The 72,089-nt window shown below is 34.7% G+C and overlaps 3 protein-coding genes across 4 annotated transcripts; 1 reads left to right on the top strand and 2 right to left on the bottom strand.

Annotated features, from left to right (window-relative positions):
* Positions 1-10,267: 10,267 nt before the first annotated feature.
* LOC126719418 (uncharacterized) lies at positions 10,268-10,773 on the bottom strand. The gene is made up of 2 exons (XM_050421970.1): positions 10,536-10,773; positions 10,268-10,455 (listed from the first exon to the last, which is right to left on the bottom strand). Exons 1-2 carry the CDS (start codon positions 10,660-10,662, stop codon positions 10,268-10,270), a joined length of 315 nt encoding a protein of 104 aa, XP_050277927.1. The 5' UTR covers positions 10,663-10,773.
* Positions 10,774-20,854: 10,081 nt separating this feature from the next.
* On the top strand, positions 20,855-50,899 carry LOC126717525 (probable inactive ATP-dependent zinc metalloprotease FTSHI 5, chloroplastic). Of its 2 annotated transcripts, XM_050419290.1 has the most exons (19): positions 20,858-22,100; positions 22,999-23,470; positions 24,203-24,403; positions 24,482-24,775; positions 24,886-25,155; positions 29,029-29,118; positions 29,203-29,334; positions 30,332-30,505; positions 32,159-32,280; positions 32,831-33,032; positions 33,601-33,729; positions 39,715-39,897; positions 42,430-42,549; positions 45,228-45,413; positions 45,551-45,625; positions 47,083-47,142; positions 47,556-47,663; positions 48,723-48,803; positions 50,461-50,899. In XM_050419290.1, the coding sequence occupies exons 1-19, from the start codon at positions 21,025-21,027 to the stop codon at positions 50,533-50,535; spliced, it is 4,050 nt and encodes a 1,349-aa protein (XP_050275247.1). In that variant the 5' UTR covers positions 20,858-21,024; the 3' UTR covers positions 50,536-50,899. The 2 variants fall into 2 exon arrangements, with proteins under 2 accessions (XP_050275248.1, XP_050275247.1); XM_050419291.1 differs by lacking the exons at positions 45,228-45,413; positions 45,551-45,625; positions 47,083-47,142; ... (1 more) ...; positions 48,723-48,803; positions 50,461-50,899 and adding an exon at positions 44,441-44,596 and having other exon boundaries at positions 20,855-22,100.
* A 621-nt stretch (positions 50,900-51,520) lies between these two features.
* Positions 51,521-55,359, bottom strand: LOC126717524 (leucine-rich repeat receptor-like protein kinase PXL1). The gene is made up of 2 exons (XM_050419289.1): positions 52,442-55,359; positions 51,521-52,143 (listed from the first exon to the last, which is right to left on the bottom strand). Exons 1-2 carry the CDS (start codon positions 55,086-55,088, stop codon positions 51,734-51,736), a joined length of 3,057 nt encoding a protein of 1,018 aa, XP_050275246.1. The 5' UTR covers positions 55,089-55,359; the 3' UTR covers positions 51,521-51,733.
* Positions 55,360-72,089: the final 16,730 nt, after the last annotated feature.

Raw genomic sequence — 72,089 nt, 5'->3', positions numbered from 1 at the left:
CAAGTGAACACCACAAGGTAGTGATCACAGTGTTCATTCACACTTGGAATGAACACAAGGACATACAAGTTAACAAGCACAAGGCAAGACACTTGTATGTACAACACTCAACCAATGCATAGCACATAAGGCATATGCATCTAGGAACAATCCTACAAGGGCACAAGAGTGACAGTACATAAACCACAATGCAGAACATTTAGATTTAAAATACTGATTTCACATAGCATAAAGGCTGCACTTAAGCATGGTACATACCACAAGGCCTACAAACTATGCATAAAACATAAACCCTCAAAGCTTACAAAAGCATATGGGTACAAACCAAACAAAAACCTGAATAACATCATCAAACATATATAAAAGTTTATCCAAGAGTATATGAGGAAAGATAGAAACAGTTATACACCAAAACACAGTGTATCAAAACAAAAATAAGTTTTGAAGATAAGACGAAAGACAAAAATATGTGTGTGTGTGTACTCCCCCTATCACTATGCACACTTCCCTTTGAACTTTTTCTCCCCCTTACTGAATGCTCTCCCCCTTTTTGTCACGAATAGCTAAAGACTCTCATCCAACTTCCGTTGAATCTCATCTAGCTGAGTCTCCATAGTCTCGAGGCGCATTTGAACATGGTTGTTTGTGGAGTAGAGAAGTGCCACAAGCTCATCAACCCGTTTCTGAATATGCTCAAGAACACTGCCAACTCTGTCAGTAGGAGAAGCAGTTTGTGCTTGCGGAATACCAGCCGGTGAAGCTTCAGGAACATCACGAGATGCAGATGTGGTATGTGCAGGTGTCTCTGAGTCAGGAGCAAATGAAGGACCCGGAGAGATGTGAGCATGTCTTAGTGATTTGGAGGAGTGACTTCTGCTCGCTTGAAGAGTTAACAAAGAAATGGGACGTTGACGAGTCAACATTTTACCATCTGCAGGAGGAGTAATGCCAGCACTAAGGATGAGTTTCATGACTAGACTGCAAAATGGAATGATTCCTCGAGCTGTAGAACGACAAGCGGTCTTCCTCAAGTTGTAGTAGATGTGAGCACATATATCAATGGGGGCTCCGGTAATGAGATCACACAGAAATATAGCTCTCCCAAGATTGATGAATGTAGTGTTGGATAGAGGGTAGAGATTGGTGAACATGATCAACTTCAGTGTGGTCAACTTAGGTGCAAACTTTGCGGTGCTGATGGAAGTTCCTGCACTAGACACCTCATGATCGTGTCCTAGGATTTGTAGAATTTCCCCAACCTCTGGATTTCGTTCATCATAGGGAGTTAAGTTCACATTCTGAGGTCTGGTGATGCCGAGAAGATCTGCGATGGAGTCTGGGGTAACACTAAACTCTGTTCCTCTGACCCAGAAAATGAGGATAGGTCCAAGATCAGATGCATTGGAGAAGCATTCCTTGACCAGCTCATCCATTGGATCATCAAAGTTTCCGAACAAGTTTGCCCAGTCTCGTTTCTCAAAGATTCGAGGGATGAAAGTAGTCCCTAAGGTGTTGAACTCTACCACCCGCTCCACTATAGTTGTTGACTTGTCAAACACATTTGAGTAGGCGTGTGAGTTCAGGGGATCTCTGAATCTATCCTCATTGGGATCTTGAGATGCTTGAGATGAAAGACGAGTCCTTTTAGCAACTGGGGTTGCTGGTTCGTCAGAAACAATGTCTTTACCCCTGGAAGATCGACGAGACATCTGCAAGAAAACAGGCCAACAGAAAAGAACCAAGCAACAATACCCCACAAAAGATTGTCAACAATCAGTATAAACAATATGAAAAAAAAAACTGAATATAGTGCAGACCCAAACAATCCTTCCAACCAAAGACGCACAAACTAATACGTGTATCAAACTTGGTGAAAGTGCACCAAGACAAAGAAAGGCATCACAACTGACAATGAGACACGTTAACATGACCAGGATATGCAATAAGAAACAGCATATGAACATTTAGAACAGATAACATGAATCACTCCATCAAAGACATGGACAAGGGGAAAATATTGCAATCATGAAGAAACTAATCATTCACACATCAATATTCATGTAAGAGTAATGAGTAAGTCACATGGACACCAAACCCATTTCAGAAAAGATTCTCAGATTCAATAATCAGCAAAAAATCAGAACAATGAAAAAACACAATGACTGCTCAGCATGAAAACGGGTGAGAACAATATCAAAACCAGGATACTCCATACCCATTACACATAGAGAAAAGAATAAAGAAAACAATACCAGTCCAAACAGTAACAGAAATATGCAGGAAAGAAGAAACTGAGATTGAGAAAGCAAAAACCCATACCTTTTCTTGATGATTTGGAGAAGAGATGAAGCACCAAAAGGTTTTGAAAAATGGATTCACGAAGAGTTTTGGGAGAAAACAGCAGTTTTAAGAAAGGATGAACAGTTACAAAAGTTCGAGGGAAAACTGAAAGAGGTTTAAAAACTGTTCCTGTTTCTGCAAAACACGCGATTTTCGCGACTGGTTCAAGTCGCCACACAGTCGCCAGCTCAAGCCGCCAGAGCACTCAAGAGGAAAATTTTGAAAAATTTTTCTAAGTGTTTTTCGCGACTGGAAGGTCTACCCGCGAGTGAGTCGCGAGCTGAGCCGCGAAAATCTCTGAGTGAATCTCGCGACTGGACCTTCCACTCGCGAACAAGTCGCCAAAACTGACCAGCGAAGATGCGACTGAGGCTCGCGACTTGACAAACCCGCGACTGAGCCGCCAAAACAGGGTAAAACTGTATTTTTGAAATTTTCAGATTTTTCAGCAAAAACACTTTCCAAAAACACCTAAAACACTCAAAAATCTTTTTGTGCTTGAATTAACAAAGATTGAGTATGTGAAAACACATTTTATCAAGTACAATCACACAAATGAATATGGCATTTATCAAACATAAACTTGTGTGTTGTGTGTGGATATCAACAATGAAATAGTCCTTTGTCTAATGTGAAGCTTCAATGATCAATTCAACCAAGGCATACACAATTAGCACTAGATCATGTGACCAATCTCAATTATAGAAATATGAATATATGACTTCCCACACAACTTGATAACATAACTAGGAGTCTTTCATTTGACTCCACTTTCAGCCATAACATTTGATCTTTTGAGGCAATCATCTCTCATTGTGAGAGGGATAAATAACATTTTTCTTTGAAGAATAGGCCTTTGGCCTTTTTGAAAGAAGTTTCACTTTTAATATAAAGTCGCTTACCCTTTTTCCTAGTCAAATACTAGAATGTGCGACAGGCTTTTGCAGCTCAATATCTCTTTTCATTTGGAGATTTACATTTAGTGAGCTCTTTTTAGCAAAAAAAATAAAAAGTGGGAAGAGATATAGACACAAGTCTATGCATGTTTTAAGATCAACATAACCATTCACTAATCATTCATGACAAGTTTGAAGATCTATTTACAACAATCACATAGATTTCAAGATTTTTCCCAAAGTGATATGAGTGCATGAAAACAAGCAATGCTCGACAATGCACAAAGCCATTAGCACAAAGGTACAAGGCAAAACGAGTTTTTAAGACAAAAACTCAACAAAGTCAATCAAATGTTTAGATTTTCAAATTCTTTATGTGATTTCTGGATTTTTGACTCAAGAAACAAAAAGAATGATAAAACACAATTAAGAGATATTCACAAACAAACAACCAAAATCAAAAACAACAAGCATACCAAACAAACATAGTCACAAAGCATAGGAAGTATTAATGCATGGACATGTTGTAATGCTTATGCATGAGTACCCCTTTTCACCCACACGACACTTGCGTTTGGGGTGATTTCCTTAGAGGATTGGGTACGGGAGTTAGGGCTTTCAAACCTTCGTGAGAAGCTTTCCAAGCAGTTGGTGAACGCACCAATCATCTTCATCACGTTCATCATTCCGGGATCTCCGTTTTGCTCTCTAGGTTGATCCCCTGCCCACGTTCTCCTATCAACTCTTGGTCCTCCTGACCTTTGAGGAGTAGCACTGTTCTTTGCTCTCAGCTTTTGGCAATTTGGTCGAGTGTGCCCTTGAAGTCCACAGTAATGGCACACATACATTCCTCTAGGACCTCTTTGCGGTCGAGGACGTGACTTGGCACGAGACTCAGACCTGCCCACATACTGATTATGATGATTCAGCATCCGTTGGTCCACCACATTCTTCTTCTCCTCCACCTCGAGGTTCACACTAGTAGAGTCAGCTACAACTGGATCTTTGGACTTCACAAACTTCACTTCTTTAGTGACATTTCCAGTTGAGCTACTTCCTCCGGTATATCCCAGTCCGGATTTGTCTGAGAAGCTCTTTTGAGATGATATAACATCATCAAGCTTCTTGGTGGTGACCCTCTCTATTTTTGCATTTGCTTGAACAACCTCATTCTCAAGGAATCTCACTTTAGTGTAGGCTTCGGACAGCTCACCATTAAGGATTTCAATCTCGCATTTGGCCTCCCTATACCGGATTAGGAGACTTTTGTAGTCCTCCTCAGCCTTCTTCATCTTTCTCACTGCAGCCTTGGCCACCCTTGTGTATTCGCCAGATTTTTCAAACAGTGAATTGTAATTTTCTTGAAGAGTAGCTGTGCTTTCTTCTTCTTCAGCTTCTGATTCTTCAACAATTCCTAGTGAGTCATCCTCACTATGTTCTCCAAGGTCTTGAACAAGCAAATTCAATTCATCCGAAGACTCAACATGAGCAATAGTCATGAAAGCTGAGTAGTTCCCTTCTCCATCACAGCTCTCCTCAGATTCTGAGTCGGACGAATCTGAATCACTCAAAGTCGTGGCGTACACCTTGCCTTTTGATTTCAAATAGTTAGGACATTCCCTCTTGAAGTGTCCATGCCCATTACATTCAAAACAAGTAACACCTTGTGTGGATTGGGATTCTTTTCCATCTTTCCTCTTGAAATCCCTCTTCTCCCTTCCAGAATTTTGGAAATTTCTCTTATCATCAAATTTTCCATTGTTTTTGAATTTCAAAAACTTCTTGAAATTTTTAACAAGATAGGCTACATCCTTGTCAACCATATCTTCTCCTGACGAGCCTTGATCTTCCACCTTCTCATTAACGGTCTTTAGAGCAATGGATTTACCCTTCCGTTGATTTGGCAGCGACATTTCATAGGTCTGTAAAGAACCAACCAGCTCCTGCACCTTGATGTCGTCAAGATCCTTGCTCTCTTCAATGGCTGTCACTTTGGCACGGAAGCTTTCCGGCAATGATCGAAGGATCTTCCTTACAATCTTAGAATCCTCCATCTTCTCCCCCAAGTTAAACTTGCTGACAACCACTTCATTTAACTTCCCATAGAATGAGTCGAAAGACTCATCCTCACTCATCTTGAGCTCCTCAAACCGAGTGGTCAGCATTTGTAACTTGGTATCTTTCACCTTCTTCGTGCCTTCATAAGTTGTTTCCAGAATCTCCCATGCATCTTTTGCAATAGTAATGTGAGAAATCCTGTGAAATTCATCTGGAGACACACCACAGAAAATAGCATTTAGTGCTTTACTGTTAGCATTAGATGCAGTAAGTGCTGCCTTATCCCATGTGGATTTGGCTGCTTCAGGTTTGGTCCAACCTATCTCAACAGCATCCCACACGGATTCATCAATAGAGCATAAAAAGGCTCTCATACGAACCTTCCAAAATGCATAGTTACTTCCATCAAAATATGGAGGTGCATTAAGGGATTGAGACCTATCCATCTCAAAAGAAAGGGAGTCAAGGATCACACAATGGTAATAAAACCAAACAGATGTGTACCCGCTCTGATACCAATTGAAAGTTCAAAAACGTGTACAACAACACTTTTGAACGTTTAGACCCCCAAAAACTAATTTAATCAACACATGCAATATGTTAAACAACTAGTGTGCGGAAACTTAACATATGCTATATCATGATATTGATTAAACAACTATCTAAGCCACAACAAAATAAACCACAGCAGATAATGTAAAGGCAGAGATAGAGAGGAAGGAAGATGCAAACACAGCGATAACACCAGATATGTTATCGAAGAGGAAACCGAAGACCTCGGCGAAAAACCTCTCCGCCGCCCTCCAAGCGGTAATCAATCCACTAGAAAATACATTTGGGATACAAGGACAGCAATAGACCCTCCAAGCCTAATCTACCCAATGCACCTAAGCCCTCCAAGCTTCTTGCTCCAACGAGGTTGCGCCGAACCTTTTTCTTTTCTAGCTTTCCGGATTCCGCTACTACACCGTAGCATCAACCAATGAATATTGGCTCCTTCCTAACTGCTTCCCAGAACTCCAAACGTCTGTCTCACAGAGATGATAATGGTGAGAACCAGGTTTGGTATAAAGGCCTCTCAAGGATTTGACAATGGAGAGGAAGAGAGTGAGGGAATTTGATGAGACTCTAAGGTAGAGATTGTGGGTAAAACAATCTGGTTTTTCTTTAGGGTTTCTCTCTCAAAATTCTCTCTGGAAGCTCTCTTTCAATCGTGGGTTAAAAGGGTATTTATACTGAAGAGGAGTGGAATGCGAAACGTCAGGTTTTTCCAAAACAGGGGTGGCTCGCGGCTTGACCTCGCGGCTTGACTAAGTCGCGAGTTCCAGTCGCGAGTTAACCGTATGGCCAGTTGTCCTGTTTTGTCCTGTAGTGCTCCAGCTAGCATGACTGTTCATCTTCCAGCATGCTTGGCACGTGTGCAGATTCTGGCGGGTTGAAGCCGCGAGACCAGTCGCGAGTCCCAGCCGCGACACTCTGTTTTCTTGCACACTCTTGAGCAATCTTCACACTATCTCACTCACTACCCTTACAACAATCCCACCTAAATACAGGGTTACTAAATGCTGAATTACAAGCAAATTTGGCACGGAATAAAGCCAATTAGATGGTTGAATAAATTCAACCTTACACCTCTCATGCTTGGCTCATTTATGCATATATCCTGTGTCTTTTCTTTTTCGTCTCTTTTATTTCTATCTGATATGACATAAAACTTTTTGCATCATGACGATAGATCTTGGACCCATTAATCATAACGTTTTGACGAAACAAGTGAATCATTGATCTGAGTTACTTTGGAACCCTAGAGGGCAGGTAAAAAATTTTGCATAATGTTATTTGGTGATTTATTAACTTTTTTGTGAAGTGATAGAAGAAACCTGACATGGATGACCCATAGGAGATTTAATTTTATTTTCTTTACGACTTTGAAATTATATTTTACATTGTTTTGCTATTTTGTTTGGCACCCAGGATTGTAACATTTTGCTCCATTGTGAATCTATTTGGTTTAAACCTGTATCCATATCCATGGAAACTAATAAAGAGTAGGATATCATTTTGCGTCTAAAGTAGCACTGTTTATAAGAATATGCCTATCAGTCACATGTTTATAATATGTTTCCTTTTCCTCACACAGGCTACATTCTAAAACTGTTGGGCTGTATATTTACTCCCACCAGCTTCCCTTAATTGGTGATGTATCTTAAATTCTTTTTAGACTTGATATCTTAAATTCCTTTTAGACTTAAATTCCTAACTTTTTTTGTTTAATTTATCACCACAGCATAGATTTTGTGTGAGAAGCTGCCTAGCTTCAAAGTTCAAGACAAAGAATTCCATCATGAGTTTTGTGCTTTGTAGCCTTTGAAGGAGTAATCTGTTTGGTTAGATTGTATTGAGTAATCTGTTTGTAGTTAGTGTTGCTCTTTGTTATATTGTTTCAGTTGCTGCTACACGTGTCCATCTAATATTTTTAATTTTACCCGTGCATATGCACGGGGATACACACTAATTTTATAAATTTAAAGTAGTAATAAATAAATTCATCACAACTAAAATTGATTCGAAAATAAACTTATAGATTATAGGCGGAAATCACATTTTTGTCCCTACATTTTCAGGCGATTCCCGCTTTGGTCCCCAGATTTTATTTTTACCGCTTTTAGTCCCTATCTTGAAAAACTCTTCCCGTTTTGGTCCCTGCCGTTACATCAGAGACGGAAAATGCACATGTGGCAAACGGCAGAATTAAAAAAATATTAAAAATAAAATAAAATTTTAGTTATCAACATTTTTAAAATAAAAATATTAAAAATTTTAGTTAAAAATAATTGTTCTTCATGTTCTTCCCCCAAGAACATGGTTGCCCAGAAAATAAGAAATTCAAGATTTTATTCTCTTTTATTTCATTTTCTTAGCATCCAAACAAGCAAAAATATATACAAAACCATGATCAAACTTAGATACTCCAACACAATCAACTAACAAAACCCAAAAAAAAAAAAAATTTTTAGCAACTATGGACTGAAGATACTCCAACAAAATCAACACAATCACTCTCTCTTCTTTGAATCATACAGTCACTCCTCTCTTTCATTTCTCATCTTCCTTTCTCTCTCCCTTCTCTCTGATTTGGTGTCTTTCTTAGATCGGCGTGGACTGGAGATCGACATTGGCAATATGGACTGAAGATTGGCGGTTACAACGTGGTGGTTTGGAGATCGATGGCGACGGCGTGGTGGTTTGGAGCGGTGGCGACGGTGGATTCTCTTTCTCTCATTCCGATTCTCTCTTTCTCTCACTCTGATTCTCTCTCTCAAATTGGATGTGGGTTTTAGTTTTGCTTTGAATTTTTGTTGTGGGTATTAATGCCAGATTTATGGTGGCGACTGTGGGGGGTTGCTGTGTTGTTGGTGGGGATGGGTTCACTGTGGGTTTACGCAGGTTGCTATAGATTTGGGTGGTGATTTGGTGGCAGTGGGTTTGTGGGTGTTCCAATTCTCTCTCTTAGATTGGGTTTAAGTTTTGGTTTTGCTTTGAATTTTTGTTGTGGGTATCTGAGTCTGATCATGGTTTTGTATATGTTTTTGCTTGTTTGGATGCTAAGAAAATGAAATAAAAGAGAAGAAAATCTTGAATTTCTATTTTTTGGGCAACCATGTTGTTGGGGGAAGAACATGAAGAACAATTATTTGTAACTAAAATTTTTAATATTTTTATTTTAAAATTATTGATAACTAAAATTTTATTTTATTTTAAAATAAAATAAAATATTTTTAATATTTTTTTAATTCTGCCATTTGTCATGTGTGCATTTTCCGTTTCTGATATAACGACAGGGACCAAAACATGAAGCGTTTTTCAGGATAGAGACTAAAAGCGGTAAAAATAAAATCTAGGAACCAAAGTGGGAATTGCGTGAAAATGTAGGGACGAAAATGTGATTTCCGCCTAGATTATACTATTTCTTTTGGATGTTGAGTTGTTCTTTAATGGCATATTACGTACTTGATCAAAGTATAAGATATTTATCTATTGTTATAACATTTGCAGGATCCTCCTGGCACACTAAGTTGTCGATGTCGCCATGAAGAGTTGACACGTCAAGATCCTATGGTAGATGAGCGTGTGATTGCCATAGTGAGGTTGCTTGGTTTAGAGTGTCTGCACATGGTCTCATCTATAAAGCTTGATCACGCATTGATCACTACATTTGTAGAACGATGGCGCCTAGAGACCCATACTTTCCACCTTCTACATGGTGAAATGACGATCACACTACAAGATATGGAAGTTATAATGGGGATGCCTATTGTGGGTGAGGCAATGGTTGGGTCTACTAAAAGAACTTGGAAAATTATGTGTGCTGAAATGCTTGAAATTCAATTTCCAGATGAAAATAAAATTGTGCTAGATGGTCAAAGGATTCAATAGAAGCGCTCGTTGATCGAATTGCATAGCCACTGCCTCCGGGTGCCAATAAGATGCAAGTTCATTAGTATGCTTGCTGCTATGTACTAGCCCTACTAGGGGATATGGTATTTGTTGACAAGTCCTGAGATAGGGTCCATCACATGTGGTTGGAGTTCATGTAGACATAGTTGTCAAATTGTGATTCGTATCGTGAATCGTTTTTTCATTTTTATGTATCGTGTATCGTATCGTATCATATATCGTAAGATACACAAATACTATATAAAATTTATAGAAAATTATACATATACATACATATATTTATATATTTTTATTTATTTATTATAAAATTAAAATATATGCAAATAATGACTACTTTAATTATCACTTATGTTATAGTATTTGACTAAGCTAACCAAATAAACCAAAAGGAAATATATTTTTAACATCCATATCCAAAAGATAAAAACATCCATATCCAAATTCATTAGAGTTCAAAGTCATTACATATTATATTAGTCAAAAATATTTTTTTTCCTAATCATATTCATCATTGGCTAATCAAAATCATCTCCATAGTCCAAGTCAATGAAGTTATCGTCTTCATCATCTTGCAAAATCTTTTCATCGTTGACATCTTCTTGTACATCTTCTTCATTATCTCCAACATTCAGTATCTCTTTTGGTTCTTCAACTTCAATAACTTTTTCTTTACTTTTCTTTTTGGCATTCAAATTTCTTGGACCTATAAAAATATATATTGTCAAAATTAACATTTTATTCATAATATAGAAAAGAAAATTTCAATTTAATATAAATCTATACCTCTCTTTCTTTTTCTACTACGTCCTTCCTCATTAACTTCAAAACATTCATGAATGTCCATCCATGAAGTATCTTCTGGCAAGCAAGGTTTTTCCTTTTCGGTAATCCATTCATCATCAGATTCCATATCCGATAGACAAATTGGATCATATGAGTCACCATTCTCTTCTCTCTTTATTTTTCTCAACTCCAAATTAATATTATAGTTTACAAACACCAAAGCATTCACTCTTTGTTGCTCAAGACGATTTCTTTTTTTGGTGTGTACATGATCAAAATACTCCAAATTCTTTCACATCTTGTTGCACTACAAGTTAGGCTTAAGACACGTATAACTAGGTTTTGAAGTATACTCCATAACTTTCCCACCACAATGCTATATTGGCAACAAAAGAAATTGTAAAGGGCTACAATATAATTATGATAACAACAAATAAAAAGCCACATTAAGATGATGATAATAATCGATAATAATAATAATAATAATAATAATAATAACAATAGCAATTACTTGGTTGCTTCTTTGTTCTTGTAAGTATAGCCATTTATTTTTCAAACAAACTCTCAGCTTTATCGAATTTCTCCAATTGTAGATCAATCCTACACCTCTCCAAAGTTGTAGGACACATTCTTTCAATCACTTCATAAAGTCCAAGTCTCACTTCTTTACTTGCAACAAAGTTGGAATCGGAAGGAAATCTATCACAATTTTATATCTTATAAATAAATATGCGTACAAAATATAAAGATTAAGATTAAAATATATAACAATTCAAATAATAAACTTACTTAGGATTGAGAAAACAAGCTGCTACATGTAGAGGCCTATCAAGTTAAAGCTCCTATCTAGTTTCAATAATTCTCAATATAGATCCATATCTCTTTTGCACATCATTAAAATTTTCTTGGATTTGCTCTTTTGCTCTATCCATATCTTCATATATGTAGCTCATTGCTAGTTTTGCATCACCATCTACAAGCCTTAAAACTTTTATTAAAGGGATCACACATTTCAAGCAAAATTTAATAATAGGCCAAAACTTTGGATCACTCAAGATAATTAATTGGACATTAATGCCATCACTTTTCTTTGCATAGGGACCCTTAGCCTATTCCTCAGATGCAAACATAGACCTTAGTCCAATTTTTTTGTTGATATATACTCTTCAAAGTTAAGTAAGCAATGGCAAATCTTGTGACACCTTGTCTTGCCAATTCCCTCCCTTTTGTATATTTTCTTATCAAATCAAACACCCAAATATGACAGTAAATAAAAACAGTGATCTTTTTTGCTTTTTTTTATTATTTTTTTTATAGTATTTGCATGCACAGACAAATCACCAATGTCATGAAGCATCAAATCAATACAATGGGTAGCACAAGGATTCCAAAAGATCTTACGTCTTTTTTCCATTAATTTTTCACCAGCTGAAACATAAGCAGAAGCACTATCTGTCACTACTTATACCACATTCTCCTCTCCAATTTCTTGCACCAAAGAATCAAGCAATTGAAATAAGTTTTCAGCATTCTTGGAAATATCAAATGTGTCAATAGATTTAAGAAAAACTGTTCCCTTTGGACTATTGACAAGGAAGTTTGTGAGAGACCTCTCTCTGTTATTCGTCCATCCATCCGACATCAAAGTGCAACCTATTTTTTTCAATTCATTTTTATACTTATCTAATGTGAAATGCATATTTTCTACCTCTTTTTTCAAGAAAGTCACCCTTGTTTCATGATAAGTAGGGAGTTTCGATCCCTTGCCATAATTAGCAACTGAATCCATCATTTTTTTAAACAAAAGGCTCTTAACTAAATGAAAAGGTATAGCATGAGCATAATAAAATCTACAAATAGCCAAACAAGTTGCAATACAATCTTTCACCAAGGAAGGTAAAGTCACTTGTTTAGGATTTGATTTTCCTTTTAAATACGTATCCATGGTTCCCTTTTTTGTATTATCACTACCAATCTTTTGTAATTCATCTTCCTGAAGACATTCAACATCAAAACTCATCATCAAGTTGCTCCTTTTTTTTTTTTTTTAATGTTTTTCAAAATAATTTTTAACTTCTTTGAGCACCTTCAAACATGGTTTAACGTCCTTATGAGTATGTGCCAGATGGTTTTTCATTCTTATAACTCCACTCAATATTCATTTGAGCAATAATTACATTTAAGCTTAAGCGTACATGTCTTATCATCATTAATACATACACAGTGATCCAAAGTGTGATATTTTTCCTTATTTCTTTTCCTCCTATCACCCATTTTTTTAAATACCTAAAAACAAATAAGAACACATGAATTTATAATCAATCAACAACTTTTATATACACAAATTAAGCATCATGGTCACACTATCACAGATTCAGAGTATCAATATTAATAATACAAAATACATATATAAATATAAAACATTTATATATAAACACTCATATACATACATTGATACATATTCAGTTATACTAAACTAATTTTTTATAAACCACTTGCTATGTTAAACTAAATTAACTAATATAATAGGTTAATAACAATGAATAATTACAATAATTTTTTCGTATAAACTATAAATAATTAATCAAAAAATTTTATTAAGAAAAAAGAAAAAACTAACCTTACAAGTTACAATGGACCGAAGGTAAGGCTGCACTGGTCGTCATTGTTGTCTTGCTCTAGTAGCATGTGGGAGTGTGGGACTTTTGGGTTAGGAAAAGGAATAGAAGAAAAAGACAAGGTTGTGGTCCTTGTGGAGCTTGTGTTCCCTTGATGATTGATCTTTTGAAAGTTGATGATCTAAAAGCTAAAAAGATGAAAACAAAGAGAGAGGAAGCCAAAGAGTTTTGGGAAAGTTGAGAACTTGAGATATAGAGGAAAATATCTGAATAAAAAACGTGTACGTATGGCTGTGTGGTGTGGGTTAATCAACTTAATTGTAGTTCAAATTTTTTAGGGCTAAAGAAAATAAATAAATAATTTAATAAGGCTTTTGTATAAGGCCAAATAGCCAAAATAGCCCAATTTGTTTTTTTAAAAAATGGAAAAATGTTTTGGGCTAAACTTGAAAAACGTTTTGGGTGAAATTTTAGTTAAAAAAGCCTATTAAGACAATTGTTTATGTATCTTCCGATACAATCGATATGTACGATATGTATGATACATACAGCTGTATCGTTCGATTTATAAGCACCTACGATATGTATCAACGATACAACACTTTTTTCACATGATATGATACATGTCGCGTATTATACGATATTGATAACTCTGTATGCAGAACCTTCGCAATCCACCCAAGTATAGTTGGGGTAGTGCAACCCTATCATGGTTGTACAGACAATTGTGCAAGACAATCGAAAAGATGCAAAGCAAATTGGTGGAGCATTGATTTTGGTCCAATTGTGGATATATGCCAACTCCCACATATGTCCCCATAGAAGGTGCCCCCACCAGAGGGTATTTATGGTCCACCACCACTACCAATTCCTCTTGCCATGAAGTAAGTATATATTGCATAATTAGTGTGCTATCATTAGATGTATTATGCCACAATCGTTTTATCGTTCGAGTTTTACGTAAACGACTAATGACCATGCTATGTTATGTGCTTGTAGTTGGGCAAGGGCTAAGTGTACAAAGAACACTCCTACACACGTGCTTTTCGCATATTGCAATCAAATTGCCACGACATGGCTTGACAAAGTATAATACTTGTTTTTATACAATGTTTATATTAATGGTGGAAATGCACTTTTCGTCCCTATGTTTTGCCCTAATTTCCATTTTGGTCACTACATTTTATTTTTACCACATTTACTCCCTATTTGGAAAAATGCCATCCATTTTAGTTCTTTCCGTTAGTGCCCTACAGCAAAATCCTGGGTGGCAGATGAAACTATTAAAATAATAATAAAAAATTTTATTTTTACATTAAAAAATGCAACGTTAGCATCTAAACTAAAAAAAAAAAAACAATTTATTAATTTTAACTAAATAAAAAAATTAAAAACCGAATTAAAACCAAAAATCACATTAATTGAGATCTAATAGTGTCTTGAACAAGAACTTCAAGAACACAAACCCAGATTTAAGAACACATTTACTCCCTATTTGGAAAAATGCCATCCATTTTAGTCATTTCCGTTAGTGCCCTACAGCAAAATCCTGGGTGGCAGACGAAACTATTAAAATAATAATAATAAATTTTATTTTTACATTAAAAAATGCAACGTCAGCATCTAAACTAAAAAAAAAAAAACAATTTATTAATTTTAACTAAATAAAAAAATTAAAAACTGAATTAAAACCAAAAATCACATTAATTGAGATCTAATAGTGTCTTGAACAAGAACTTCAAGAACACAAACCCAGATTTAAGAACACAAATCTACAAATTTTTTTTAAAAAAACCTAACAAACAACCATTCAACATCGAATTCTCCAGCAAATCACTAATCCACATAATTTTCACAAAGTCCATAATTGCATAACTAATCAGCCATTCAATACCGAATTTTCTAGCAAATCAAACCCATAAACCCAGTAAATAAACTAATCTCCAACAAACCCATAAACCTATAAATTTTCTTGGGACACAAGCACAAAAAAAACCCAAAAAATTTAGCTCATATACAAAATCATAAATCCCAAAGCCCCTACTTTCTCAAACACAACAAAATCATCAAAGACCCATAACAGGCCACACCCAAAATCTCCATTCCTTTTTTTGTTCTTCTTCCCTAAGAAAACTTAAACAACTTCATCAGTTCATCTTGAGTTGGTTTGCCACTTTGTGTCATTTTCTCTATCTTTTTATCTCTCCTTCTCAACCCCAAATTTGAAATTGCAATCCCAAAACACACTAAATCAGTAGATCCACATAATATGAAATGAAAAGCACAAACCTTTTCAGCTTTTCTTCTTCTTCCTAATTTACGTTTACCTTCTTCTTCCTCCTTTTTTTTTTTTTGCTCATTTCTTCTTCTATCACCAATCACTAGTACCCAAAAGCCAGATTTTTTTTTCTTTTTCATTGAGTTGTCTATCACTATGGCATTGATAGGAGTTAGGCACTACCCTTTCCCCATGTGAAAAGTTGGACATGTGGCTATCTCTCCACCTTTCATTGGGTTTGTAATTTTTTTTTTAAATTATTTGATTTGATTGCTCCATTTATTGAAATGTGATTCGGTCTTTTTTGGAGAATTCGATGTTGAATGGCTGTTTATTGGTTTTTTATTTATTTAAATCTCTGGGTTTATATTCTTGTTGTTCTTGTTCAAGACACACTTAGATCTTAATTCATATGAATTTCGGTTTTTAATTTTATTTTTAATTTTTTTATTTAGTTAAAATTAAAATTAATTTTTTTTAATTTATATGCTAACGTGGAGTTTTTTAATGCCAAAATAAAATTTATTATTATTATTTTAATAGTTCCATCTGCCACTTAGGATTTTGCTGTTAGGGCATCAATGGAAAGGACTAAAATAGATGGTGTTTTTCTAAATATGGACTAAATATGGTAAAAATAAAATATAGGGACCAAATTGGGAATTAGGGCAAAACATAGGGACGAAAAGTGCATTTCCGCCTATGTTAATTTATGTCTTTGAAATTACACACATCATAATCATAATCATAAAAAAGTATTTCATTGCCCACTATTGTACTACTTGTTATGCAAATTATGAGAAAATTGCTTAACGTGGTTGCTTTTATTGGTGGCTACGGTAGGTTAAGTGGGAGCCATATACAGATGAATAAAGCCGCCTTCCTCCTAATTTTCGCATCGAGGGAAGTAATGTGTAAAGGTCGAAAATTCCACTTATATGTTTTTGGCTTGTAGTGTTCCAACTACCTGATCGTGTCCTCTGACAATTTGGGCTAAAGTAGGAAAAATCCGAAGATGTTAATACCGATCGCGAATTGCATAAAATAGATGTGAGGGGCAAGTTAGAAGAAAATTGGTAGGTGGAATGTGCAGTCCATATTTAGAAATGGAATGATCGTTCCAAGTACGTCTGTCATGCAGACAGGGTAGAAGAGGTGATGTCACGTTATCATCCATATATGCTGTGGTATCGTAGGATCACTTGATTGTATATCGACCACGATAGCGCTAAAATGGAAATTTTGGTAATGTGCACAAATTTATTTTGTTTTGTAAGTTGTGTTTGATGTCATGTTTATGTCCTACTTAATAATGCTAGTGATTTCATGACACACTCCACATTTCGGCTTGGGTTGACTCTCCCTCCATTCCATCTCATTCCTTATTCTTGTTGTCATAGGTCGACCTTTGTCTCGCAACATATCGTGGTTAGGGTATAACTTCAGATCAGCAACCTCCCGTCACAATGACTTATCCTTGGGCACACAAAAATCATGTGAATAAGTGGCAAGTTGTTGCTGTAAACCATAACATGAATCAATATACACCATTGCATTGATACGTTCCCTGATATAGAACTACAATTAAATGTGAGCAAGGGATCTTATAGATTTCCCATTTGCCACAAGTGCACGTGCTATCTTGTAACTTTACTTCATGACTATGGTTTCCCCCTTCAGCGTTGTGTGGATTATAGGTTTTGCAAACTTGATATGCACCATTTTGCTGGTGAAATGATCTCACATAATGTCTTTTCCCTTTTTCGTAATTCGCTTCATAGGTCTCCATGGAATAACTACTAAACTCTTGATAATGTGTGAGATCACCCAATATTTTAGTGCGCCGATTATTGGAATAGGCGACAAGTTTGCACCAAATGTATTTAACCAATGCAGATATTGGTAGTCAACGTGCATCTTTTAGAACTCCATTGAAACACTCCGACATATTAGTAGTCATTACCCCATAACGGCGTCCATGATCATGTGATAGTGTCCACGTCTTCAAATGCTCATTCATTAGATATGAGTACGGCTTCTTTTTCTTTGTATTGGGGTTTTTACTAAATTTGAGTTCAGCTTCCTTAAGGCAGTCCAATATTTTATCAAGTTTGCGAACTTGAGTAGCGTTCCTACTTTCAAGGCCAGAGACTTTAAGAATGGGTCCTTAAATTGAGTGTTGAAGTTGCTAGCCACATTTCTAATCCAATATTGATGATATACGGGTACATAATCATGGGGCCACTGTGCAATGGATGATACGATAACTTTATGTCGGTCAGATATTATGCAAATGCCAGACTTAGGTACCATATCCTGTATCGCAGTCCTTAGGCAAGATAAAAACCATCCCCAACAGACCCCCCTCTTATCATCCACAACCGCAAAGGCAAGCAGAAAAATCTCATTGTTTGCATCAATAACCAACAACAACTTCTGCAGCTTTTGGTACGACTTTTCCCAATTCCTATGTATGTTTGTAATGACCTTTTGTTTTGCATCCCATATCTTGTAGTACGAAATTAAGTGCTGAAACCTTTCCTTCATCAGGTTTTGGAGATCATTTATTTTGTAAGTGTGATCTTCAAGTACATATTTATGAAATTCTTTGGAAAGAAAATTTGAATCCATCATTCTACCATCGTTGTTCACCCCAATTGATGGATAAGTGTGAGGAACGTTGTATACTGTGATGACTCATAGTCCGTTAAGTTTCCGTTGCGAGAATGCTCAGATTTTCCATACACATGACTCATTCATGCACTTCACACATAATCTCTGCTGGTTGGACCATTCAGTTATATAACTCTTGTTGTTGTCCATTGAGTAAACTATTAATGTCTGCCTCACCGCCTCTTTATTAGGGAAAATCAACCATTTGCTAAAATTCATTCCCTACACCCAACTTGATGAAAATGGTATCTCAACATTTGAAGGATCAACTATATTATCCCAAGTGTTTGCGTGGAATGACGGGCCATGAGCTTCATAGGTAGGGATTGTATTCATAACATGTCGCACACCTATATCATTGCCTACATCATCATCATCATGAAACTCCATCGCATGATCACCGTCATCAACCACAACATTATTATGAACATTGTCAACATTTTCATAGTGATCAACATACTTGTGGAAGTCATCTCTTCCAATCATCTCTTTGTACTCATCCCTACCATGATCAACATTGACTTCATCTTCCACTTTTAGAGATTTAATATATTCATGTTGATAACTAAATCCAAAAACCTCCATTGGAGTTGGTGTCTCATGACATGATAGTATATAACCCCTAACTGCGGTGCATGGGGTAAGAGTCGGATGACCGTTCGCATGTAATGATTGTAATTCTTCTCCTCCACCACCCTCAAAAACTATTTGTTGCACATCTTCATCGGCAACTTCTATATGAGGCTCCACACTTATATACAACTCAATAGCTTTTAACTGGGGCGTAAAGTTTATCCAGTCAAACATAATTTTAATATGCTTGTCTCCTTTTATTTCAATAGGCTTGAAAACAATGCGGTCACTGAAAACTGCATGAGGAGTATGATATATAATTTTTATGTCATGAAACCGACGGTCCAAATCCAGCTCTTTCATAATTTAATTTTTCAACTTCTTCAAATTGATCTCTCGCCGTTTTTTTAACTGAATAATCTCTAACTTTTTACCAAGCCCTTCATTCGTCAGTCCATGAGTCACATCATTGTAGGGCTCCCTGCCATAATATAAATATAAAACAATTAAACTCATTACAAGCCTATTCATAATCAAATAAGTTTACTAAAAGTTAGTGACAAATATAACACTTTTATCCCATATGAACTATAAAATATTGTCTCCAAGTAAATATAAAGCTAACATTGTATGGTCCATTGAACAATTATAAACAATTGAAATTTTATTTTCTCCAAACAAATATAAAATATAACATTGTATGGTCTGCCAAATATAACATTGGAGATAATATTTTTGAAATTTCCCAGCAAATTTTTATTAAGGATAATATTGTATGATTAACCAAGCAAATATAAAATACTATCTCCAAGCAAATATAAATATTCTAATTTTTATACTCAAACAAATTTTTATATGGTCGCTAATCTTTAAAAATTAAAAATTGTTACACTTTACAAATAACAACCCATTACAAATGACAACACATTGCAAATAATAACAACATGTTACCCATATACATTACAAATAACAACTCATTACAAAGAAAAACCCATTACACATTGCAAAGAACAACCCATTACAAAGAACAAATAACACATTACTTATAAACACTATAAAAGTGGTATGTGTATATATATCTATCAAATGAAAACTTATATTAACTAGGTCTAACAGAAAAAAATTTGAAAAAGGTTTAGATTTTTACCTACAAATTGAAGAAGAATGAAGCTTTTAATTTTGTAGAATGATTAATGAAAGTTGCTGGGTGTGAAGTAAACAAAGAGAGTTTGGGTGTGGGAGAGAGTTGGGACAAGTGAGAGTTGTGATCTGTGAGTTGTGTGTATGTAATATGGTATGTAATATGAGTTATGAAAGCTGAGACAATTGGGTAGTTGCTGAAATTAATTGGAACTCGAGTTTGATAAACCTGAGTTCCACTTAAAAAAAAATTTACCCACCAGGAACTCGAGTTTAGCAAACTCGAGTTCCACGTGTTTTTTATTTATTTATTTATTTTTATATATAATTTTAAATTCCATAATAGACCTATACTAGTTGGACCTCGTGTTGGGTAAACTCGATTTTGGATTGGAACTCGAGTTTGTCAAACTTGAGTTCCAGAAACAGTCTACTTTACTAAATAAGTTCAACCGCATGTTATTCACTTAGAATTTTCCTAAAAAGTTACTATTAAGCAAATTTTGCCATGGGTTCTGGGTTTGGGTTTAACAGAGGAAAAGAGGTTCGAGATAGAGTCAGTCAAAGAAAGACAAGAGAGAAGAGAAAGGAGAGAGTAATAAAAGAATTTGTATGTCCCTAACGCTGTTTAGGATCAAATTGTGTGTGTGTGTGTGTTTTTTTTTTTTTTTTTTTGAGAATGGATCAAATTGTGCTTAAAGACTAAAAGACTTGGTATTATCTTAAGGATGTGTTTGGATATTGCTTATTTTGTTGAAACTGAAAAATTATTGCTGAAAGTACTATATATAAAAGTAAAAGTTGAAATAGTACAGTGAAACCTATCAATGGTGCCAAAAAGTGCAGTGACGCCTATAAATAGTAAAAAAATAAACTGAATAGTGAAATAATTTTCATTTTCCATCATAACCCTTAAATCTAAGGAATAGTTCCTATATTTAATTTTCCCCAAAAAATAGAAGAAAAGCGAAATCGTGAGTTTAAATTGCGATTTCAGGTTTGGAGCCACTAGATTGGAAGTTGGGTCACCATCTATCTATATCTCTCTGTAGTTTTCAAAACCTCACCTCAGTCCTCACACTCTCTCACTGTTCTTTCTTAAACCCTTCTCTAAATCTCTCTCTCTCTGATCAAAACCTTGAAATGGATACTACTCTTATACGCATTAACTTCCCATAGTCTCTCGCTCTCTCTCTCTCTCTCTCTCATGGAAGCCATTCTCTTCTCACTTCCCCCAACCAATCCTTTCACCTCCCAATGCCCACCTCCATATGGAACCCCTTCTTTTTCTTCACTCACCAGTAAACGCCGCATTAGAATCCAAAGACCTCCCACCAAATCCTTCACAAAACCCACAACTTTCTTACCCTTTGCCACCCATTTCAGTTCCATTACCTTCCCAGAAGCTTCCAGGGGCTCTAAATTCAAAAACCCAGCTGCAAATTCAGCTACAGAAGCCTCTAGCAGCTCAAATTCCCAGTGCCCAGAATATGAATCGGTGCTAGAAGTTTGTAGCAGCTCAAATTTCCAATACCCAGATAAGAAAAATGTGAATTTGATTGTAAATTATGTGAATTTTGATAAAAGTGTACTACAATGCATTGCAAAGCCTATTGTGTACTCGTTGTTTTGTATTTTTATTGGTTTCTTTCCAATTCGGGGATTAAGAGTGTGTGCAATTGCTGCTCCGGTGGCTACTGAAGTTAGGATAGATAGAAAACAGAATGTGAAAGAGGGATTGAGTTCAGTGAGTTCGAAGGGGCACGAGTACTCAGAGTACACTCGGAGGTTGCTAGAGACTGTGTCAGTGCTATTGAGGAGTATAGAGGAGGTTAGGAGGGGGAATGGGGAGATAAAGGAAGTGGAGGCGGCATGGGAGGCAGTGAAGTTGAAGAAAGAGGAGTTGCAAAAGGGGATAATGAGTGAGCTATATGCGGAGTTGAGGGAGTTGAGAAGAGAGAAACAGGGGTTCGAAAAGCGGGGGGATCAGATTGTGGATGAGGTGGTGAAGGCCAAGAATGAGCATGAGAGATTGGTGAGGAAGGCGGAGAAGGAGAAGAAGAAGGAGAGGGTGGGGGTGGAGAGGTTGGAAGAGAGTTTGAGGGGATTGGAAGAAGAGTATAATGTGGTTTGGGAGAGGATTGGGGATATTGAGGATCAAATGGCGAGGAAGGAGACAGTGGCTATGAGTTTTGGGGTGAGAGAGCTTTGTTTTATTGAGAGGGAATGCGAGCAGTTGGTGGGGAGGTTTACCCGGGAAATGAGGCAAAAGGGTACTGACAGGTAAAACTAGAAGACAATTTTTAGTATGAATGTAATTCGGTCTGAGTATTCAAGAATGTAAAATAAATTTTCTTCAAAAGGTTCAAGAAAGTATTTTTTTAGTATACTTGCTAATCTTATGAAGTAAACTGGCTGTGGGATTATAATGTGTTGTCTCTTGTAATGGTGTGTTTTCAAGCTCTAGTTTATATGACAAAATATGAATGCATTGTCCAGAATAAGATTGTGGGAATTGCATTTTAACTGTGGCCAGAATCAAGGCTAATTAGTGAAAACTTCTGTAATGTAATTTTTGGCATATAATCTCTCATTGGTGCTGTAAAATTTCATTGGTAATGTAGAGTTAGATTATTAGATTTGCAAATGGAAGCCAGTATGAGTACTTACAAAAAAAAAAAAAAAGGAGAAGATGGTCAATATTTGCTTTGATTATTCACTTTTGGGCTTTGATGTTTTTTATGGTACATCTGTAAGTTTTTGTCATCCAATTGTTTTTCTAAGCTATGGTATAGACCACAAATTGGTTGTTGAAATTTTGTCAAAAAGGAGAAACCGGATGATTGGCTGATGGTATTTAGTAGTTCTCTACTTACTATTATTAATTTTTTACTTTTTCTTTGGAGAGGGCATCTCTTCTGGGGGAACTTAATTATGCGCATTAGTTTTTGTTAATTTTGGAGGGATGAAAATATTTATTTGTGTGATATGATGTTGAAAGTAACTATTCTTTATCACACAATTGAGTCAGTAGTTTTGCATTCGACTTACTATGATTAGCTCCTGCCTGATGCTTCTCAAATTTTTATTATTTAGTTGATGTTGGTAGTGTTGATGAAATTTATCTTCAAAATTTGGGATTCATCTCTTTATTTTAGCATTGGGTGCTATGTGGTTGCAGTTTGCCAAAAAGGCCACTTTCCAAACTTTCAAAGTCTGATATTCAGAGAGATTTAGAAAGTGCACGGAGAAAACATTTGGAGCAAATGATTCTGCCTAGTATCTTGGAGCGCGAAGATCTTGGGCCTTTCATTGATCAAGAGTCAGTGGAATTTGCGCAACGTATAAAACAAGGTCTTGCAGATTCAAGGAAGCTACAAAGAAGTCTGGAAGCTCGTATAAGAAAAAATATGAAGAAGTTTGGTGATGAAAAGCGTTTTGTTGTAAACACACCCGAAGAGGAAGTGGTGAAGGGTTTTCCAGAAGTTGAGTTGAAGTGGATGTTTGGAGATAAGGAAGTTGTGGTTCCCAAGGCTATGGGCCTCCATTTATACCATGGTTGGAAGAAGTGGCGTGAAGAGGCCAAGGCAGACTTAAAAAGAAATTTGTTAGAAAATGTTGACTTTGGTAAACAGTATGTGGCGCAAAGACAGGTATTTTTTCACATGGAATTTGCTGTAGTCAATCAGGAGGAAGCACATGCTCTTGTTTATAATGATTTTTTTATTTCATCCTTTATTCGGAAATGGGAGGTTGTTGATGTTATGGATAGTAGTGGATTTTCTTATTTCATATCACATTCTCTTTCCTGAGGGATTGTCTAACAAGTATTTTGGAACAAGAAATTAAGTTAACATTTGCTCACATAACTCACACCTCTAATTGAAAGCCTCGCTCAGATTTTATAAATTTAAGCATTCAACCTCATTGGATTGCTTTAATTTGTCAATAATGGATTTTGTTCTCATATCTGCTATTAAGTTCTTTCTATTACTTTAAGATGCTCCCTTTCATTAAATTTTCTTTTTGGTATTTGCCATATCACCCTGATATCAAAACGAAACCTTGTATAGTTTTATGTTTATTTATTTATTTTTATTGGGGTTCTAAAACATAGGGGGTGTGTTTGATCAAATATTTGATTGTCTATTAGTCTTGAGGATCTCCGTTGAGCATTTAAAATTGATGTGAACTAGACTTAACCTTTTAACTATTTTCTTGGCATTTAATAAAACCCCTATATATGTATATATTATAATCTCAGATACATTTGAACATTTGATGGGAAGTAATGTTCTTTCAAGCCATATTTTTGTGATATGTGAGTTCTTGCAATTATTTTGAAGTATTTTTTGTTATTCACCATTTTTGCAAATGTTCATTAGGAACGTATTCTGCTGGACCGAGATAGAGTGGTGTCAAAGACCTGGTATGATGAAGAGAAAAATAGGTGGGAAATGGATCCGGTAGCTGTTCCATATGCTGTGTCCAAGAAACTAGTGGAACATGCCCGGATTAGGCATGATTGGGCTGCTATGTATATTGCACTAAAAGGAGATGACAAGGAATATTACCTTGACATTAAGGTTTAACATGTGTATTCTCTGTTTTATTTTTCTCTGAGTTATATCCGTATGCTTTTAATATTTGCATCCTCATTCCAGGAGTTTGATGTGCTATTCGAGGAATTTGGAGGGTTTGATGGGCTATATATGAAAATGCTTGCCTGTGGTATTCCAACTACTGTTCACCTGATGTGGATCCCTTTTTCAGAGCTGGACTTCCGTCAACAGTTTCTCTTGACTCTAAGGCTGTCTCATCAATGCTTGAATGGGTTGTGGAAGACTAGAATTGTATTGTATGCAAGGGACCGGGTTTTTGAGGAAATTAGAAATTTAAATGATGACATAATGATGATGGTTGTGTTTCCTATTGTGGATTTTATAATCCCTTACCCGGTATTAATTCTTTTGACTGAAGACACTTTAGACACTTAGTTCTAGTCTTATTGTTCTTGTTGTTATTGCTATTGTTATTATTATGTCCCTTAATTCTTGTTCTATTTCAGGTAAGGATGCAGTTGGGGATGGCATGGCCAGAGGAAATAGATCAAGCCGTTGGCTCAACATGGTACTTGAAATGGCAGTCTGAGGCAGAAAGGAATTTCAAATCCCGAAAAAGAGATGACACCCAATGGTTTCTATGGTTTTTGATTAGAAGCTTTATATATGGATATGTTTTGTTTCATATCATCCAGTTTATGAATAGAAAAATTCCACCACTTCTTGGTTATGGGCCTTGGCGTGAAAATCCAAATTTGCGGAAGCTGCAGAGAGTGGTATTGTCTTTGTCCTTTTCAATTATTAACCTTATATCTAATTCTTATTTTAGAATTATAGTGTTGCCTGAGCTGTAAGTATGTTGTGATAGCTGTAGGATTGATACCAATTTGCTGTAATTTGGTGCTAGTGGGAACATATTCAGAAACAAGAAATTAAAAAATCCACACAAGACACAAGGGTCAATGTTGTTCAACCAACTTGATGCGGTGACGAGAACTAGGTCTAGTCTTGAAAAGGGCTAAGGAGAGATAAATAGAATTCAAATTGTAACAATCAAATACTCCCTTTGTCCCAAATTGTTAGTCCTTTATTCCATTTTGGGATGTAAATGTAGTACTCTTTGAAAAGTCAATAAATAAATTTCCTAACTTACCCTTTACTTTATTGAAAGAGTCAATCATCCTCTTTCACAAGAGTTTAAATTGAGGAGGATAATTTTGGAAAATTGTTCATTTTTATTTGAAAGAGAATGCATTAAATGATGTTCCCTTAAAAAATTGAATTTTCTAAATAGGACCAATAATGTGGGACGGAGGTAGTATCATTTTCTAGGGAGGCTTAGAGAGCTCAAGAATTATTCAAATATGAAATTCCATGAAATAGATAAGAAAATATTGTCTACTTGAACTCAAAGAGGCTACTTTTTATAATTGCTGTTAGTAACTCAAACCCTAGCCCAAACAGAGCATTTGAGTTAATCTTCTTCAACACGTTATGTGGCCCAAACTTCCTTGACTTGAGCTTGTGTTAAGTCCTTTTAGGAAACCCTTCACAACTCAAATGCACTAGTACCATCTCACTGATGCAACAGTCTAATGCAATGCATTGAAGATGTTGACATGGCATGGTGATGTGGCATGTGGTAGTGACATGGCACAAGGTAAGCCAAGCCTAAGGGCTACATTTCACATGTCCCTTGTGGTTGTTGTGGCTAGATCCGCATCTGCTAAGCTTGTTGAAGTACTTGAAAAAGGGAGGGAAAATTAGTTAGAGGCACATGCACATTCTAGGGCTCATGGTCGCTTTTTAGAGTCTTCAAATGGGCTCCCGTTGGTTACTGTCTTTGGAGAACTTGTACGGCTCCCGACAATTTTTCAATAATATGCTTCATCTCATCCATCTCTATCTAATGACCTTGATCTCCCCTAGGCCCCCTCCTCCCACGACCCCTACAATGGCCAACCATAGCTTAAAGTTGCAGCCTTTGACTCAAATCTAAATTTTGTTGCTTAGATCTAGGATCTTATATTATGATACCACTTGATGCGGTGAAGAGAACTTAGGTCTAGTCTAGAAGAAGGGTTGAGAAGAAATTCTAGCAACAAACAAGATTAAAGAAAATAAAAAGATAAGGGTAAAAGTAAAACTTAATTATGGTTTCTTAGGTGCAGTACATTAAGTTCCCCAATTAAATTCAAACACATAGTTGTATAAATTTTATTGTCCTTGGAAAAGATAATATTGTTTGTGCTTTATTAGTCAATGCAAACATGTGTTTGAATTTTTAATTGAAGAACCTAATGCATTGTACTAAAGGAATTGTACCTAAGTTCTTCCTCTCCATTTGGCTTTTCCGGTCTTGTACAATTTTGCTACAAACAGAGAAACTTTTGTAGAATCATCTTTGATATGTCAAGGAGCGGGGGATAAGGAGAACTTGGGATGTTCATTTCATTTGGGGTCCTAATGATTGAGAGGTAGATGTGGTGGATGATTTCTTTCGATTCTTGACATCCAATTTACCTTTAGTGACTGGTGGTGATCGTATGAGATGAAAGTTGACAAAGAACGGGGATTTTACTATCCGCTCTTTTTATCATAAGTTACATGGCTCTTCCTTTGTTACTTTTCCATGGAAAGGTATTTGGAAAGTTAAGGCACCCCGGCGTGTCTCTTTCTTTTTTTGGACAGCTGCATGGGATAGGATTCTCACGGGGATAACTTGCGGCTTAGGGGCTTTGACTTCGTTGACTGGTGCATTATGTGTCATTGTTGTGGGGAGATAGTGGATCATTTGTTGTTACATTGTGGAAAGGGCGAAAGGCTTATCAGCTGTGGTGCTTTGTCTTTAGAATTTTTGGGATTTCATGGGTCTCCTCCTGTACGGTGTAAAATTTTCTATTTGGTTGGTGAAATTGGTTGGTGAAGCATTCATCTCACATATGGAATTTAGTTCCGTCTTATTTGATGTGGTGTATTTGGAGGGAATGCAATTGGCGGACATTTAAGGATTTGGATAGATTCGATGAGCGACTACTTGCTCTCTTTTCTGGTTCCCTTTTTGATTGTGCTAGGGCTTGGGGACTCACATTTAGTGATTTTCTTCCTTTATTCCTTAACTCTCTTCTTCTTTGTAATCAGTGTTTTTTTATGTTTTTGCTTTTCCATATTTTTTTGTACTTTGGATATGCTGGTGCTACTTTGCATTTAGCAGTTTTTTGAATATACATCTTTCTTACCTATCAGAAAAAAAAAGAAAGATAATAGGATTGGGATTGGAACAATCAAATATCAAATTAGAGGCTCATATAGCTCAAAACTAGTCTTATAATAACTACGGGCTAGATGAAATAATTTATTGGACCTTCTTTGCTTTGGGCTCATATGCTCTTGCCTCAACTTCATGCCTATCCACAGACAACGCCAACTAAAATCCATTATTAGCTATACAAATTCTAACTACATGACCAACTCTCACAAACTATACTCACATACTCTCAAATAAAACTAACAAACATAAGCTAACATAAATCCCATTACTCTTATGATGGACTCTCAATACGAACTTACAGAATTGCCTCTCAAAAACTTGATAGAGCCAATATATTTAGTGGTGCTCTCTTTGTCAAACAATGGACAAACTTTCAACTCACATATGTGGCTATCTTTAAAACCCAAAAGAATGATCAAACTACTCTTCAAGGGAACCTGCTCCTTGTTCTTCTAAGAGTCTTATCATCTCCTTGTATGGGAGGACCTCTTGGGCCAAAGCACCTTACGCATAAGAATAATGCCTATATCTAAGACTTTTAACTATTTTTGTTTGATGGAAGAGGAATATCTTATTCAACAATGAATAGATTTCCTCCCACACCAAGAACACTCAAACAGGTAGCCGACTTAAGTTTTCCACGTGTAGTTTCCTATCTCTCCTTGTCAATATTGTCTTCATGATAATTACTATGTTTTGGGAGAGTTTTTTGTGGCTATGATATTTGCATTTCTCTTGGGCTGACTTTTCTCATGAAAGTTCTGTGCTGTGGTTTTGCAACCTGTTGGCCCATGTTGAAGTCCATAATTAAACTTTAAACCCAATAAATATCTATTTTTTATTTTGGTAAATTGACTCATGTAATGCCTCATCTTATAATCCCATTTTGAATTGTCTCACATTGTTCACCTTAATGGTCGACTGCAAACTCAATATTTCTTTTTGTCAAATTTGCTTTTACAATTTTTTTATATCATACCATGGGAATGTCATGTTGCTAGACTTTCTTAAAATCCTAAAGATAATTTGTGTTAAGTTAATATCATCCCAAGTGCTCTATGTGATATATAATGTGTATTGGGCACAATTTTGATTGGAGCCTTGAAGAAATCTTTTCTATCACAGAACGAGATAGCTTGGTAGCTGCTATCTTAGTTTGACTTAAGTTTGCCTGCTGAAAGGATATTTTTTGGATATGGTTGACACTTGGATGACCATTGAAGGATTAATTTTTCCAGGACAGCTGACTCTTTACTGAGCTAAAAGTAATAATATGTACTTTGTGGTTTGATATTCTGCACTGTAGTGCATCTTCCCTTTTCAGGACCTTTAGGTGCAGTTGACTAAATTGGGTCATCATTTCTGTTTTATCTTGCAGAAAACCTATCTAAAGTATAGGGTGAAGGGAATCAAAGATAAGAAAAAAGCTGGCTTTGATCCCATAAGGACTGCTTTTGATGGAATGAAGGTTCACACTTTACACTAAAAAGCTTCTGTTAAGATCAGAAGAATTTTTAAAACAGAAATCTTCTGATCCATAGATTGTTTGCAGAGGGTGAAGAATCCGCCAATACCATTGAAGGACTTTGCTAGTGTTGAGTCCATGAGAGAGGAAATCAATGAAGTTGTAGCATTTCTACAAAATCCTAGAGCATTCCAAGAAATGGGTGCCCGTGCACCTCGGGTATGTTATTATGCAAATAATGTGTGTGTGTGTGTGTGTGTGCAGGCACGAGCGTGTGTGTGTTTTGTATGTTCTTCATTATAACGCTTTTTTATTAAAATAAAAAAAAAGGTTTACTAAGATGGGTTTGAACTTGTGAACTTACTTATAGGGAAGGGACACCATTTGGTATGTATCAGCTATCCTTTTATCATTATCCTTGTTTAAATTTTTTTTTCTTATAAAAAAAAACATTTCTTTAACTTCTATGTATAAATAAACCATAGTTATATTTTTTAATAGACATTTCTGTTACTTAAGTTCTAAATACCAAATATATAACCACATGAGTTTGTTCTAATAATTGCACACTGTGCTCACAGTTGACTAGGTATCATGCAGCCATTATTATTATTATTTTTAAAATTTTTCACTGTATGCTATGAAGTTTTCAAGGGATATTTTTCTCTGCTTTTCAAATGTTCCTTTGTTCCTCTAATTACTAATTTTTTACCTATCAAAAAAAAAAAAAAAAAAAAAAAAAAGTTCCAATGTTCCTCAAAGTTCCATAGAACCCAAAACTTTTTCTTTTTCCTATAGATACAATGGGGAGGTAGAATTTGAATGGAAGTCTTTGTTGGAGGTTTCTAGTTGAGCTACAAGGCTCTTGGCATCCATAGCACCAAAAACTGTTTAACAGAAAGGTTTGAACACCTTGATTCTATGGCAAGGTTGAGATTGTTGGGGTCATTTGGAGATCGCTTAGCTACTTAGTTGTGTCAGAGTTTGTAAATGTTTTTCTCTAGATCTTTTATTTTTTGAAATTTTAAATTATTGTTTCTTTTTGGTTCTGAAATTCTTTTGTTTTGCATTTAACTTAAGCCATATGCCCTAAATGATGCGAACATGTTTGTTGGTGCTGTAAGCTAAGATTTAGTTTTGGACAAGTTTCAAAGGCAGATATACATGTGAGATGTGACATGATCAGCTTCTCAGGCAGTTCATGCTTATGTTGCAGGGAGTTCTTATTGTAGGTGAGAGGGGAACAGGAAAGACATCTCTAGCATTGGCTATAGCTGCAGAAGCTAAGGTGCCTGTCGTTAAAGTTGAAGCCCAACAGTTGGAGGCTGGACTCTGGGTTGGCCAAAGTGCATCGAATGTTAGGGAACTGTTTCAAACAGCACGGGATTTGGTTGTCTTTCTTAAACTTTCATGTTAACTTCATTCTTTCCTTTTAGATTATACAAGTAGGAATTAAACTTCATATGACACGCATGCATTTTGCTGGCTTTTCTTTCTCCCTCCCTACCTCTCTCCAGAATAAGTTATTATAAAATATCTGCACGATCATGTGTGAGTTAAGGCAACAACCTGGGCTCAAAACCGTTGTGTAGTTTGTAGATATAGCGTTTGGGTCTAATCATTATAGATAAATTTTCAGATGCTTTAGTTAAGTCAGTCAAATTGAATTTAATATATCAGGAATATTCCTCCCCCCCCCCCCACACACACACACACACACACACACACAAAGGTGTGGGATCAATTTCTGTGAAGCATAACTTTGAATATGCGTGTCAAATTTTTTAATTTTACTTTTGTTAAATATACAGCTTTCCAATTTTCTATATTTTTAGAAATGTAAAAGTTACAAGAAGCTGAAAGTAATGTGAATCATAATTTTCTGTCTTTAGACAAGATCTAAATTTGCATTTTGTGATGGTAAGTTTTCTAATTAAGGGGGTTTCATTTTATTTATAAGATGTATCATTATTATCAAATGATTTTTAGATATCATTTTTGTTTTGGATCTTTTTTGAAATTATTTTTTCTATGAGTAGGTTTTTTGTTAAACCTTTTTTTTTTTTTTTTTTTCATGAAACATGAAGTTGAAATGAAGAACCTTGGCCCACATAGGATGCACAATTTTGGAATGAAGCCTTTGTTTATTTTTATTTTTATTATTATTTTTTGATCGGTAAGTTACACACGCACCTAGTGGGTCTTGAACCCACAACCTCACCCTCCTTCTAGTAATTACAAGGGGAGAAGGTGCCAGTTGAGCTAAAGCTCATTGGCAAGCCTTTGTTTATTTTTCAAAAATGGAGAATGAATCTCTTAAGCAACTTTGATGTTACTATTCTTATTTTTTGTAGGCAGATATTTTGCACATATTTGAATGAGATTGAACACATGACTTCACCCTTTTTGGTCTGAAGACTATTAGCTTATTAATAGTTGTGTTATTATGTGGTCATGTAATTTGCTCTTATTTCATTGATAACAATTAAGTAAATATGTTATATTATTATTTTGGCCTTATCAATACATTAAGGCAATTGGCCTTTATCATCTTGCACTTAATGATGTTAAAGAAAGAATCAGAAATTGTTCAGATTTAGGGTTGGTTGTGGGTTTTATGTACATGTTGGGTCTGTCCACTTACTAACTTAAGCTTTTGGGTTGAATTCTCTAAACATGTAGTAGAGCATGGTTTTTTCGGTCTCTTCATGCTTGGCCCATTTGCATCTGTTGCTGGCTTTGTTGTTGGTTGTGAGATTGGTTATAGTTTTATGTACTAGTTGGGCCTTTCTGCCTACTAGCTTAAGCTTTTGGGTTCCCTTAGAGAATATTTACCACGTACACTAAATGATGCTGAAATCATAGTTTTCCTTCTTCTTCTTGTTTGTTTGTTTGTTATTTATTTATTTATTTGTTTTTTTATATTTATTTTTAGTTTGGGAGCTTAATTTGAATTCTTAGATTTTTTTATCCTTGAATGAAACAGACCAGTTTTCCATTTCTTATTATCTAACTTTTTCTAGTTCCATAATCTCACTTCTAGGCACCTGTTATCATATTTGTGGAGGATTTCGACCTCTTTGCTGGTGTACGTGGGCAGTTCATTCACACTAAAAATCAGGATCATGAGTCTTTCATTAATCAACTTCTTGTGGAACTCGATGGGTATTGTCTACTTTTTCTGTTCATTGGTAACAATCCTCCTACCCCCCCCCCCCCCCCCACCCCCCCCCCCCAACAAAAAAAATAATGGTATGTCTTACTGTATGATTTCTAAAATGGCCTATCTGTTTTCCCTGTTTTGCTTTTTTTGGTTCCGGGATTTATTCTAAACCTTATTTATAAGGACTTCCTATCTGCTTCTTGTTAAAACCTATGTTTAAAATTTCAGTCTATGCTATAATTGCTTCATACATCTTCATGTTGAGGAAAATACATAGTTGGTGGCTGCTTCAATTTCACATGTTGCTGTATGTCATTGTCATATTAGTTACTATTCAACAATGAACTAAATGAGTATTTGGAAATAAGAATTTCATTTAGCCATATGATTTGTGTTCCCTTGCCTCTAAAAGTGAACATTAAATCTTTTGGCCTTGAACATAGTTCATTTTTTTGCAATATAGTTTGATAATAAACTTGAAACTTTTGTATCAGTAGTAATGGAGCAGTCTGCATCTTGTACATTCCCAATTTATATCATGATATGTTGCAGGTTTGAGAAACAAGATGGGGTTGTTTTGATGGCTACTACGAGAAATCTCAAGCAAATTGATGCGGCCTTACAGCGACCTGGTAGGATGGATAGAGTATTTCATCTTCAAAGGCCAACTCAAGCAGAGAGGGAAAAGATATTGCACAATGCTGCAAAAGAAACCATGGATAATGACCTAATTGATTTTGTAGACTGGATTAAGGTGATTGCCTAATCAGTTTCATGGGTTATTTACATTAGCATTCATGTTGTCATTGAGATCAGTGAAATTGTGTCAATTGATCGTAGACAAGTTGGTTAAGATGGTAGTGTCTGTTTCCTTGTTCAACTCTGCTGCATATTGTCATAACATATATCTGCAAAGTTATTTGGCTGTCAACTGTTATCGTCTATATGTTGTTCCTTTTATGTTTTGGTACATTAAATGAATAACTCTTTAGACACTGTACTTTATGAATCCTTGCTTTAATCCTGGGAATTATTCTTTCAGATACTGTAATTTATCAACCCTTAGTTAATCATGAGAATTTTTTGTTACCTCTATGAGTTTATTTATTACAAGAGGTGTTTGTAATTCATTTGCAAAGTGTCACATAGTTTTCTTTTGCCATCCATGGTCAATAACTATTCCTCTTGGATAGCAGATCGTTACAATCTTAACTTGCAGTGTCTACTATACTATTCCTCCTTATTTATTTATATATTTATTTTTTTGATTGAAAAGTTCTCTAGTTATTTTCTCTTGATACATCAAGATTCTCTGCCTTCAGGTTGCTGAGAAGACTGCACTTTTGCGGCCCATAGAACTAAAACTTGTTCCTGTGGCCTTGGAAGGTAGTGCTTTTAGGAGCAAATTTCTTGATACGGATGAGCTAATGAGCTACTGTAGTTGGTTTGCGGTAAGAAATTGCTGATGCTTTTATCTGTTGCCATGTATGCATGTTAATCATTTGGATGAATCTAGGGGTTTTGAGGTTTCACATGATTAATGGAGTGTTTAGTTCTTCTCTTATCTTGTTTAATGCTACTCCAATGATGCTTTTATCTGTTGCCAGGCATGCATGTTAATCATTTGGATGATTCTAGGGGTTTTGAGGTTTCACATGATTAATGGAGTGTTTAGTTCTTCTCTTATGTTGTTTAATGCTACTCAAATGAGGCTTGGGAAACGGATTACAGATTAAAATCTGTTTTTTCACAATTGAATTATACTTCTTGTAAACATTGTATTTTTCCTTTCAAAACTAAAATTATTTATTTTGTATGTTGTGTGGAATAATTTTCCTGATTTGTAGCTCCTTTGTTTGGACTGTAGCCCCTTTATGCTATTGTGACTGATATGGAGGTACAGGAATAATTGCACCTTTGATGGATGGATGATGTAGGACAACCTAGGCTTCCCACCTATATTAGTCCCACCGTAGACCTTAGGCTTCCCACCTAAGGTGTTTGGATTCACCACCAAACAAACACAATGCAATCTCGGCAAATAATCTCAATAATAATAATCATTGTCTGTCCATAAAAAAGAAATCATCCGGAGCTTTATATGCAGCTCCCAGGAATCACGAAGATAAGGATAAACTCTCCTAAACAAATCCTAAACAATTTCAAATACTAATATGATAATCCTAAACAATTTCAAATACTAATCTGATAATCCTAAACAAAGGATAATGATGAACAACTAATCCTTACCAACTCAGATACCAATCCAAACTAAACAAATAACTACGTTACAATTTGAAATTATCCACGGAAAATCTAAAATAAAATATTGAAATAACTTTTGGTTATGCTCCTGCATTATACTCCCCTAGTTTAAGAAAACTCGACCTTGAGTTTTGTAGTGATGAAGAATTAGGACTTTGGTGCTTAATACTTCCTTCAGATTAGAAATCACCCTAGGAAGCACTGAGAGTAGAATAACCTTCAATTCCACGACACCATAGAACTCCTTTGGAAACGCAAAATCAATGTGTTGAACAGGCACAATTTTATCTTGAACCATAGTATTAACCTTTTGGACTTCTACAACCTGTAGATGTTCATCAACCTCATGGATCATGAAGGGCTCAGTAGCACTTTCATTAGAATCAACCTCCACATCAAGTGCACCCTCTAAATCTTCGCTCACTTGTTGAGATTTCTCTTCTTGTGTAGACTCTATAATAGGTTCTTCTTGCTGCATGAATGTGAAACATCATCTATTGGCACTTGTACCTCTATTTCAACATTTGTCTTTGGTGGAACCTGAGCATCCTTTTTCTGAGTAGAAGAGTCTAGCAAAACCTTTATTATTTTTCAAGAGTCTTGAGCTATGGTGGTGAGTTCTTGACGGAAGGATGAGGTGTTTTCTTGATGAATACTGTCTCTGTGGTGTAGAAAATTCCCATGAGAGGATTGAGGTTGATAATTCTTTTAATAGCATTGGGGAACATATTTCTCTTTGAGTATTTGTTTCATTTCATTCCAATCAGTTATGGCAGGCTTGCTCCTTCCTTTGCGATGATTCTCGATACTATGCCAAAAGTCTCTAGCTCTACTTCTCAATTTCAACCTGGCAAACCTAACTTTATTAGCATCTAGTAGACATATTTGATCAAAGAATTGATCCATCTCATCTAGCCAATTGATGAGGGTCCATAGATTTGGACATCCATTAAATATTGGCGCTTATAAGACTACCATGATTCACAGGAATAGATTTTCAACAATTTGAAATGAACATTTAGTGGACATGATTTCCACGGCTGGAGCAATAAGTGTTGGACCTTGATTGGGCTGGTTTAGTGACCTGGTGCTGCCCTAGACATGGGTCACTTGGCTGAAGCAAAAGAGGTGGACTATGGACTCCTCACGTATCGGCTGGAATGTTCTACTTTTGACTTTTAAAAAAAAAAAAAAAAAACAATATTGAAGAACAACTACAACTTAAAACGCTAGAGACGGAAAATTAAGCTAAAAGAAACTAAGGCTTCAGAGAAAACTAAACACGTAACACAGAGAAAAAATGTCATGGAGGGCGGCACTGGATTCGTCGAAGAAGAGGCGGCATGGACTCATGGGTGATGGCTGTCATCAGCGCTCAAAGGTGGAGATTGGTGCTTGCGAGTAGCGGCATGGAGAGATCAGTGATGGCTTCTTGTATTTCAGACCTGGCAGTGTGGGTTTTGCATATCTGAATCTGTGGTTTTGTATGGGTTGGATCGAAAATGGGTTTGGGGTGTGAGAGTTGCTGTGACAGGTTATTGATTTTGTTTTGAGGGGAATAGGGTTCTAAGTTTCAGAACCTTGCATTGGGAAGAATGGTGGGATTATAGGTTATGTGGGTTTTGTGGTGGAATTTGGGTTCTTTGTTTTTGAGCAGAGATGGCTTGATTGGTGGTAATTGCAAAGATTTTGTGAGACATGCTTAGAGTGTTGATGATCGTGGGTTGTATTGCTGGTTGGTGTGGGTTTGGGCTGGTCAGACGTGGTTTTGGGTTGCTGAAAGGGGGTGATCTGGTACCAAGTTGATGTAGGACAACCTAGGCTTCCCTCCTAGATTAGTCCCACCGTAGAACCTTAGAGCATTCACAATAGTGGTGCTACTTTTTTAGCTATTTGGCACCACAAAAAGTCACTTTATTTATTTTACATTCTCACTTTATAAAACATCTAACATCAGTGGTTCTATTTTTTTTTACGTCTTCATTTAAATATTATTTCTTTGTTATTTTTTTATTCTCCATCTCTCTCTCTCTTTCTTTGAAGGAAGAACAACCATGAACAAACCCCCAAACTCAGCAAACCAATAGCCAACACCAACCACCGCCAAACCTATAACCACCATTGCCACCCATAAATTGGAACTTCCGGCCAAAACCAAACCACAAACCCACAACCACCAACCCAACCCAGCCACAACCACTCACTGCCATAACCACAACCAACCCATCAGAACTCTGATTAAAAAAAAAAAAAAACTACCACCATCGCCACAAACCCACCTCAAAAACCACCACAAATAGCCACAAAACCAAGCAACCCATTCTCAATTAATCTTCTATATCTCTGTCTTTTGGGTCAAAACTCAAAAATGGGTTTTTTTGTTTTTTCTTTGGTGGTATAGAGCTTTGTGGGTTTTGCTAGATCAACCAAAGTAGAGGGAGAAGACATGGTGAGGTGAAGAAAGAGAAGAAAAAAAAAAGTGAGAAGAGGAAGAATGACTGAAGGACACAGTGAGGTGAGGTGATGAAAATCATGAAAGAGAAAAAAAGTAAGAGAGAGAAAACATAGTTTTTAATTAAAATATAGGAAGGAGAATAAAATATTATTATATGGGTTTACCTGAGAAGCTAAATTTTTTAGCTATAGCTCCACTATTGCAGCCCCATTTTTGTGATTGGTGGTGCTAAAAATAGCAATATAGTTTTTTAGCACCACTGATGCTAATGCTCTTAGGCTTGATACCAAGTTGATGTAGGACAGCCTAGACTTCCCACCTAGATTAATCCCACTGTAGACCTTAGGCTTCCCACCTAAGGTGTTTGGATTCACCACTAAACAAGCACAATGCAATCACTGCAAATAATCTCAATAATAATAATCATAGTCTGTCCATACAAAAGAAATCATCCGAAGCTTTATACGCAGCTTCTAGGAATCACAAAGATAAGGATAAACTCTCCTAAACAAATCCTAAACAATTTCAAATACTAATCTGATAATCCTAAACAAATGATAATGATGAACAACTAATCCTAACCAACTCAGATACCAATCCAAACTAAACAAATAACTATGTTACAATTTGAAATTATCCACGGAAAATCTAAAATGAAATATTGAAATAACTTTTGGTTATGCTCTTGCATTAATGGAGGAATCAATTTTTGACATCAAGACAAAGCTCTGCTACAAAACTACAAGAATGAAGAATTACAATTGGAAAGAATAGATGTGTACATAAATAATAAATTGACAACCTATTGTAACAAGATGTTTACAAAAAGCTCTGCCACAAAATTACAAGAATGAAGAATTACAATCAGAAAGAATAGGAATCAATGAAATCTACAACAGAACTCTATATAACTTCTGTTAATCTAATGGGACCACTGGAAACACTGATTTCAGCTAAAAAAAATGCTGGGGTTGATCTTGACAGCAGCTGCTTCATGTCAAAGTTCCAAAGGTTAGGACTTTATCCAATCTTCCTTCCTAGGACCCTGCTTTAGTGGGACCAAAACTTGGTCATGGACTTTCTGGCTGAGGGAGGACAATGTGGGTGTGTTGGCATGGTGGGATGCTTCCTCAACAATAGGGTCTCATAAAGCCAGGTTTCTTCAGCAAGGGGAGACTAGGATATTTGAGGGGTTTGCTCACAATTGGTATTGCCAACATGGCAATTAGACTCTTGGACAAGTTGATTTAGAGTGTAGACTTAGTTATAGAGACATGAATAACAGTTCTCAAGCCAAGGATTTTGCTTTCACTGGATCAAGAACAGTATCATCTGCGAGCTGGCGGGGAAATCCTTTTATGTTTGTTTTCTGATAAAAAGAGAGAGGAAAGATTACATCTCGCTTGATGTTACTGAGTACATTGACCAAAAGGCTTAGCAACAAGGGAGGCAAAGGGTCCCATTATGTAAACCCATCAATGCCCTTTGTCACTATATGTAGACTTAGAGCTTGGGTCAATAAGTTATGCAATTTTTGATGCGGGAGACGCAAGAAAATTATTATTTAGTATTATTTATGTTTGCAAGTCAATTGTATTTTTATGTTTTAGGTCTTAGTAGTTTATTAGTATTTTAATTTGGAAGCAAGGTTATTTTTGTAATAAGGCAATTAGGGTTTACTAGCCAATTAGAATTAGGGTTTAGCAATTCTTTATAAGCAACCTATTGTACTCCTTGAGGGATAGTTGATATTTTGATGAATGAAAAAAAAAAAAATGGCTGTTTGGTCTTTCTTTGGTCTGGTGCTAACTCCAGGTCTATCTTAGGTGCTGACTTTTAGTGGTTTCCTTGCTTGATGCTGACTCCAAGCAAGGCCTAGGTGCTGACTCCTAGGTCATATCCTTTATTTTATTGTTGTTTAAGTTTTGTTCTGGTTGTCTTGCGTCAATTTCCTAATGTTGTCACTGGCAAATATTACATAAGTGAAGCTAGCAAATTTGAATTAATCCAGCCTAAATAAATGAGCTTGGCTAACTGAAAGTAAATCTATATATAATTGAAATGGAATAAACTTGGGCTTTGGACCTGGCCAGTTTTCAGTAAGTCGTGCAAGCTAAAGGCTTTGCCTGCTTTAGCACAATGATGGGGCTTTATGAAAATTATGTCTCACCTTAGTTACAATTTGTATATATGCTTCTTTAACACTGGAAATGTACTACAGTGGCAAAAATCAAGAACCCATATATTTTTAATTTAATTTGAGCTTGCAATATGAAATATGTTATTTAGTCAACATGAGCTAAGCTGCCTTTAAATTGTGATAGATGTATAACTGATGTCATTGACAATATTATCTGATGGTCCGTACAACTAATTGGATCCTCTTTGTTATCAGCTGCTCTGTTAGCTATGATTGTTTACATTGATCTGGCCTGACTTAATATCAAATACAGATGTAACTTTATCATGTCAATTGTTGCATGCTTCAGCTCTTTCTTATAATTTTTTTGCATCCACACATTTAATTTAGGTATATGTCATATATTGTTTAATTTTCTTTTTCTCTTTCTTTGGGGAAGTTTGTTTAAACTTGCTTAATGCATGTGTCTAATGCATATTCAGATATTCTTCTTCTTCTTCTTCTTCCTTTTTTTTTTTTTTTTTTTTTTTTCAATTAATTTTTTCTAAATGAAGCATAACTTTTATTGTGTTGCAGACTTTTAGTGATAATGTCCCTAAGTGGGTGCGGGAAACCAAAATAGTGAAGAAACTAAGCAAATTGCTGGTGAATCATCTTGGACTGACATTGACTAAAGAAGATCTGCAGAATGTGGTTGATCTGATGGAACCATATGGTCAGATAACCAATGGGATTGAACTTCTAAACCCTCCTATTGATGTAAGGGACTATCTAGTACATCAATTCTAAATAACTGCATTGCTCATGTCATCTTAATCTGTGACGGTTAGAGTTTCTTCTTCTATTTCTGAATTTAACTATTATGCCAGTCTGAATTCCTCTTAGGTAAAATTTCCTAAATCTTATTGCTATTACTTTTTTTTCTTTCTTTCACATTATTACTGAGATAATTGTCTTGTTTTTTTAAACAGCTTCTTATTCTATTCTGATATTTACAATTATGCTAGCCTGAATTTCTCTTATGTAAATTTTTGAATCTTTTTTCATATTATTACTGAGATAATTCTTTTGTTTTTCACCGGTTCATTGCAAATTATGTGGTTTAAGTTATTGTAATCATCCTTCTGCCTGTTTCCATTGCATTTATCTATTTATTAAGTCATTGTCCTCTCTCTCTCTCTCTCTCTAAGTTATGGTTTGTTCAGCCCTTGATCGTATATTTGGTATGACCTGTTTTTGGGCAAGGAAGGTGGCTTGGTTTCCACAAATTAACAAAGACAAAAAGTTTGACTAAAATGGAGTACATGAAATGTAAGTTTAGTAAAAGTAGAAACAGAGATGAAGGGGAGGTAAGATTTGATGGCCAAGAGATACTAAAGAGAGAGAACTTTCTATATCTTGGATCAATAATTCATAAAGATGGAGAGATAGAGGAGGATGTGAATCATAGGATAAAAGCAAGGTGGATGAAGTGGAGAAGCGCATCAGTAGTGTTGTGTGACCGTAGAATACCTATCAAGTTAAAAGGGAATATTTTACAAGACTGCTATACGACTAGCTATGCTCTATGGTACCAAATGCTGGGTAATTAAGAAGCAACATATCCATAAAATGAGTGTAGCGGAAATGAGAATATTAAGATGGATAAGTGGAAATGCAAGGAAAGATATGATTCGAAATAAGGAAATTCGTTAATACATAGGGGTAGCCCCAATTGATGAAGAGACGAGGAAGAGTCACTTGAGATGGTTTGGTCAAGTTTAGAGGAGACGAGTAATGAACCAGTAAGAAAGAGTGACTTGATCCAAGTTGAGGGAACGAAAAAGGTGAGGAAGACTAAAAATAACATTAGTAGAGGTAATAAAAAAAGACTTTAGATAGGATAAAATGTAGAAAAAGAATTCATATGGCTGACCTAATCTAATCTGTTGAGGATCTATAGTTGACCCCCAAATTTTGGGACTAAGGCTTTGTTGTTGTTGAACAAAGACAAAATGTGGTAAAGGCTGTGTCATTGCCAAACCCGAACTGATTGAAGAATAATGCTGAGCGTGGGAACCTTTTAATTAATTATTATTATTTTTTTTGATAAGTAAGAATAATATATATACGAAAGGCTACTCTATGCATGAAAAGCATAGAGCAAACCAGAAAATTACAAGAAGAAAAAAACAGAGAAAATACATAGAAGAAAACCAAACAACAAATTAATTACAAAAGAGAAAGACAGCCAAGAAAAGAAGGAGAGAATCACTAGTCGTGAGTCCCAAGCCCAAGACCGTGAAAAAGAGTTCCACTAAAAGAAGCAAGCATTTGATCACTGGAACTATCCAAATCCTCAAAAGTCTACCGATTCTGTTCCTTCCAAAGACACCATAGTATGCACAATGGAACTAAATTCCAGATCTGAGTCGAATGCTTCTCCAACCAATTCCACATCTGAGACGAATGCTTCTCTAACCAATTCCACCAGCCAAAAAGCAAATTTGGAATCGATCTAGGTATGACCCACGACACTCCAAAAATTATAAAAACAAAGCTCCACAACCGATAAGCCATTTCGCAATGAAGAAGTAAGTGATCCACCGTCTCCCAACAGTGTCGACACATAATGCACCAGTCCACAAAATCCAAGCCCCTCAATCTCAGGTTATCACCTATTAGGATCTTATTCCAAGCTACACACCAAACGAAGAAAGAAACACGCCTAGGGGCCTTAACTCTCCATATACCTTTCCAAGGAAAGACAACTGAGGGAGAATCCCACAACTTGTTATAATACGATCGGATGTCAAAATTCCCATTAGGCCTCAACTTTTAATTAATTAATTATTGCTTAATCTATTGATATTCAATTTTATTGAATTGATAGTGTTTGCACTTGCAAACCATGTTCCATCAGTAGCGTATATCTCTCAAAGATTGACAAACTTTATTGTTTCTTGGATTCCCTAATAAATTCAAGAGCAAATGTTTTTGTGATCCCATCTGTGAACTTTAAAAATGATAGTAAAATTTGAGATTGTCATTTTCAACATCCTAAAGTGGAAAACAATAATTTGGATTTGGAATGCCTAATCAAGTATTTTATGTTTCAGTAATATATTGGTTACCTCGTGTTGAATACAAATGTTGAGTTATTTTTATGCACTATGAAGTTTTTAAAATGATCCTTCTTCAGAGATAGTATGTCCTTCCAATATGTGCATGCTCTCAATGATAGAGGAGATAGGTTCCTCCTGTTGCTTTAGAAGTGTGCACTGTACTCATTGTTATTTAATGATTGGCCAGTGGACAAGGGAGACCAAGTTCCCACATGCTGTTTGGGCTGCTGGTCGTGGTCTTATTGCTCTTCTCTTACCAAACTTTGATGTTGTAGATAATCTATGGCTTGAGCCATTGTCTTGGCAGGTTAGTCATTTTCTTATCTTCTTGTGATTTTGTGTCTACAACATATTCAATATATAATAATTCTCCAATTTCTATGCCTATGGACACTTTCTAGGGATTTTATCCCTCTTCTAATGGCCTGATATCCAGGCATGGCAGTTATGTGCGGTGTTTAGATGTCTGCTAGTTATTTTTAATATGCTGTTTTCCCTTATTTTACTTCTCCATCTGTCTCTAGTTGTGTGATGTGTTTGAAAAGGAACAAAATTTAAGAATACTCACTAGTGCATTAGGATATTATATATTTAGTACTGATTTTCCAAAAGTTCCCTTATATAAGTTAAATTGTTTTCTTGATCCAATATTTTTTTATAGGTAAGAATAATTTTATTGAAAAAGGAATACTTAATGTATAAAAAACACAAAGAAGTCCAATGAATTACAATATAAAAGGAATTATCTACAAGAAGGTAGTGACTATGAATAATTCAATGGAATCACTGTGTCAAACACCATGCATGTGAAACACCAGGCATGTGAACGCTTATATAATGAACTAGTAAAGTTGCTAGCAATTGACTACCCATGCCTTCCTAATCTTTCAAAGTGTGTCGATTTCTTTTCCTTCATAAGGTCTACATCAAACATAAAGGAACAAGATTCCAAATATCTGATGAATGCTTGCCAATCCAATTCCTCTATCCATACAAAACATTAAGGACCATTTCGGTAAGACCCACTGAATCACAAAGGATCTGACATACAAAACTGGTCACACTAAAATTTATCAAAAGTTGGTCCATTGTTTCCCCACTACGTCAACACATACAACACTAACTCACAATAGAATATCCTCTCTTGATAAGGTTCTCAGAAGTGAGTATCCTCCCCAAGCCACTGTCCAAACAAAAAAAGAGACCCTCTATGGAGCCTTAACAACCACCCACCCAACATGGCTTTCCAAGGGAAAAGAACAGGAGATGATCCCCTGAATACATTATAAAAATGACAAAGTTTAGTTACAAAATTAACCTTAATATTTTTTTATTGGAGGTGAATTTTGACAAATTCACCGTTAGAGGAAATCTTCTTCTTACATTTTCCATACTTGCAAAATTTCTAGAAAATTAAAGATCAATAACTATGTCATCAATAAATTGTTTAAATTGCAAGTTTTTGTATTTTAAAATTATGCATAAAATATAAGCTTATAGATCATATAGTAAATAATATCCGATTGACACAAAATTTGACATGTGTATTAAGAGCACATAGAACATGCAATTCAACAGTTAGATTTTCAAAATATGTAGTAATATTTATTTTATTGAGTAAGGTTGTAACCTTAGGCTATAACCAATTTTATAGCTAAGCTTTGTCCTTATAAAAAGATTGAACATTGAAACTTCAATCCCTATAAACTTCCATCTCCTCTGATTTTCCCCCGTCTAATAGGAATATGGGAGTCTATCAGGTTGAGAAATGCAGCCACCACTTCTAACTCCCAATCATTAAAATTCCGCAAGAAACTCACATCCCAGTTCCTCCTCTCCCCCTCTGCCGGTCTATCTAACAATGACTCCACCAATGCTTCCCTATCTGTGGCATTTTCAAACAATACAGGAACATCATCCTAAAAGGCTGATCTCCACACCAACAGTCATGCCATAAATGAATTCTATTGCCAGAGCCAACATCAAAATGGATGTATCGTAAAAACACTATCCCCTCTCATTCTAATCTCCTTCCATAAAGCACAACCATGGGCGCCTTGCAAAGGTTTCATAAACCATTCACCTCACTCCTCCCCAAACTGTGACTCAATTTGCATCCTTTTGAATTAAGAATGATGCAGGAAAGTGAAAACTGTAAAGCTTTGACATTTTAAAAATAGACACTCTTTTCCATACAGACTAAAGTAGAAAGTGTGTACCACCAAAGGAAGGAAACAAATGGGAACTGCAACTCAATTTGGGACAGAGGAAGTATCGTTTTTGCTATTTTCTGTTATATTTCTCTAGACAACTTAAATGATACATTTCTTGTTAAATAGTTTTGAATTTTTGCTAATATGATTATGATATCAGATTGTTAAGGTATTATTCCATCCCTCCCAAATTGTTAGTACTTTATTCCACTCTATTCCACTTCAGGCTGTTCCAAAATGTCTTCATTGAAAAGAGTCAGTCAATAAAAGACGTGTGTGTGCATTAGATGGGGACTGACCCGCACTTATAACTTGCTTATGTATAATAAAAACATGCGATTGGAACACAAAATGTCATCCCATTGGAAGTAAATAGAGCCCAACAAGGAAGGTATAATCTTATTAACTTTTATATCCTGGAAGAAATTTTACATGATGTGTAAAAAATGGATCCTTAACAAGTGAACTGCACCCAAGAATATGTATGAGCATGCAGTATACTAAGATATGTCTATAAAAATTGTCATATTTGCTTTGAAGTCCAAATAATCCCCTCATCTGAACTGAGGCTCACCAGTAATATCTCTTTGTCTGTGGTTATTTGCCCAATTTTTTTCTCCCAACTTCATTTTGATATTTAGGATAGTTGCAGCCATTTGTCTCTGGAAACGGTGAAAAAATGTTATCATTTTGTTTGAGTCATATGCCTTGATCAAATTGTTTGGGGAACTCCATTGAGTGGAGCACTGATTAACTCTTACGCTTCTTACAGGGAATTGGATGCACAAAAATCACTAAGGCGAGAAATGAAGGCTCTATGAATGCGAATTCAGAATCAAGATCATACCTTGAAAAGAAGCTTGTATTTTGCTTTGGTTCATATATTGCAGCCCAAATGATACTTCCTTTTGGGGAAGAAAATTTTCTTTCTTCTGAAGAATTAAAGCAGGCACAAGAGGTTGTTTCATGAAATGCATTATGCTTCTGTGATATTTCAAAGTTGAATTTATTATGAATGAGAAAAACCTATAGAACTTAATTTTGAGCATCATAGGGATTATTTGTTTATTTTTTTCTATCTTTGGGGTGCAACAGATAGCCACACGTATGGTGATTCAATATGGATGGGGTCCTGATGATAGCCCTGCAATTTACCATCATAGTAATGCGGTATTCTCCTTTCTTCAAATCCAAAAGTAAATTATTACAAAATAACTGGTTCCATTGCTCTTGGATCATTTTGAAAGTGAAATGCATATTAGTAGAGCACCTCCAAGAGTGAGTAATGGATTACACAAAGACAAATATCTTGTTGGAATTTTTTAATTTATATGATACTCTCTTCTTATGATTTGTACCATACATGTTTTAAGAGAACTTGCATGTTCCTTTTTCATTTTATTTGCTTTTAAACAGACTGCTCAAACTAATGATAGATAATAGTTTGTTAACTACATGGAACTTCCTCATTTAGGATTGCTTTGTGCAGAAAAAAAATACCATCCTCAAACAAAATCGGTAAATTGTGGATAATGACCACACAATATTGAAATTAATTTAGTTAATAGGGAATGAGCTACATTTTGGACCAACCGAGGAAGGAAGGACAAATTGAGATGAATAAGCCTAATGTTGTCACAAATTAACTTATTTACCAAATACCGTCTCAATTCATCTATCTCATTAGATCTGGGATGTGATATGGTTCCTAATGATGAACCCATTGATTCAGGAAGCTAGGAAAGTTGGAATTAAATAATTAGAAAAAAGAGTGTACAGAATGAAGGGAAAAATTTGTTAAATTTCTATCTCCTGGTTTCATTCTTTTGTCTAGGAAGAATGAAAATTATAATCCCTAAAATTCTTGTTTTTATTTGTTTCAAGATGAAATTCCACATGGGGAAATTTTCTTTGATAGGCTATCTGAAATATTATTGCCATGTGGGGGCATTTTGGTGGGGTTCAGGAGTGTGTGTATTTCCTTTTCTTTTGCATGTGATGATGATGATGATAATTATAGCACTTGCAGACAAAGGCAACTGTAAATGGGATTTTCTCTTGGTTGTGGTTCCTTCTGTGTGTACACATGCTCATGTGAGTGTTTAGCGACAACTTTGAGAAGTGATCCTTCCATTAATGGCTGTATAACAGTATTAGGTAATGACTTGAGGTTGATGGATGTTGATTTTGGTGGTCTGTTGTGGTCTACACACCTTGATGGTGATGATGGTTGTGCTAGCAACATATAAAAAAATGGTAGATGCTGTGTTGTAGAAATGGCCAAAATTGATTATAATTATGATGGACCTGGATGTGACTTCTAATGGAGAATGTGTTGAGGAGCAGTGGCAATGACTGGTGGTGACACTCGTCATAGGTGTTGATAGTGGGTAATATAGCCATTTTCATAATAAACATCATAGCACTCACTCATTAGGCAATTCTATGTTATTGATATATTTTAGAGCAATATGACAATGATACTAGTCTGGACTTGCGAGGGATAATGCTCTCTTGTTACTCTTGACTCTTTTGAAAAACTCATTTTTCAATTATCTTTATTCTTTTTCAAGGGGCTTATGAGCTTCTTGTTATAGCGATTGAATGTTCATATTTTGCTGGCATAGGTTACAGCTTTAAGCATGGGGAACAACCATGAGTATGAGATAGCAGCCAAAGTTGAAAAGGCAAGTATATGTTATGATTGTGCATATTTACTTCATCTTCTACAATGCAATTCTTAGGCTCCTACTCATAATCCATAATGAGCACCTTTCTTCCTTTTTATTTGTTGTCCCACAATGTGTGTCCTATATTGAAAATTTTAATTAAAAATTTTCAGTTTCCCTTTTTATCCCTCAATTTAAAATGTATTTCCTTAATAGAAATGTCAAAAACCCACAGTTTGAGGTTAATTTTGAGAGTATTGGGAAATATATGTGTGAAGTATTAAATGCTTCTCCTTAGAATGTGTTTTGCTTTTTCAATGAAGATATTCATTATGGGACAGAGGGAGTACGTGATACACCAAACACCAATAAAAGAGCTATTTGGAATAAGATTGATTGATAACCTTCGGTAAATGTTTGTTATGTTGTAGATGTATGATCTAGCATATTGTAAAGCAAAAGAAATGCTTCAGAGAAATCGTCAAGTTCTTGAAAAGATTGTTGAGGAATTGCTTCAGTTTGAAATCTTGACTAGAAAGGTAAAGAGCCATTATTTGAATTGTTTAAATTTTGCACGCATATTCTAACATGTCCCTTAATATAACTGTTGTGCTTGTTGAATTTCCAGAAGTAAATTATTTTCAGTCTCTGTTTAAATATTTCTGAAGGACTTTGAGATGTAAATTTGGAGATCGTAATATGTTGGTGCATGTGTGTGTGCATGACTGCATGTCACTTCCAGAAGTAGTAGAAAATAAAAAAAAGTCAGCATGTCAGATGGAGCTGACTTGGAGTCTACCTTGACTATTTTCGTATTGGATTCTAAAGGGTCTTCTGATAAAAGAAAGATGAACAATCTATATAGTTCAAGAGTTTCTTACAATGCACTGTATAGGTTTTGTTTTGGGACTTAAATAGGGTCAACTTCAGTGTGAATTCAAGAATATCAGAGTTTGAATTCAAGTTCTATATATCCCAAAAAATGCTTCCATTTAAGACCGAATACAATTATTATATTTGATTTCCAGATATGACAATGAGCTTGGGCTCAAATAGTACTTCCTCCTCCCACAAGAATGTGTTGTGGGTTAAGTCATGGGCTCAATACTCATTGGGTGTATAACTTGCCAGTAAATTTTTTTTTTTTTTTTTTTTAATTTTTTTTCTGAATTCAAGTCTTAATACCAACTATGTTGGATGTGTGTATGGTATAGTTATATGGAAGTGCTATGTATAAATCCCATTGCTTCTTGCACTCTCTTCTATTTTAAAAATTGGCAATTTTCCCCTGCAACTAGCATCACTGGACATATAAATCTAGTGCATAATGTATTTAATTGTTCTTGGTTAGGTCAAATCTGAGGGTTTTTTTTTATAAATTTTTTAAAAATTCATTTCAATACAATCAATTTTCATTGATTTCAAATCTGGATCTGATTGGCCTTCAATTTGGTATATCCCGCCCCCCCCCTAAAAAGGAAAGTAGAATTAGAATCATGATATAATCTTATGAAAACCTGGTTACCGTTGGTTTAATTCCGGAATTATCGATGATATTTTAGTTTTGTCGATATAATGATTTACTCTCCATTTATCAGGATTTGGAAAGAATGGTTGAAGACTATGGTGGGATACGAGAGAAAGAGCCATTTTTTCTTTCAAAATCTTATGATATTGAGGTACGTTTGAACCAATAGTTCATTATTATTTTTTTTTGGTAACTACCAATAATTCATTATGATCTCATATAATACAATTTTTTACTCATTAGGATTTATTATTAAAGCATTTAGTCGTTTAAGGTTAAAATGCATTGGTTGTCCTAGTGGGTCGCCCTTTTGATAGTGTTCTTGATGGAGTGCATTCATATTATGCCCTTGCTTTGAGCAGAAAATAGTAAAAGAAGAAAAAGTAAATAGAGTTCATAGACTGTCCCCTTATATAAGCATATCTCAGAAATCCATGGACTTGAATTAGGTTCTCTGTGGTGCTCAGCTCTAGAGTCAACAAACCAAGTAGTGAATTTTACAATTATATTAACAGGCTTGCACCCTGGTATTGACATTGTGACCCCTTTAAAATTATGGGATAATTTAGCTGAGAATAATCACTAATTTCCAAGTTAGTTAAAAGGGAATTGGAAAACCAATCAATATAATAACTAAAAGTTGAAGCGTAATATTTATTAACATTTCGGTTTACTTTGGACCATTCAGTCCACTTGGGTCCATTTATTTTAGTTTACTATGGTCCATTCGGTCCACTTCGGTCTAATGCAGTCCTTTTTGGTCCATTTTGGGCCTTAAATTGATTCTTTTTGTAGGTTGCCTTTTCAGTTTTGTGCTTAAAATTCATTTTTTTCCTTAATTTTTGGGTTGAAAAGTATGAAATTTTATTCTATTTGGGCCTAACTTTTTAGTTTTTGGTTAAAAAATACAAACAAAATAGACCTTAGAAATTAGAGATATGAGTCCTCAAAAAGCAATAAAAATGATAAATATTCACAAGATGACCTTAAAATTCAAGTTTCAATAATATAGGCATTATACTTTTATTTTCGGATATGTTCAAATTAGTCAGCCGATTATGGTATATTTAAAAAAAGTCCTTATAATAACATCTTCTCCATTTATATAAAACAATATTATAATTTTCATTCATATATATATATAAAATGTAAAATACATTATATGTTCGATTACATAAAACTTATAAAAATAGAAAAGAACTTTTAAATAACACACTATTTAACCTACAAATTTTACATTATATTCTTATAAAATAATTATATTACATTTTTCCACTCATCATGTGGGTTTGCGACTAGTTTTGATAAAATATAAGATGATTTATATTTTGGACAAGTGATGCATCGTTGTTTAGAAAAAAGCAATGTCATCTTTCTATAATCATCATTAAAAATGATTTTGTTTTCTTCATGACTTATGTGTCAATTACTTTTAAGTCTCTGAGCAATAGGTGAAAAATTTATCCTGCATGACAAATGGCAGCCCTTGCCTTAACTATGAACCCTTACCCTGATTAAAGTCAGAGTTGATCCTAGGTCCTTGGCCCAAACCTATAGACTTAACGAGCAAGCTGAGTATAATCCTATTGTCTATGTATACTTCATGTAAAAGTTGATATAAATTGGGAACTTTATTACAGGTTACTTGTTTTTTTTTTGTGTTTCATGCATAAGGGTTTTGCATTTAAGTTGATCAGTATTTCTTTTTTTGGGTCAAATTATATACTTGTCATATGGATCTTTAATCTTTGAATGGGCCTTTCTCTCTCTCTCTCTCATGCACACTTTTCGCCTCCACTTCTTTCCAGCCATTGTCTGTCAGCTTTCTTGATGGTGGGAATACAGCCGGGACTGCTCTTTTAAGTGCACCAACATCAGACTAAGTTCAATAAAATATATGGTTCTGAAGCTGACATCTACTATAGATTCAAATTTGATTCCTAGTTTTTGCTTATACAGCATTGATGGATTTTTTTAATGGTGCAGTATATCCCTTTTTAGCATAGGAGATAATGATGTAAACTAGTTGTACATAAAGTAATTTTGGGTTGAGAAGAGGTGCCATTTTTCCTTCTTAACCATTGTTTATTGTTTTAATAATGGGTTGAAAGTCCTTCCTGCTCTCTTTTCTCAACAGTGTAATTTAGATTCATAGCATTAACCATTTTAAAAGCATATCTTGTTCTGCTTGTAATGATTTTTAGGAGTACCTAAATATACACACAACACACGGATGTTGATTGGTAATTTTCACACCCACCATCTAGTGGGTTTGAAATCTATGAATCACTTTCAGCCTGTCTGTTTATGCACTTGGAACTATAAATTGTCTAGTCCTTGAGGATCATGTCGTAGATACTGTAATAAAATAATAATTTAGGCAATTAAATAGAATTTTTATTGTCATGAAAAGAGTTGTGACCTGTTATGTACAGTTGTCATGTTTGGATTGGTTAATTATTAATTTTTTCTTCCTAAAGCTATCTATTTTTCACAATACAATCAGCACTTTGCCAAGAAAGAGAAGGGAATGCTAATATGATAAAGGACAGCAAAGCTGGGAAAAATGAAATTATGAAAGCACAGGGAAAAACTCAGTAACATCAATTTGATTTCTGGTTTCAAATATATGGGTATGTGTAAAACATATCATGGTTGATTTCTAATAGCTAAAGCCTCCAAAAAATGGTATGTGTAAAACATATCATGGTTGATTTCTAATAGCTAAAGCCTCCAAAAAATTAAGGGTAACAATAAAAAGGAACTGTAAATAATTTGCTTACTATGATATCAGCAATTAACATGATATTGGATTGACTCGACATGGATACTCTTTTTGTGAAATAGAGGAATTATAAAGGCAATATCTCAATTTCTCAAGCAATTGATATCATAAATGAAATAAAATTAACATTATTGATTTGACATTAAATAATTATACATGAACATTCACCTTCTTGGCTCCTGTAATTGAACACATGATATTGAATTTAGCCGGACTGGAAAAGGAGTTAAAAAAGAGAGGAAAGAATAAAAACTCGAGAAGACTATTTACTCATTAACAGCCTGCAGAAATTGTTCCTACAAAAGGCCTATTATAGGTGAGGTACTAAAGATTGGCTTCTCTTTTCTACCATTGTTTACCCCATTATGGCAAATGCTTTTCCTTCTTGGTTTTGCCTCCCCAAGCATTGTTATGATGTCCCTCATAGATGGTCTATCCCTGGGGAGCTTTGCTGTGCAAAGAAGTGCTATTTGAAGGACAAGAAGCATTTCTTCTTGTACATGTTTGCATTCTCCAGCTATGCTTGGGTCCAGTGCTTCATCCAAGGGCCTGTTTTTTCTAATCTTCCTACGAAACCATTCGACAATATCAATTGATTCCCCAAATGAAGGATCTAATGGCATTTTTCCAGTCAGAAGCTCCAAAAGTACTACACCAAAACTATATATGTCAGTCTTCTCACTGACCTTCAGAGTGTATCCATATTCTGTCATTAAAGAAAAGAAAGAACAATATTATTCACGACGTTATTAGCAGATTTTCAAATGCATTTCAAATTTCTACTAGTTTACTTTTGGAACGTTATTCTGGCATTGTGAAAATTAATGTGCACAAAGGTGTTGATTTTTTTGTTCTACCAACAGAATTCCCAGAAAGGGAAAAATGTCATCAAACTTTAGTTGATTTAATAATTCCTATCTTCCTAAACTAACTAGTTTAACAAAGTAGTGGTCAGTGCAACTGAAACTAGTCATTAGTGTAAGAGTCATAGTTTGGTTACTAACCAGGTGCAATATATCCATATGATCCAGCCACCATAGAAACTGTCTCATTCTTATGAACCATCATCCTCGCCAACCCGAAATCTGCTATCCGAGCATCAAGATTGGCATCAAGCAGTATGTTGTTGGACTTAATATCCCGGTGTATTATAGGCGGGTGGCAGTCGTGGTGGAGGTAATGCAACCCGTGTGCCACACCGATAGCTATATTATACCGTGAAACCCAGTCCACCAACAACTTTCCAGCTTGTTCACCGTGGAGTGCCGTCCCCAGGTTCCCATTTGGCATGTACTCATATGCCATCATTATGTCAGTTTCATTGTGAATATACCCTAAAACCCTGACAATGTTCCGATGCCGAAGCCTTCCTAAGAGATTCACCTCTCCCAATAGATCATCACCATTTTCAATGTCTGATCCCGATCTCCATAGCTTCTTAACAGCCACAACTACATGTGGCCGATGGATTTCTGCCTTGTAGACCACACCAGTTCCCCCCATGCCGATAATATTTGATTCCTTGATGCAAGCGAGTATGTCACTGCTGGTGAAACTGACCCTTTGGAATGCTACTAGTCTCCAGGGCCAGAGCTCATTGCTCTGCTTGAACAGATCTTCAAAGAAGCTGTTACATAAGTACCATCGTCTATATAGCCATCTTCCAATGAAGAATGCAATGCCAAGAAAGAAAATTGTTGAAATTCCAATAATAAATCCAATAATGATGTGCTTGATATGCATTTTCTGCAGCTGGCCTTTTGGTGCAGCATAATTTTGAGAACATGGTGGAAGTATGCCACCACAAAGACCAGCATTGCCCATAAGATCATTGGGATTTATGGTCATTAACATACCATTGGAGGGGACTGGACCCTCAAGCTTATTGAAAGACAGGTTGACCATTTCCAGGGTTGGTGAGCTTCCAAAATTTTCTGGTATCTGACCAATAAGAGAATTGTTGGACAGATCAAGAATGGCTAATGTGGGCATTGTTGAAATTGCTTTTGGAATTTCTCCAGTGAGCTGGTTGTTTCTGAGGTTTAGATTCACCAGTTTTTCACATGAGGCAATACTCTCTGGAATTTTTCCAGAAATATTGTTCTTTGAAAGATCAAGCAAAGAAAGCGATGAACAATCTTGGAACTGGTCTGGGATGTTCCCATCCAGATTGTTGTTGGAAGCGATGAAACTTTGTAGATTAGGAATGGAAAGAATGGTATAAGGAAGAGATGACTCAAGATGGTTTGAAGAAACATCAATGAAAGAAAGTGATGTAGACAAGGCAATATCTTCTGGGATTTGGCCAGTGATATTGTTGTTTGCCAGCTCCAGTCGTTGAAGTATTGGGATATATCCTAAACCAACTGGAATGGTCCCGGAAATGTGATTATTTTGCATCCGGACACGGACTAGTGACTTGCATGTGGAGAGACCAATAGGGATGGGACCCGAAAAGGAATTGTTGAAGAGGATGAGTTTAGTGAGATTGCCTGAATCACATAAACCTGGTGGAATCTCACCCGACAATGAATTTGACGACACATCTAGCCATTGCAAGGGGGACTTTCGTCCAAGATTTATAGGCAAAGGTCCTGTCAAAAAATTCTTCCATAGCTCAAGTACCTCTAATGTAGTCAACTCACCGAGCTTGCTTGGAATTGTACCAGTCAGTTTATTGCACATTAGATTCAAGAGCTGCAAGTTCTTCAATTCTGCTAGCTCAGCTGGAATCTCTCCTGAAATCTGATTATCAGAGAGATCCAGAAACACCAGCGATGTAATGTTACCAAATTCTGGTGGAATCTTTCCTGTGAAGTTGTTTTTGTACAAATAAACTGTAGTAAGTTGTTTAAGCTTACCCAATTCAGGTGGAATCCGGCCACTGAGACTGCCAACTGCCAAGTCAAGATACTGGAGTTTGGTAAGGTTGCCTAGCTCTGCTGGGATTTCGCCTTCAAAATCGTTGTACCCAAGAATTATGGTCTCCAAGGAAGAGAGTTTCCCAAGTTCTCGCGGAATCTTTCCAGTGAAGTTATTCCCTGAAAGGCCAAGGAACTTCAGTTTCTGCAAATTCATGAAAGATGCAGGGATTGACCCTTCCAAGAAGCTCCCTCTCAAATCGAGTATCTCAAGTGATGTTGCATTTCCAAGATCCTCTGGAAGGAGACCTGAGAAATTATTGCTTGATGCATTTACTAAAGTAAGTCCTGAGGCACTTCCAAGACCTGTAGGGAAGCTGCCAATGAAATTATTCTGACTTACATCAATGCTCTTCAATGAAGTAAGATTGGATAGTGATTTTGGCAATGATGAGGCAAATCCATTACAGCAAATGTTGAGAGAAGAAATACTATGGAGTCCTTGAATGTTGTCTGATACACTGCCACTGAGATTCATGTTGGAGAGATCAAGCTTCTCCAAAAGGCCTCTGGAGTTGCACCAGACACCAGTCCAGTTACAATGGGATGAACCATTCTCTACAGCTTTGCTTGGCATCTGCCAATCCTTCAGGTAATCTAAAGGATCAATAAGACTAGATTTTATTGATATCAATGTTGACAATTCATCATTTAGCAAAGTTTGAGCACCCTCAGAAAAAACAAGCGAGAGGCCAATGTAACAGTAGAAGAACAGCAAGTGGGTTTGCATTTTGTTCTGTTGGTTCCTCTTAGTTGTATTGCATTTTCTGACTTTGTGGAACAAAGGAGCTAGAAGGTGGCAAGAGGGAGTTATATGAATTTTAGAGAGAGAAAAAGAGAGTTTAGGTATTGATAATTAATGACAAATGAGGATTAGATTATTGTTAATACGTGGGTTCTTGGGATCTGTACCAGCTAATGATCTGCACTTAATGACTGTAAAGCTTTGGACTTATTGGATATCTCCTAGACATTAAAACATGGAGAGAATGTGTTTACACTGACTACTGATAGTTGTACTTATGTTCTTCCTATAATTTGATCTTGGTCAACCCAAATGGGTGATAAACTAATAATATTACCTGTGTCTCATTTTTTTATTACTTTGATTCCTTAATTTTTAAGGGAAAATGAACTTGCATCCCTGCATTTACCATCCTTTTTTTATTGGAAATTCATTATCAAGATTGAATTGTGTAACTTTCCTACCTTATTTCTATTTAAAAAGGTACTGTAAGTTTGGAACCATAGGCCGCAGCACAATGGCCTGCTTCCTTTTTTCACCTAACTTGTCTCTTAAAACTTTCATTCTACATAAATCATAGTACAACAAACCATATAGTCCACCATAAAATAAATCCTCTGACATCCTTTTCTTCTAGATTTGGCTGCCTCTCAGTTCACTTTCTTCTAGACTTGTAGTTAAAGCATCATTAGATGCTGTCATTATATTCCGTCATTCCTGTCATTGCCAGTTGCCACTTAATACTAACAAGGACATGAATACCGAGCATTTTTTTTTTTTTATCCTTTTTATTTTTTTATATATATACCCTATAGGATTTGAAATTTATGATGAACATTTCATGATGATTGCTATTTACTATTAAATCAAGATACTAATAACTTTCTTTTTTATGCAGGTGAAATTTGAATTTAGGTATTTTATTCGATAACAAATTTTTTATTTTTTTATTTTTTATTAATAGAACTGATTGGAACTCACATTTTTTTATTATCAATAGAGCTAATTGAAATATATATATATATATATATATTATTTATTTATTTATTATTATTATTAAGCTAATTAAAATCTATCACCTACGTTTTATTTCTTTATTAGTAGAGTTAATTAAAACCCACGTGGAGTGCTTTTTTTTTATTATTATCAATAATCACTTTTGCCATGCCTCATACCTCTAAATGAATATACTGGGGGTCATTCAATTTTGAGTTTATGTTTATCAAGTTAATTGTTTCCTCAAACCTCAAAAATAATTAAGCGGACATTAGAGAATCTCATCATGCTACAAGGTGGAAAAAGATTATATAAACAACAGACAAGTTGGAGCTTTCTTCATGAAATAGAGAAACAGATAATGGGTCCCATGGGGTAAAAATGTTTTAAGACAATCATTGTCTGGCCACCAACCGCCATTCCCTGACTCCAATAAAACAATTGAAGCCCGTTCCTAAGTCTCCACATGCACAACTCTGGCTCTATGCAATTATTTAAAATTTAAAAATGCAAAGAATATTAATATATGATATGAAAGCTAGTATTACAAAACTTTTGCAATTAAAGGGTAATAATTCTACCCATTTAACATGGTGAAGAGCTGGAAGCCATGTGGAAGGGCAGCTTCCTAGGGAAAGAACTCAAAATCCTCATCATTGGTCATATTGCCTTAAGGAAAGTGGTGTTACATACATATTTTCTCTTATATTTTTTTGTAACCATTTGAGAATCCACAAGCAATAACAAGATTAGGTGCCCCACATGGCTTTATGCCAAAGCCTCCACAACCAATGACTATTTCATCATTATAGAGTGCTTGGGGAATCAAATGGTGGGTAGCATATGAATTCAATAGTGGTGCTGGTGGTTTGGCTCGTCCTGCATTATCTTCGATTGAGATATATTGAATTACCCATATAAGCATTTGCCAAGCATAAAGGATAAAGAAATGGAAAAGAGTACATGTCACTAAATTTGAGCGGTGCTATTGTTAAATAATGTATAAATCATGCCATTGTGTTTTGGGACAATTATGTGATCTCTTTCCTTTGATTTTAGCAATATAGTACAGTGAAGTGAACAACTTTACAACTTTTCTTTCACAAAATATTATGGGTTGAGCCGGCCCAAATATAATTTGAGGTATAAGACAATAAATTTAGGTGAGATATTTTATTTTCATATATTAATTAAATAAATTGATTTAATGTTAACTAACGCAAAGTTAATTTGATGAATTGAATACAAAACTTGATACATTATCTAACCAAACCAAGGTTAATTTCATATAGAGAATCAAATATTATAGTTTGAGCATAAAATCTAATAAAAATAATTGAATATTTATTTTATTTTTAAAAAAGTTTACTTTATCTTGCATATATTGTAATGCATGGTTAAGTAAAATTGTAATTTAATTTCCAATTTTTCTTTTGGTGTTAAGAGAGAGATAGAAATTGTTTGGTGTGTGACTATAAGAGAAATTGAGCGGCTAATGTTGACAATCTACTATATAGGATATTGATTTACAAAAATTTAAGCCTCAAGCTATTTTGATACATTTACAACATTTTTTTTTCCAAACAATTTAAGGTTTCAATTGGGTTGGGAAACATTTTTACTTATATAAAAAAATATGATGGAAACCTTGTCATGAGTTAAAAAAAATAGTGTATAACAATTATTTTTTTTGTTTTTTAAAAAACAATTAGTATGATAAAATTTGGTTCTTTTTATAATGTGGGGTGGGGCCTTTTTAGGGCATCTTGTAATGGGGTCTTAGGCGTAGTCTTGCGCTGACCTTGATTAGGGGTGTGTAAATGTGAGGTTGAGTGGTTTGGAGTATTTTTTTCAGACCCCAACATAACTTTCTTGGATTGAGAAATCTCTAGTTCAACCCAAGCAATAATAACTCTAAAAACCAATCCAACCAAACTAGTAGAAATTGCTTTGGGTTTGGTTGTGAACCTCATTTGGGCCATGTTGCAAGGTCCAATAAAAAAACAAAAGGTTTTCATTCAAGTATTTAAGCCTATTATTTGATTTACATAATCGGGTTTAGACCCCATGTGTTTCCACTTTTTGAGCCCAAAAAGGGCGTTTTGAAAAAAGCTCAACCAAAAAATGCGTTTGGTAAGCTCAAAACGCAACTTTTTTATAAAAGTTGCGTTTTGAGCATTGAGAAAAACTTGAGGGCAAACGCAGAAGGATTATGGACCCTCAGGGGTCCATAAATGAAAACGCGCTATGCGCGTTTTGTATATTACCGTTGCAAACCCGAAAAATACCGAAATACCCATCAGTTCTCTCACGCCCTCATCTCTCATCTGTGTCTTTTTTCTTTGTCTTCCTTTTCTTCTTCCTCTTCGTCTTCCTCTGCTTCTTCACCGGTCTACCCCCACAATCAACAAAACCCATTTCAACCTTTGATATTCCGAACACAGAATCAACAAAACCAAACCAAAAATAACTCAAAATCAACACAAAAACAACTTAAAATCAACTCAAATCCGGAAAACCCATCCCAAACCCAACTCAAAATCAACCCAAAATCCGTATGAAAAAAAAACCCAAAATCCCAAAATCCTTATGTTTCAATCATCTTCATCTTCATCATCATCATCATCATCATCATCTTCTTCTCTGGAGTGTGAAAAAAAAAGAATAAAGGATGAGTTCTGGCGTTGGTTCCGATCATCCAATCTTCCCGATCCAAGCACTTAAGGTTACGTTCTGGAGTTGGATGAGTTGGGTGAGTTTGGTTCCTTTGTTTGTTTTGAAGTGCTAAGAGGAAAGACAAAAAAAGAAGAAGAAGAAGAAGAAGAAGCAGAGCTGTGTTCTGGACCGAAGTGCTAAGAGGCAAAAAAGAAAAGAAAAGAAAGAGAGCTGGGAATGTTCTGGACTGAAGATGGTAGAGGAAAGAAGGAAAAAGGAAAAGAAAAGAGTGTGGTTACGTGGGTGGATGAGAAAAAAAGAGGAGAAAAAAAAAAGAAAAAAAAAAAGGAAGTAGAGCCACGTGTGTGGAGAGAAAAAAAGAGAGAAAAAAAGAAATTATATCATAATATTTTCACAATATTTTTACAATAAATTTTAAGGTAGGCTATTATTAGCTAATATTGGTGAGAAAAAAATAATTTTAATAGTATGTTAAAATTAAAATTACTATCAATTTTTATCACAATATTTTTGTAATACTTTCACAATAAATTTTAAGTGGTAGGTTATTATTAGCTAATATTGGTAAGAAAAAAATAATTTTTTTAGAAAGAGAAAAATTGATTTAAGTATGATGAAGTAATTGATTTAAGTATGAAACAAACTCACATAAAAAAAAAAGAGTATGAAATAAATTCCCTTATATATACATTGTCCTTTTTGGTAATTTACCCCTCAAATTGCCACTTTTATAAGTGCTAGCCAAACACTCAACTTTTTCATTATGCACTTTTTAACAGTTTTTACCAAACACTCAGCTTTTTGAAACTCCACTTTTTCATTATGTACTTTTAACAAAACTCCACTTTTTCATTACGCACTTTTACAAAAAGCTGAACCAAACTCACCCTTAATATTCTGATTTCATCAAAACTAATTCTAGACTGGAGTACTAAAATACCTGACACCTGATCAATTCATGTCTGGAAAATCTCTGTTACATATCGGGAATCAGAGTGATTTATCAAGTGAGGCAGGTTCATAACTTCAATCAAAGAGGAGTTTGGCCATGTTGAGTGTAAAATAGCAAATGCAAGCAAATAAAAGTAAATGAAAATCAAGAACTTGTGTCATTCGAAAGAGAGAATGATTACAAGGGACTCTAGAGTAGTCTCGATTGTTTATCCAATGCAAATAGTTAAGAGTAAAGTTGCTTGATAATTGAGCAGTGGATCCTTTTTCGATTCATGCATGCCTAATCCCAAAATGTGGGAATGATTGCTTCACTCAGGCCTAGAAATTTGGTGTAAAATATTATACTCTCTAAACCATGATGTGGGGCTCTCCCATTCTTTCTCTAAGGTTTTATGTTTTATGGATAAAGAGTGTTTGAGATAATTTTGGGTAAGTGGGGAAAGGTTTTTTACATCTAAATTTCATGGATTTGGGTTAGCTATTCAGAAAATTTGAGTTGGAGGTCACACTACTGGTGGTTGCAGCCCTGGTACTTCTCTCTAGCTCTCTCTGAGTCCTTGTTTTTGTTGTTGTATAAGAACTGAGAACTCTTCCATTTTAGAGCCATTTCAAATTATATTTATCAACCAAGGTGATATAGATAAGAGTGCAAATCAGAAAAAATAGGGTTAAATGTTGAATTCAAGCCAGAAAGGCAGAAACATGTGGAAGAGTAGAGATTGGAGCAAACTTGCCGATTGCGTACTATTTTTTTGGTCTGAGTGTCAACACACTCTAACCTTTGGGCCTCTTTTTCTATTTTTGTTTGACTTTCTGAATAATTTTGGGATTATGAGCTTTAAAACTGAGTTTTAGTCTTTAATGATCAGATTATTTTTTAAGGGATAATTATTAATTAAGGTTTTTAAATTTTAATTAATTATATATATGTAGAAGATAATTAACTAATATGCAAAAAAAAAAAAAAAAAAATCCTATGTATTCTTACACATTTTTGTTTATAAAAACTTAAACTAATAAGATTTTGACACATAATTAATTAAAATTGATTAGTTTTAAAGATCAATCATAATTAAACACTCATAATCACATGTGGTTATCCTAATTTCAAGAATGCTTTATGTCCATTAAAACTAAACTTGATTTCTTGATTCGGTGTTTTGATTTTTACACTTATGGTATCGTTTTGATTGTTGGGAATTTTGATTTTGTTTGAAATTATGTTTTGCTCATCTAATGGTTCAAATGACATTTTTTATCCTTATGTTGTGAAATTATTCTTATACCCTTAGTTTTAGTTTAAATGATGGTTGCAAAATTGGGTGTCCACAAATCCATCATTTGATGATATTTGGATATAATTTATTTGAAAAAAAAAATGCAAGCGTCTCTCTTAGGTTCATGTAGGGGTGTTTGCGGTGCAATGCGGTGTTGTTTTGGGTCATTTTTAGCATTGCATTTTGCGGTACGGTTTAGTTAAAACCATAATTGCACTGTACCTTATTTTTGCGGTCACATGTGCGGTGCGGTGTGGTGCGGTGCGGTTTAAAATTTAGCCAAAACTATAACCGCACCGTACCTCATTTTTGCGGTCACATATGCGGTGGGGTGTATAAGATACGGTTTGAATGATTTGAAATTGGTATATGTTTCAAATTTTGGGCTTTTTCTACCCAGCCCAAAACTAAATTTTCCCTTTATTTTGGTCCAAGTTTTAAACTATTGAGTTAGGTTTTCTTTATTTTGGGCTGGCTTTCTTAATCAACACTTGCTAGGGTTATTAAACTTTTTTTTTTTTTTGAAAAACTAGGGTTTTTTTTTTTTTTGACTGAAGAAGGTCGGAAAAACTAGGGTTATTAAACTATTAATAATATATTTAATATTAAAAATATTTAAATATATCAATATATAGAGAGGTTGCGGTGCGGTTTGTGCGGTTTTCTTATTATAAAACCACAAACCTCATTGCACCATGTGGTGTGTGCACTATTACTTGCAGTGCGATGCGGTTATGCTTTTTTGTAGACAATTTTGGTGTGATTTTTACGATTTGTGTGGTTTATGCGGTTTGGTGAACACCCCTAGGTTCATGCATGTTCATCAATACATAAATTTTGAATAAAACAATTAGATTGTTACCACAATAGAACCGATTGATTGCATTTTAAGCTGGGCTTGACAGTAACCGTAATATCAACTGGACTGGCCCATATGCGAGGTAACAAAAATCAGTGCAAAATCCACCAATTGGAACGTTAATCTGCATGTGTGGGTAGAATTGTGGAAATGGCCCATATGTCTTTTTTTTTTTTTGGTTAAAAAAATGGTTAGAGGAGGCTACTCGCGCGGTTTGGTTTTTTTCATTTTTTATTTTTTGAGCGAGATCATAGTAGCATTCTAATTGCTCTTGAGCTAATACCCCACAACATTGTCAATTATAGGGAAGATGACTTCATTAAGACTACTGACGAAGTCACTTCTGAGGATGAAGAGAGGAAACAATCACACAAAGGTGTAAAGACTAAAGTTGTGAAATATTTTATTGCTGAAACTTACGAAGTTGAAGTCAATGCCTTTAAGGTGGTACTTTTAAACAAGTTTCAAATTTAAAGTAATTAATTTTAAATTGGAAAGACACAAAATTATAGTAGATTTGAAATATGATTTGAGAATCTTGACATAAAATTAGAGTGGATGACCTTAATCCTATGTTGAGTTTTCATTTTGGCTATATTTTATAGATAAGAGATCATCCATGCATGGATTAGGGTACAATATAGAGTTTTTGGGATAACTGTACTATCAAGTTCTTAAAATTCTGTTTTACTATTTCAAAACGCGTAGGTTAGATTTAAAAATATCATCTTTATCATTAATATTTAAATAGACATTAGCTATTAACATTTTAATATTTATGTAAATTGATTAAATGATAAAAAACAAACATTTCATTCTAAAATGGACTAATAAAATTCTATCTATACTACTAATAATAGGATTTTCGGTTTGGGTTTTATCATTTTGTGTACTAAAATATCCTCACACAAATTCTTAAATTCTCTAAAATACCCCTATATTTTAGTTAAATAATTTTAAATTTAAAAACATAAATTGGTTAAAAGAGTAATTTATTATTTTTAAAATTTTTTCAAGTTTTAAGCTTTTTCTTTTCTCTTCTCCAGTCTAAATTACCACTTTTTATTTTAAATTCAAGCTTTTATCAACTTTCATGTAGAGAAAGATCATAAAAATTAGGACACCATCTCTATTTCACTTTTAAACATCTACATTACCTTATTTCTTTCTTTTAAAAAAAAAAATCATATAAAGAAAGATCCTAAAAATTAATTATCACACTATCTCTATCATTAAAAAAAGAAGAAGAAGAAAAAACTCGTATAGAGAAAGATCTTAAGAATTATGACACTATCTTTATCTCATTTTTAAACATTATGACACTCAATTCAAAATGAAAAATAAAAAACGAGTTTTATTGTACGTGCAAAATGCGCGTGTAAGGAGGTTAATATATATATATATATATATGGGAATATTTTGAAAAAGTCTAAACAAAGCTGCCAACTCTACCTGACAAATCTTTCTTTCATAGTTGACCATTGGTTTAAAACTTTAAACCTCTATATTTGGGATTCACAACTCTACCTGTTCTATTTTTTTTGTCTTTTTTTTTTTGGGTTTTCCCTCTATATACATTTTTTTAAAGATGAGTTACTAGGTTTATAAAAAATTTCATTGAAAAAATCGGATGCAGCAACCTTTGCTCTCATGTACAATATGGTTCCTCAAGCCTTTGTTCCCCCACACCCTATGCCTCCTCCTCTTCATCCTATTCTATCATTTATTGCTATTGTTTGCGTCGCGATATTATTCTATGTATTCATTATTGTTGTCTCCGTAGTAGTACCATTGTTCATTCTCCTTGTCATTGCCGATATTTGTGACCTCTTCTGCATGCCCTCGAATGAAAGCCCTGTTCGAGATCTGGAAGAAGGAGAAAGAATAGCCCATCAACCAGAGGACATTCCATATTCATCTTGTTTCATATTAAATATACGGATTTGGGCTTCATTGAAAATGCTTATAGAGGCGGTCATAGAGGTAAGCAAAAGGGAAAAGCAGCAAGCATTAGAAAAACTACCTCCATTGGTAAATTATGGAAGCAAGGAGATAGCATCAACTTGTACTGTATGTGTTATTTGTCTGGAGGATTTTAAGAATGGCCAATCATGTCAAGTTTTTCCATCATGCAACCATGTTTTCCATTCAAATTGTATTGGATATTGGTTGAAGAAGAGTCCAACTTGTCCAATTTGTCGTGTTCCTGTCATGTTCCAGTCATGCAGCTAAAGATACACATGAGTTTGTCACAATAATTTTTTGGGCTATGTAGAGCCTGGTTTGTATTTGATTTGAATTATGACTCAACTCGATATAAAAATGTTACGGTTTTTAATGAAAGATTTTCTGAGATTTAGTCCATAAAGCGGAGGCTTGGGTTGATAGGGTTGGTTTTGTTGTTTCAGATTAGGGTTGATTGTGTTGTTTAGAGAGAGAAAAACTGTATTGTTGCATCTTGTATTTTCCCCTGAAAATAGTAACATTACTGCAACTCCGTGGATGTAGGCAAATTGCCGAACCACGTAAATATTGTCTTATGTGATTGTATATCTTTGGCACATTTTTTTTCTTCTTTATTTTTGCATCTCATAGATCTAGGAATTGGGTTTAATTCCTAACATAGTTGAAATATCAAACTTTCTTAAATGATTTTGATTATAGGTGATTCTGATTGGGTTAGCTTAAATGATTCCAAATCTAACACTAGCTTAAATGATTTTAGATTTGTTTGCAGTAGTTTGTATTGCTTTTGTTTTTGGGGTGAATAAGAGATATAGTATATTGAAGAAACTCACAGTACAAAAGAACACAACTGGAAAACCCACTTACACAGCACTAATTACTCCCCTGCTTTAACTAAAAACATAAAATTTCAAAACAAGACCCAGCAAATTACATAACCTTTGCATTATAGCCAACTACATAGAACTGAACAAACAAATCATCACAAGAATGACAATATAACCTCACTCAAGCCTTCTTTGTTAAAGATTAATATACTGAAACTTCCCAAACCCAGCAAAGAGCTCTTGAAACTGATTCTTGCTCCAACCCTTCTTCTTACATCCCATTTGATAGCTTGCAAATCCTAATCCTCATTCTTCACCATTACTCCATGAATTTTGGGTTCCTCTAATTCTACAAGTGATCAACCATGCACTGCACCTGCAAGCTAGCCCACATAAGGAGCCTTCTAGGTTTTCCCTTTTGAGTCCTCAAGTCCTACTCTACCATATTACCCCATTTAGTCTCAGGGTTAGACCATTTCATAGCTTGTTTCCATCAGGGGCGTAGCCAGAAATTTTTGTTTAGGGGGGCCAACTTATGATACTAATTTATTAGTTTATACAAACTTTCATAAACACATATAATTTAGTATCTTTCATAGTGAATCCTTAAAATTTTCATTTTTAATATAAGTTACCAAATTGTCTACCAAAGTGAGTAAAAAAATTTCAATTGAACTAATGAAGTATTCAAAGATATGAAAGATCCAAGACTTTAATAGACACAAAAATACATTTTACAATAAAAAATAAATGTGAGGAAAAAAAAATTCTCTATAACTACTAGATCAATTGGAAAACTTTTTTAAGAACATCATTGGACTAGCTCAAATATTTGGGGGGCCGAATCCCATTTTTGTAGGTTAATAATTAAAATGTTAAATATTTATATATAGTATTAAAGTATTTGTAAAATTTTGGGGGGGGGGTCCATGGCCCCCCACTCACACAAGTAGCTCCGCCCCTGGTTTCCATATCCTCTGTGAGAAGCTACATTAAAAAAAAAAAAAAATGATGTACACTACTTTCTAGACAACTTCTACAAAATACACATAAAGCATCAACCTTATATCTTCATTGAAGAAATCTAATATATATATATATATATATATATATATATCCCAAAATGCATGGATCTTGCCTCTAAATTGTTGGTAGCATCATGTATTGTCCAATGTCTATGTCTAGAGACGTATTTACCCCATTTGGATGTAACCTATACAGCCACAAAAAAGAAAAAGAAAAATAAATCCATCTCCCACATCAAACCTTAGGATTCAGGTCTAGCCAGCTTTTTGAGCTTTTTAGTAGCTTCCTCCATACCCAAGAACTATTTGAGGAAATTTTAACTATCCACAAACTCCTACCCCTGAGCAAGTTTGTGAAACTTGAGTACTGTGTTTCGCGTTTTGTACTTTTGATGAATAAAATTCTAGTTCATCTAAAACAATATTAAAAGTTTGCTAGCATGCGTTGGAAGCATATTTGCTAGTGCAACTCCTAACATCAATTAATAAAGATGCAGCAGAGTTGATATGATCAAAATCATGCTCATGCAGGCTGGATTACTGTTCTATTATAGCCTGTTAATTGAAATATAAATGAAGAAAACCTTACTAGAGATATGGTTTCTTCTACATTATTGGAGAGGAAAGGATGACAAAAAGAAAGATCACTTTTGGATTTTAACATGCAACTTGTCTTGAACTTCCATATTTTTGTTTAACTTTTATCCATCTTCTTTGGTACCATATGAAGAGGGAAATCCAAAAACAGCAGGATAAAAGAGAGTCAAGGAGCAGACTTTCTTTGAGGTTGCATTCCTTCAACTCAACCCTTTGTTTTGTATTGGAAGCAAACAAGGAACATAAGCTAAGGATCTGAGTTGCTAGGAGGTTGCATATCTTTAACCCAAAAAACATTATAAGTTTCAAAGAAGTAGAAGATGACTATGAGAATCGTGCAAATGTTGTCCTAATGTTAGTAAGGAAAGGAGATCACATGGATCGGAGAATATTAAGAAAAAAAATGATAAAACTACCATTAAATTTGCTGTAAAAGACTTAAAAATTAACATGGCAAGAACACTTCAATAACATAATGAGTGTTAAAATTATTTTTTGTGATTACTAACATGTCACTATAAGACATGAAGTAAAATTTGTAGTATTTTTAGCATTATTTTAAAAATATAATAAAAGATGCCATATACCGGGGCATATTTGATAATTCCATCTATTTGTTTAATTTAAGGAATTAATAAATAAAAGTGTGATTTGATGTTGATGAACCAACTCGAATCATGGGTCCAATGACAACCCTCCAAGGAAACAAACAAAATGTATAAGCTTTTCCTTTTGCAACTACCAAAATCTTTCTTGCAGGTCCTAAAAAAATAATCAAGACCTCCTCTCAATGCAATACCGATCCACCACAGAGAAAGCAAAGAATACCCCTGACTTGACTGACACCAAGTGGATTAGAAACACAAAACTTAGTTTAGTGGCTCTTGTTTACTGCAAATATTGTATCACAAGCGTGCGCGTCCAAAGCATAATTGTTTTTTGGATGAATATCCAATACTTCTAGTATTTCTTGCAGAGCCGTACTTAGATTTAGTATATTTTTTACAAATTCAAATAAATAAATGTTTTTGTGAATGAGGAAAAGGGGTTCCATTTACATTGAAAAATATTTAAAGATTATAAAATCCTGACCATAGGTTGAAAGCAGTACGTTTGACTTCTTTTAGAAATGGGTATAAAACCATTATTATACAAGGGCACCCGCTAAGTGCACCAGTTAATGGAGTCCATAATTAAATAAAATATACAAAAACATGAGCAGTTTAGAAGTGTGCGTATGTGTCAACTCCATCAAATGCACTAGTGGCTACATAATATAGGGAACACCCTTTCTCTTCTTTTCTAACATGATTGAAACTCCTCTTAATAGGTGTGATACTAAGGAGGTTTCTTTTTGTTTGTTTGTTTATTTTATTTTTTAAAGAAAACACTTTTGATAGATATTTTAACACCTCTCTAAAATTGCCCTTCATTGGACAAATAGAAATTCTCAAGCTATAAAGAGAAATTTCAAAAGCCTTATAACTCAATTAATACTTTGTAGTGTTTTTAATAAAGATGTTTAGGGTTCAAATCCCTCCCCCACTTGGTTATATTACCATCAAATTTATCCAAAAAAAAAAGTTATAAAGAGAAATTCTCAAGTTACTAGTGAAAATTTTCTTGTATGACAACTAATCAATTAATCAAAGTGCCTACAATGACACCTAAACCCACATCCAATTTTACAACTTGTTTGGGTATCATTTTGTGATTAGATTTTAGTATTTACATACACGACTACCATAGGAACTCAATGAAAATAAAAATTTGGTACACGAATTACAATGTGACACTTGAGCATATTATGGATTTTAGTGTGAAGTTGGGTGTGTCTCTAGACTTTTTCAATTAATTAAACAACACATATCACACTCGCCCACTTAAACAACAATTATACACTTTCCCACTACTACATGACTACCACACATTACACGTACGTAGACAATCACAACCTCTTATCCTCCTTCCTTTACAACAATTTAAAAAAAAAAAAAAAATCAAAGTATCCTATTGAAATTAATCATACATGGCACTCCCTATCAAGTTACAAGACAATTCTTTGTCACATAATTTTTTTTTTTTTTGATACGAGATAGAAATTCTACTATAGCCTAATTTAAGTATATATGTGTGTAAAAATCCCTCCTGAAAACTTGAACCCGCACTCTCAAAAAAAAAAAAAAAAACTTGAACCCCGACTCTTAAGTGTTACCTCTCGCATCCCATAAGCATTTATACTTGTGGAGTGACCATTGCACATAATCCTATATGTATTGTCGCATGTATAAAGTTAGGAAAAAAAAGTTAAAAATATTACAAATTTTACATCATAACTTTTACAACTTAATATGATGATAAATTTGATTGGTGGATGTCAATAACATAATAAATGAATGTTAGTTTTTTTTTTTTTTTTTTTTTTGCGTGATTGATGATATATTAAATTTATATAGGTTCATAATAAATAACATGTTCTCTATATCAAAGACAGATAACGGGGTTGTTTGAGACATGTACGCATCTTTCGATTCTTTCCAACAATATATTCCAACCCTTTAGCGTATTTGGCATGCAACATAGATACGAGTTGTTTAAGGATTGAAATACATATGGATTATGGAATTAATACTTGTTAATGATGTCAAATCTACACATGTTGCAGACAGGGGCAGCTTGATGCATTTGGGGCCTAAGGCAAAAATTGATTATCTTATTTTAGATGCAAAATTTATACTAATTAATATGAACTACGTAGAATTTTTTCTTTTTTTTTAGAAATTTTATAGATAGAAAAAGTTTGACAAAGTTTTTCATACTTGTTGTAGTAGATTGATAGTGATAAGTAAAAAAGCAGTGTTAGTAGTAGACTTAGATGAGAACTAGTAAAAGTTTGCAAACTCAACTCTTATTATTATTCTTTTTTTTTTTAGAAGTGCAATATTCACAATATTTTTTACAACAAATCTTAGGTTTTAAGTTGCTTTTTGTTTTCTATTTGAAAATATCACTATAATTATTTTTTTTGTCATCAATAACAACCTACTACTTAATATTAGTTGTAAAAGTGTTGTGAAAAATATTGTGGACATTGCATTTTTTTTCTCTCTTTTATTTTTATCTGGTAAAAAAAATATTATTTTATTTATTGATTATAAATAACCCTATCGGTTAAAATTTAGGGGCCTTTTTTTTACTTGGGGCCTTAGGCGACCGCATTTTTTACTCTATCATTCAGCCGGCACTGGTTGCAGAGAATTATTAATTTGACCAAGGGAAATAGATAAGATGCAGATAAAAATCAGATGAACTTTTTGACGAGAAAATCTTGATTAATGAGCCAAGTTTCTTGGACGATACTCTTTTTATATACACACAAGAAACTCTTTTCTTTGTTTGGGAACATATACACACAAGAATCTAAGTGGTCCATTACTCCATTTGTAGGATATGAGAAATAGTTAAGTCTTCTTTGGGGCATAATTGTACGATAAAAATCTGAAAAAACCTTTTAAAGAGCAAAGAATCTTGATTAAGGTAAATTCACAAACATGAAAATGAGATTTAAAAAAAATATATTGCGCTTCTTTAATTTTATACGAGACATGCTAGGAAAATTGAAGAGGAGGAATCTTGAGAGGAGGATAATTTTTGAAGTAGTTCCCCCGAAAATTTTAATATTGATATGTACTGAAAACTTGTGGTATCTTCTCAAAAACAATTGTGGTATAACTTTAGGAATTCGGGAGAATGTGAGAGGGAAAGAATAAAAGGGAGAGAGCTTAAAGAAATTGGCCTAAGTGGGATAGTAGAAGCAGGGATAGACCCAAGATTTTAAATTAGAGGGGGCCGGAGTGTGAGCAAAAAGAAAAAAAAAAAAAAAAAAACTTCAAATAGGCATCCATACGGTATTAACAAATTATAAATATACAAAATCATTGTTTCTTAATACATTAAGATGCAACCATTTATCAAAAAAAAAAAAAAAAAAAAAACCAAATACTTTTTTATTTTTATAAAAATTCTGGGCTAGCTAGGATTTTTAATTTTTTTGAAGTTAGAGCATTCACAATAGTGGTGCTAAAATTTTTAGTTTTTAGCATCTCAAAAAGTTACTTTATCTATTTTTATTACCTTGTTTTATAATAAACCAACATCAAATGTTCTTTTTTTTTTTTTTTTTTTTTTTTTTTTTTTTTTATCACTTCATTTAAAATAATATAAACAACTTATTAAAATAATAAGGAAGAGAGATAATTTGAGTTTTTTAATTGAAGGAAGAGAGATAATCTTAATAAAATATTGTATTTTATTTTTACTAACTTGCTACAGTCAATTGGTATTTATACCATTTTATTGTAGTTGTAAAAAATTTAATTTTAGCTTCTCCAATAATACATGGTTTTTTTGGTTCTTTGGTGGTAAAATAGTTTTTTTTTTGGAGGAGGGGGGGGGGGGGGGGACAATTACCATTGTGAGTGCTTTTATTATTTTTGTTAAGTTTTTGGGTTGGATAGTTACTAGCATGGTTTTAAAAACCGAATTGGACCGGCCGGTTCAATCGGTTCAATCAAGAACTAGACCTTAATTCATTTCAGTAATTAGTTAAAACCGAAAATGAAAGAAAAACCAGACAAACTGCCGGTTCAACCGGCATAATTGGAAACCGGTGCAGTTAAACCGGTTTTAGCACTTCTTCATAAATACTTTAGCTGTTGTGTTTTTTAACCCCCCCCCCCCCCAAAGAAAAAAAAAGGCGAAAAACACATTTTGGTCCCTACATTTTCAGCCGATTTCCGTTTTAGTCCCTAAGTTTTTTTTTTACCGCTTTTAGTCCCTCTCCTGAAAAACGCTTCAATTTTAGTCCCTACCGTTACATTAGAAACGGATATTGCAGACATGGCAAACGGCAAAGTTAAATAATAATAAACTAATGTCCACGTGGCCTAAATTAATAATAAAAAATATTTTTTAATGACACATCAGCATCTAAATTAAAAATATTAAAAACTCTCATAAAAAAAAATCAAAAACAAATTTAAAACTAAACCCAGCAAGAACAACAAAACCCAGAAAGAACTAAACCCAGCAAGAACAACAAATTTAAAACCTAGCAAAAACAAGATCAACAAAACACAAACATGGCAAATTTAAAACTCAAAAAATTAAATTCAAACCCATATTTGCAGAGAGCCACATTCCTCGTCGGTCATCCTCAAAAACTTAGAAGTTGTTCATTAGAAGTTGGAACCCACTTCTTTATTATAAACCCAAAACACATGGGACAAATTGATATACATAATTGAAGAAATCTCTCTGAGAAATCGTTCAAAGGACTTTATTTGCCATTTTTATTATTATTATTATTATTATTATTATTATAGTATTTTTGATATGGGCGAAGCTACCTGATTCTGATTCTGAAGCAGAACGGATAGGATAGGATAGACACTACACATCAGCTCTTAGAGATAGCAGTGACTCAGACACACACAGAAAGAAAGAGGGAGAGGGAGAAATGCTTAGAGTATTGGCGAGAAGGGCAAGTTGTTGGGGTTCACGTAATCCATGGATGATAGCTCAGCCGAGAAGGGACTTCTGCCTTGGATTCGGAGTCCTTCCCGACTCCATTGACCAGACCTCCGACTCCTTCACTCGCAACTCCAAGGCCATGGATGAAAAAGGTCGAGTTTTTGAGGATGACCGATGAGGAATGTGGCTCTTTGCAAATATGGGTTTGAATTTAATTTTTTGAGTTTTAAATTTGCCGTGTTTGTGTTTTGTTGATCTTGTTTTTGCTGGGTTTTAAA

This window comes from Quercus robur, chromosome 3, assembly GCF_932294415.1.
Source record: "Quercus robur chromosome 3, dhQueRobu3.1, whole genome shotgun sequence".
NCBI lineage: Eukaryota > Viridiplantae > Streptophyta > Magnoliopsida > Fagales > Fagaceae > Quercus > Quercus robur.
This window is presented reverse-complemented; position numbering and strand designations above follow the sequence as displayed.

Excerpts from the sequence above, each read along its gene's own strand:
- LOC126717524 (XM_050419289.1), bottom strand. The coding sequence starts at position 55,088 with ATGCAAACCCACTTGCTGTTCTTCTACTGTTACATTGGCCTCTCGCTT. Across the intron at positions 52,144-52,441 it reads ATATGGATATATTGCACCTG|AATATGGATACACTCTGAAG; the intron begins GTTAGTAACCAA and ends CTTTAATGACAG.
- LOC126717525 (XM_050419290.1), top strand. The coding sequence starts at position 21,025 with ATGGAAGCCATTCTCTTCTCACTTCCCCCAACCAATCCTTTCACCTCC. Across the intron at positions 29,119-29,202 it reads CTGCTTTTGATGGAATGAAG|AGGGTGAAGAATCCGCCAAT; the intron begins GTTCACACTTTA and ends GATTGTTTGCAG. Across the intron at positions 30,506-32,158 it reads TTCAAACAGCACGGGATTTG|GCACCTGTTATCATATTTGT; the intron begins GTTGTCTTTCTT and ends TCTCACTTCTAG.
- LOC126719418 (XM_050421970.1), bottom strand. The coding sequence starts at position 10,662 with ATGGAATCTGATGATGAATGGATTACCGAAAAGGAAAAACCTTGCTTG. Across the intron at positions 10,456-10,535 it reads TAGTAGAAAAAGAAAGAGAG|GTCCAAGAAATTTGAATGCC; the intron begins GTATAGATTTAT and ends ATATTTTTATAG.